Source organism: Lonchura striata, chromosome 3 (assembly GCF_050655825.1).
Source record: "Lonchura striata isolate lonStrDom1 chromosome 3, ASM5065582v1, whole genome shotgun sequence".
In the NCBI taxonomy this organism is placed as follows: Eukaryota; Metazoa; Chordata; class Aves; order Passeriformes; family Estrildidae; genus Lonchura; species Lonchura striata.
The window spans coordinates 70,837,128-70,909,216 of NC_140705.1; positions in this window are offsets into that span (position 1 = coordinate 70,837,128).

A 72,089-nucleotide genomic window follows, 5' to 3' on the forward strand; every position below is an offset into this window, starting at 1 on the left:
CTCAAGCCCTAACTGCTCCTCTTGAGGCCCTGGTACTACTCCTGCCCCAAGGGCAACATGTGGGTCAGAAGGGGAGGAGGAGGAGAGAAATGGGAGTGTTGGTTGGGCACTCCTTTTTCAGATTTTACTTAGGGGTGTCAGAGGGGCAGTTTTCCTCTGCCTGCTCCAGCCCTGCTCCAGGTCTAATCCAGAATTATGCAGTGGCCACTGACATGGTCCATGCACCCCAAAGTTCCAGGGTAGCTTCCACAGCCCTTGGCCCCTGTGGCAGGCTTCCTCTCCATGGCTAATTGCTAGCATCTGTCAGGACAACCATTTTAGCCACGTGCAAAATCCAGGGTGGGGATCTTTAGACTTTCCATAAGAAACCACTTTCTTTCAGGATGGGGTTATACACTTCCTCAAGCCATGAGAAAGAACATGCAGATCTCACAGGGCCAGGCAGCCCTACAGTCACCAGGGCAAGGGGAAACTGCCCTCTTATTTATTACATGGGGTGGGAGTCTGTGTTTACACTCCCTCCTTGCGTTCACACACAAGATTCCCAGGCAGCAGGAGCAGGAGCTCTGCCCACTTCCACCAGTGCTCTGTAAAAGTATTTTCTGTGCTGAGGCCAGAGGCAAACCTCTGCCCCCAGATATTAAACCAGAAACTCCCACTCTTACTGCTGCTTTTTGCAGCAGTGCTACAGAACTGGTCAGTGCTACAGAACTGGTATCAGGCAGTGACAAAACTTTCCTTGCAGGATTATTCCATAACCCTTCACCAGTGTCTCCTGAGGCCCTTAATCACAGAAATACAGTGTTATTGCTGCCTCTGCAGGCAGGGGCAAGCAGGCACGGAGGGATGGGCAGCTGCCTACTGTTAAAAATAGGTTAGAATCTGTTGCAAAATAGTTGATAATTGTTGAGCGTGTACTGTAGTTTAGTTATGGTAAAAGGGGTTTAAAGGGGTAGTTGTCAGAAATATGGAACTCTACATACCATAATACACCTAAGTAAAATGCACGACCCCCTCCAGTGAAACGAGCCAGCCTGGACAGAACTGTAATGGGCCAATCAAGCACCCTAAATATTCATGCAAATGAAGGATCCAAAACCAAACCAATCCAAAGGGACAAAAAACAGGATAAAAAAGGGGCATCCGACCCAGTGAATCTGTGCCACTCCACCTGGAACATCGCTGCTCAGAAGACCCAGCACCAGCACTGCAGCATCCTCGACAGGAACAATCCTGCTCAGCCCACAGGCATGCCCCTTGCTTTAAGCCTTCCTTTTTATTATAATACTGGGAGTGTGGTCCCATTTTTAACACCTACACTGAAGGCAGGAACAGGACTCCTTTGCCCTGGCCCTCAGTCTGGAGTGGTCTCTCCCTTCCCACTCACCTCCATCCAGCCATCAGACTGGGACACCTCCTCTTACCTTCCCAGTTATTGTTTTCCATGCTCCAAAGGTTACAGAGCTCCATGGATAGCAGAATGTTGTGAAAAGGAGAGATACTTCACGTCACTGGAGTTCAGGACTTCAGCATTTCAATTTATTCCAGGTAAAAAAAATATATCCCCACAGTTCTTCATGAAAGATGTCAAAAAACATTTTAGTTTGACTGAAGCATTTTGTGTAAATTTTTACCTTTTTAGTTAATGACATTTTACAGTAGAGATAATAACCCTTAAAAAACAGTCACATTAAAAGGCTGTTCCTGACAAATCAAAACATTTAACTCTGTGACAATATTGAAACCTTCCACTTCCCTGCTTTCTATCTTCCTCATTGCTCCCATTTTCCACAAAACACAGTTGACACTGCTGGCTCTGACTGCATACTAAAAATCAAAAAGTAAAATTTAAAGGCTCATGCGATGAGATGGACTGGATAGCTCATCTGGGCTAAAAAAAAAAATCTGCTCCATCCTGACTCCTTCTGTCTCCTAAAGACTTCCCACCTTTTTGGTTGCTAGTGTGTCAGAACTGCCTCTGTATTTGTGTCTGTATCTGTATCCATATATGTGGATATCTCATATCCATAACTCTGTACTCCATATGCCCATTGCTTTCTGAACTGCATCATGTCACAAACGTTCACAAACGACCCATTCTAGCAGAGCAGCACTGGGCTGTGCCTGCAGCCTTCCCTGGTTATTCTCAGAGCAGAGGACATCTCCTCCATCTCCTGCACCTCAGCTATGAGATGGACCTGTGCAACAGCTATGCAAGAGTCTGCCACAAGCAGAAGTACAGCTGAACTCCAAGGCAGGCAAGAATTAGGTCTGGACTTTACAGCTTGTCAGTTAGTCCTTAGCCTCTCACCAGAAAGCAAAAAATTCTGCTAATCAGAGCATATTAGCATATTTTAAGATTTTATGTAACTGTAAATGCAGAATTCAAAACCACATATCAAATATTGGGAGTTGGGTTTTGGATGACAGGCTACTGCTATTGGGTTTAAAGGGAAACTTCTCTTCCTGCTGCCCAATATATGTATGAGCTGCAAGACAGTGGGTTAGAAGTGATTTCTTTGATCATCAGTAGATTACCTCTGGGATGGGTGTGCCCCCTCCTAAAGAGCCCAGAACTGTGATGCTCTACAGTACTGTGCTTTCCATCGTGCCTCCAGGTTGGTTTCTGCTGAAAAGCCAACATGTGCCACGGGTTGGAAGCCCTGGCAAATGGAGCAGCAGTGCAGCCTGCCAGCAGCCTGGCTCCCATTGCTCCCAGGCACCCTGCTGGATGCAATTCCAGCAGCAGAAGCTGAGGAGCCCGGGTTGCAGCTGCTCCATTGTCCAGTGCAGGTGCTGTGGGCCGACAATGAGATGCTCTGTGGTAAGGCTGCTTTTGCTCAGGCCTAGCTAGGAGGCTCCACATCAGGACATAAAATACCTGAACTGATGCTAAACAGAAAATAAGTTTGTAAAAAATAAGTGGAGAATTATGTAATTTATCTATGGCTGATAACTAATCTACATATGCGATTCTCTTCTCTCCTACACCGGTTGTGGCACTGGATAAAAGTGCAACAAAAGGGATGTGGGTAACATGTTGGTGCCAGCCACATCATTAAGGAACTTTTAAAATGAAAAATGGTCAGATCAGTCTTTGAAAGGTAAATCTCTTCCTCCCGCTCTTGGTAGGATTTATGGTGTTAGCAGCCATTGGCTCCTTTGTAAAATTCACTATAAAATTTTGTTGTATCAAAACCCTGAAGGCTGTCTGTGCACAGGTCGTACCAGGTCTCCTCCACTCCGAAGTGTTGTGGACTTGTCAGTCGTTTTTACAGGGCTTCTTTGCAAAGAGCTGTGGGAGGTCTGGTCCAGGAGGATGTTCTGGGCTATCCTAAGCACAGGCATATTGCAAGGCTTCGAAAACTGTGGGAAAGAGAGTCTTGCTAGGCTTTAATCTTCCCTCAACATGTGGCTGACATGTTCACCATTGCACAGGACTTTCCTTCTGAAAGGATTACTTTATCAGAGAGCTCTTTTCCTCATTAAATTAAAAAATCAAACCAAATTAACCAAGACCATAGTTTATTTTATTTCATGCTATGGGTTTATTTTAAATGTATTAGATTTCCTTCTTAAAAAAAAAAATGCAATAACTGATAACGAGTGCATATGGATCTTTTCAGTTTAATGCTTTGTTTACACTGAACACTGGTTTGCTGCAAAGTGTGTGTTTTAAATTACTCTTCTTTTTTTTTTTTTAACCAGATATCAACCTCTCTGTGCATGTGTGAGAAAGAGAAGGAGAAAGGGAGATGAGAGGGAGCTGGATGATGAGGACCATGTTGTGTGCTGCATTGTTGGGGGATGCCTCCTCCTCTCCTGCTCTTGTGTCATTCCCACTGCTCCTCTCCACCACACTCAGCATAAGAGTCTGAATGCGTAGCAATGTAACATAAGGTCTGTGACACAAAACACAAAGGGAGACAACAAAGAACCTCCTTTTGTTGTCCAGCCCAGAGGGGCTAATGGGGTGTAAGTAGCCCTCAGTGCCATTGCCCAGCTATGCAAGAGCACTGCTGCAAGGCCCCATCTCTGTTGGTGACCTGAAGGATGGTGGTGTCACCAGGCATGTGGGAGGGAGGCATGTGGGCTGCAGCCCCTACAGCGAGGGAAGCTCCCTGCAGTCCCTCACTCTAGTCCAGGAATACAGCAGCTGTGCTAAGGGCCTTTCTGCCTTGGGGGAGCTCAATACAAAAGGCCACCAGGACAAGTTAAAACCACCTCTGCAGCCCCATGCCCTCGGGCTGGCATTGCCATGAGTCCCACTGTCCCTTGTCCAGCAGATCCCCATGGCTTGTGTCCCCACCAGCCATGTGATGCCAGGGCTTGGATCAGCTGTGAGAGGAGCAAGTGTCTTTGCAGTGATGAAGCATTGTGCATGTGGACATGGTGCTCCACCCAGGCTACTATTTGTCACCGATTTGCCACTCCTGCTGTGCACGTGTTGTTCACATTTGCAAAGGGAACAGGTAAAATGGTGTTTTCCCCCTCAGGGCAGCAGGAGGGTAAAGAGGAGAGGCATTGCTGCAGGTGTCACTCCAGGAAGAGTTTACAAGAATTCCCAGACCCTGTTGAACTGAGTCTCCATCGGGAAGCAAATCCGAATTTCTCCTAAAGTTACAGAAGTGTACGTGCTTGGTTAGGACATTTTTGGAGCCAAAGCCTGCCTGCAGCAGCCTGTCACTTTGAGGAAGAGCTATTCCTGGGCTTGCCTTAAGCTCATGACAGTAATACAAAGCCCTGAAATGGTTTTACAGATTGCATTCAAAGTTTTTTGGCTCGACTTGATTTGACTTCAAAAGCAGGCAAATCCACAGAATTTTTAAATCTCCTCAGTCTGTTTCTAAACACAGACCCGACATGTTACAGGGTGCTTCCTGTCTGCTGGACACATACCCCCAGTATTAACTGAGCACTAATATCACAAATTGAATCCCCTGGAATATCTCCAGACTGCCTAGAAAACATGACCCAGACTTGAATTAAATCCTTTAAAACCAGAAACAAGGCTTCTTGCAAGCACAAATCATGTGGTTTTTAGTCCCTTCCGAAATGAATCTCAGCTCTGGGTTGAAGCTGGCTTCACAGATCCTTCTCAATCCATAGCCTAAATTTCTCTGGTTGTCACTGCCTCACCACTTGGCTGCAAATTCAGCCTTATGAAAGTGTATGTTGTCCATCTGTGGAAACTCTCAGAAGCTAAATGACTTCTGAAGGGAAGGACAGGAGCAGAGCCTGCATGTACAGGTCTGGGCAGATATTGACATGAAAAAGCCTCCTTTTTTTCCCTGGTGCTGCACACAGACCCTGTATTAGTCCCATTCTTCTTCTGTTTGTCATGTTTGTATCAACTTAATTTAGCATCACTATATTCTCTATTATTGTTGCAACACCCAGTCCCAACTGCAGCTCCATTGTGCCAAGCACAATCTTGGAAGGCTGTCTCTGCCCCAGGGAGCCTCGTTATTCAAATGTGAGACAAGACACAGCAGAGGTCCTGGCCAGGTGGACATGAGCAAACACTGGCTTGTGGTCTCTGCATGCCAGACACAACCTTTTCTATCCCATGGTCTGGTAGTGATGACCTGTATAAAATTTCCACAGCAGTGGGTGAAAAATGAACTACATTTCTAATTTTTAGCAACAGAAAACACAGGGCAATGTGCTAGAAGGGAAGGACAGAGCACAGTATTTTGCGTTCTCTTTTTCCACCAAGTTTGTAAGTCCAGTGCTGAGGTGCCCTCATCCCCACCACTGTCCCGGCACTGCTACTGAGACAGTGCCTGTGTGCCTTCTGATGCTCATGTCCTGCAAATGGGGCAGAAACAAGAGAAAGAATAAAGGCTCTGAAGAGGGAGAAAACTGAGTTATGTCTTTGCTGGGGCACTGAGCAGAGCTATGGGAAACAATGGGTCTGCAGGTACCTGTATTTAGCATCACTGTGTGGCTTTTTTCCTCTATAGGGTGGGCAGGTTTCCTCTGGTGAGGGCCAGGGCTTTCACTGCTCCCTCTGTGGAATGACCATGACTAGCAGGCAAGTGCTCCAAATGAAAAATCAATCTCTCCAAGACTTCAGAGCAAGCCAAACCTTGCAATTCCTTAAAGTGTCCCCATACCACTTTATATTCCAATAGAGCCTGTATCACAACAGGGCCATTAAGAACATGGTGAGGTGTTTTGGCTGGCCAGAGACAAGTGTCCCCAGGCTGTTTTGCACTGCTCAGCCAGGGTGTTTCAGGGAAGCTCTGCTCCCTCCCTTGCTCAAGCTGAGTTTCAGGGAGGCTCCCCTCCCTCTACAGGGTGAACCCTCCAGAGTTCTCAGCATCCAGTGGCTTCTGGGATGCTGCCTCTGGACAATTTTTTAGGCAGCATGGGTGCTTTTTTGAACACTTAGCCACTATTTCTGGGCCTGTGGTAGGAAGAAATAATTTTTTTTCCTAATAATTTCTTGTAGAGGTAAGTCATAAGGGAAGGTGTTTGTAGCGGTCCAGGGAGTAATTGCAGTTGTCTGCCTCACAGTCTCTTTCATCCTTTCAATTCCGTCCTTCCTAGCACAATTATCTGATGTCTATTAGTGCTCAGTTTATCAGCCTTTTACCTGAGGAAACACTGGCAGGATTTTTTCCATTGCTTCATAGTTAATTTTCATAACCTGGAAGAAAAATGACAACTTTTAAAACTCCACTGTCCTGTCAAAATGGCTGGCCAGTGAGTTGAAAAGCAATTGGCAGTAGATAGTGGCAGATGAACTCACAAAGCCTGATCCTATAAATCTTGTTTGCTTAGGGAAACAGGCTAAAACCAGATGTAGCTTGGAGATCATAGTGTTTCTACTCAGGATAAGCCTTTCACCTAACACTCAAAGTAACATTTCCTACTCCATCTGTGGCAATTAGAAGGCAAGATGTGTTCAAGCAGTTTCCAGGGCAGTTTCAAAGCTGCTGAAGTGGACCCCACACCAATAAACACATCTCTCACCACCCTGCAGCCTGCCATGCAAGCCGTGACAGACACTTGCAGGGCTCTGCTGGGTGGATCTGCCTGGAAGGGCAGGAACGTTTTCTGGGGAGATGGAAAAAGAAATGGGCTGGGTGATCTGGAAGAGGGGAGGCTTCCTTTGTTAGGGAGAGTGGCTACAGGTGCAGAGGTGACGTGCTTTTGACTTAAGAGGCAGTGTACATTATTATTTATGATTAAGTGTCCATCTGTCAAATTAAAATGCTTTCTTTTGAAGTTGCACATCACAGAAGAATAAGAGTGAAGCCACAGACATCTCTGTACAATGATTTTTTGTCCATCATTCTCTGAAGCCTATTGAAGCGGAAAACACATTTGCATTACAAAAGATGCAGTGTCTTTGTGTCTCAGTGCAGTGTCTCAAACCTGAGCAACCTTCCTTTCTAATGATGGTCAAGTAAAAAAACTGCTCCAAACTAATCTGTGGTGTGACTTCTGTTAGTTCAAAGGAGTTACAGGAAGAATAAAGGCTCCCCACTAATCTCTTTTTCCAGGCAGTGCTCTTCCCTATCAGTGCAGCCTGTTGCACCAACCCAGCTACAGAGGAGACACCAGTAAATAGTCCCCAAGGACCTGGTTCTTCTTGTCCTGCTCATGGTGCACATCAGGCTTGACAAGAATCATCTGAATTAACACAGTGTATAATCTGTAGTGAAAGAAGGGCAAATCCATGCAGCTTCTTCTCAATTCCACCTCCAGTATAGTGATTTGGAGGCTCAAGCACGTTCATCTGCTGTCCCAATATTCAAAAACCAAAGAAACATGACAACTTCAGCACAGCTGTTTCTAAAGAAAAAGTTTTCAAGGGATCAGTTGTTTTCCAAACCTTTCTGTGACCCCTCCAAAGGCCTGGATTTGTAACATGGGTTTGTTTTTCTTGCCTTCACACTCATTCTCTAAGGCCACATAGCAAGGGCCCTGCCCCGCTTGCTCTTGTTCTGCTGATGGGATCTTGCCTCTTTCCCATTAAGAAGTCTCTTTCGTCCCTGGCTCCTGCAGCACAGACCTTGGAGAAAAGCCCTCCCTGCAAGGGGAGGACAAAGATAAAAGGGTCTGCATGCCACCAAAGGAGTGAGCAATTTAAGTGCTCCTTGCCAGAAAGGAGCTGCTGCAGACGGCTGCTGACTGCGGACCCGGTTTCTGACAGCAGCAGCTGACACACAATGCTCCCTTTCAGCTGCTGACAGGTCCTCGGTGCTCACAGGACAGGCTGGTCCTTGGCTTAATTCAGTATGTAATGGATAAATCACATCAAGGCTTTGCTCCCTGCACTCACCCCAGCCAGGAAGCGCAGCGCTGGGGGAGCCTCAGCAGCCTTTGCCTTGTTCTCAACCCCAGGATTTGAAGGAGAGTATTTTGCTGGCCACAGTTTGTGACTGTCTTTCTGTGAAGCAGAGTCTCTTTCCCACTGCTTTTATCAGGTTTCCTTGTTCTCACTTGCATCCTGTACACATTGCTGGGTGGCTCCTGATGCCTGCAGCTCCTGCTTTTGTGCAATGCAGACCCCTCCCCTGCTGTGGTATCCTGTGGTATGCTGTGCTGCTGATCCTCAGTGGTAGCCAAGCATCACTGCCAGCACCGTATGGCATGGAGGGCAGCAGGAATAGTCTCTCTCTGCCACTTTCCCCCACAAAGTGGCCTGGAGGCTGGGGACTTAATTTGGATTGTATTAGATGTAATTTCTTTTTGGAAGATAAGGGGTGGAAAGGCAGGTCAGACAATGAAAGTGAGGGATTATGGTTTAGGCAGCCTAGACTGTGGCTCACAGTGAGAAGATAGTTTTGAAGCAGACAGAATAGAAAATATCACAGTGATTGCTACATGCTTCTTCTTGCTTTTTTCAAAATTTTCTAAGCCAATTCCATCAGGAATTTACTAAGAAAATCCCACTGTGTTTCTTTTCCTACACTGCACTTTGACCTCAGCAAGGAAAATCATAACCACACTGTACACTGCAGTCTGGGCACAGAAGGGACATGTATGAGCTCCAGCTTAATCTGCATGACCTTGTGAGTATTGGCCAAGCCAGCACGTTCTGCCCCCCAAACAGGGCTTGTGTAGTGCATGTGATGCTGTGTGAGCTTCGTGCAAGCAAGTGCCATCCCTGTGCTCTCTGTCTCCCCTGGGAAAGAAGCCTTTGCAGCATGGGATTCAACCTGCAGCTGATGAAGCTGCTCGAAGCAGGGCCAATGAGACCAGGTTGCCTAGGGTAGTGTCCAGTCAAATTTCAAATATTTCTGAAGATGAAGATTGCTCATCCACCCTGGAAGCCCACTTCTGTGCTTAGCCACAAGCATAGGGAAGTTGTTTATCCTAATATTCAGTGACTCACAGAATAATTCAGATCATGATGACTAACATTATCTTATGACAAGAGGACAAATTTTCTTTCCTTGATGTGCATGACCTTGTACTTAACAGTTGTGAGAGCATAAGGGGGAAAGTGGGGCTCCCAGTATGTGATGAAAGACTGTCTGAAAAATTCAGTCAAAGATGGTTCCAAATAAAAACCATGCTCCAAAAGCTCTTAAAATGCCTAGTAGCTCAAACTTGGCTGAAGAATTTTGAAATCTCATCAATGAGCAAGGCTAAGTTTATGGCTTTAGATAGAAATCAAATAAATGTGTAGAGTTCTGGCTAAAAACATGTTTGGGATTAATGGCTTGTAGGATTTAAAAATAGCCGTATCATTTAAATTAATCTGGGAGCCCTTTGGTGGTCCTGCATCGTGAAAGCTGCCAGGAGCAATTACAAGCAGCAGGACATATTAATGTATTTTTCATAGAGGATTTTGTGGAATCCAATTCTGCCTATGAGGTCTCTTGCTACCAGTCAGTTGAGCAGGAGCAAATAGCTCTCTGATGAAAGGCATGTGCCTGCTCATGGGGTTCATCTCTGTTTGGATTTTGTTGCTCTGCTGCTGTCACCTCAAGTCCTGCCATTTGGTGGCTGTGGGGAGTCCTGGGAATTAGAAGGGGCAGCTGAAACAGCTGTAGTTCAACCCCCTGCTTGGGGCAGCCCACAGCACCATCAGGAGAGATGTGCAACTCCCTGTGGCCAGTGTTATCAGCGAGGGGTATGAGCTGTGGTGGCAAAGGGAGAGGGCTGCGTGCTTTGGAGAGGCAGAGGAGGACCAGGGCTGAGCCCTGTGGTCAGGCCAGCCCAGGACCGCAGCACCCTGTGGCACTGCAGCAGCGCCCCAGCCAGCTGGGACTCTTCGAGTGACTCCTGACAGTGAGTGAGAGCTGACAGCTCCACACCAGACACTCCAGCCCAGTGGGTCCTGGGTGAGAGGCTGGTTCAGGCTTTGCAACCACCCTCTTCTCCTGTGGGATTGTGATCGTGATTTCGATTGATCCTCTCACCGTTCAGCCAGGAGCCAAAGAAGGAACTATGGCTGGTTCTCAGAGACGAGGGCAAGCCCACACCAGAAACTGCTCTCCTTTTTTTTGTAAGGTAAAGACTTCTGTATTCTCCTGCTCAGTGAAAAAGCCTGCAGGTCTGGAAATTAATTTCCTACAATCTCTGCCAATCATGCCAAACCCTCAGCATTTCAGCAGTTAAATCAGACCCTACCTCACCCTGCCCTGCCCAAGAAAGCATGAAGTCAGGAAGTGCTGCTGTAAGGCCCTCTCCACCAGCATACCCAGAGCAACTTCCCCAGTGCTGCTCCAGGTCTTGTTTTTTCTGCTGAGCCTTATTACCTTGTCTTATTACCAGGACACTGCTTAGTGGCACAGGTCCCCCTGGCTCTCTGTGCAGCAGTGTTGCACGATTCATGTGTAAATGTCAAGTCTTAGCAGATCCCAGCCTTGGCCCTGGCCCTCATGTTACAAAAAAAAGCATGAGTAGGCTGCTGTGGGACAGTGGGGAGGGAACAATAGCTGCTGCATATGGGATAGGTCAATGGGCTGCCATATGCTGGCTCCCTCAGCGCTTTGCTGCCTAATCCCCACTTTCAATACCATTATCAGTGCTGGATGTTCACTGCCTCTGCAGAAAGGCAGTTTATACTCTGCCTCTTAATGTATTCTTGGTTTTAAGTCTAAGAGTGCTTCTGCTTTGTTGTACCCTTATTAAGATGGAGAACAGATTAACAGGAAAAGGTTAGCTTTCTGACAGCCCCACAAATGAGTCCACAGCCAGCCTGGGAAAAGCATGAAATTCATCTTTTAGCAAAAGGCTGCAGTCATGAAGTTCAGTTTGTGGCATTCACCCTGTGAAGCAGTGGGGCTGTTGGGCAGGAGTACAGAAAGGGCTTTGTTCAAACTTCCTTGCCTTGATTTATATCATGAAGGGGTTCTTGCACCGCATAATATTTCATCTGTGCACAAGGTTGTGGTACTGATGGAGCGTGAAACTCCCCAGTGATCAGAAATGAGGTCTCCACTCAGCAGCTCCTCATTCTGCATCCTCCTCAGGATCTCATTCTGCATCCACACCCAGTAGCACACCGTGTCTAGCATCCCCCAGCTGGCAAAGTAGGCAGGGGGTGGTTGCACGGACCCTGATGGCTCCTCATGCTTCATTCAGTGTGACAGCAGTGAACATATGTCTTTCTGATGATGAATGAGCAGTGAGCCAAACAGCTCTCCTTCGGACACAGGCTCTGCTTGCTGCAGGATTTCAGGACTCCTACAAAAAGGCACTGGCAGGGGCACCTTGATCTCAGGGGGACATCCTGATCCCAAACCACTCAGCATGGGGATTTCCTTAACAGGATGGGCTGCCTGGCAACAGCTGCACGGGACAATGGACTAGCCATGGCAGCAGAGAGGGAACCTGGCTGGAGGAGGGCTGGGAGCCCACAAGTTAGCACTGGCTCACGTGGGAGGCCACACTGGACTCCAGCTGCTGTGGGGGTATTTGCTGCTCCAGCACAACATCTGCATTGGCAGGACTGGAGGGTTTCCTCAGCATCACAGATGGCACAGCAGAGCAATGGTAGACTCCTGGATTTCCCCTGCTGATTGATCCCAGAATGTCCCTGCAGCCATCCCTACTGCTGTTCCCACCACTGTCCCCAGCAGCAAGGCAAGGAAGGCTCTTCCTCCTGCCCCTGCTGACAACTCTCATTCCTCTCCAGAGCACAATGCTTCCCCTCAAGCTCTTCCAGGACTTCTCTGGCAACCTTCCATCTTCTGCAGTGCAAGGTGCTACAGACCTGCATTGCTCTAGCTCTCCTTAGTTGCTTTCCTACAGACAACTGTGCTGTGGATGTCTTGGGGGTAGTTTTCTTGCCCCTGGTTTTGGCTCCAGAGTTGAACAGAGATGATGCTGCTTATTCATCTTCTTGCCTGCTGTACAGAAAGGCAGACAGGGACAGGGATATTATGCAATCAAACTACCAAAACCTTTAGCTCTGAAGAAAATTTTGGGAATACAGCTGAGGTTACTGCTTCATATATCCCCACTAAAGATGCTATGTTAGTGGGCCTGAAAAATCCTTTGTCACGTTAGATTGCTCCTCAGGGAGGTATTACAAAAAGGCAGAAAAACTGGCAGCCCTTTTCTGAAAGCAAGGCTGCAAGCAAGAGGTCTGTGGTAGATTAATTGGTAGGTGAGAGCTGGGAATTAGCTGCTGCCTAAAATTACATCTTCCCTCTCTGCTGATGGGACAGCTGAGCAACAGCCTGGGCATCTTAAATTGTCAAATAGATTTTATACCAGAGAACAAGGCTCCACTAGAACCCTGGATGGATATTTCTTTCCAGACAGGAGCACACCACCCATGCAGCTACAGATCCTCCCAAACTTAACAGTGAGGGTGTGCAGCCAGATACTACAGTTGTCAGAACCCAAGACACTTGGATTTGACCAGGAAGAGAGAAAGATTTGACTTGTAGGTTTAAAATGGAGTTTGAGCTTAAATTTTGCTTTAGTCCACCTCTAATCCTTAATAATCCTTAATATCTCCTTTTTCTCTCTTAATGTATGAATGATTTCACTAGTTAATGGAGCAATGAACCTGGGAACAGGAAGTCCCAGTGTTACATATGTACATGCCTAACATCATGCTGTGCTTGACAATAAAATTATGTAAGAAAATCTAAAATGCCTTGTGGTACATCAGATGCCCTGAGACGACTTGACTGGTCTGATTTTTCATTCTCTTTTGTTCCAAATTTTGTTGGACTACAAAAAATTTAACCACAGAAAATCTCATTAAAGATCACTGTCATTCTGTTGGTTTGTTGTCTTTAACACTGGAGCTGTTGCCTGTGACTATGAGCTGAAAATGTTCCCCATCACAAAGGACTTGCACACTGCCTTTGAGATGTCAGGAAAGAGTGCAACACCCACAAGACCATCATTCCAGGAAGCACAGGGCTCCTGTCGCTCACCCGTGGCTGTGGAACAGTCATGTTTCTAAAACACTTCCATTTGATGTCTTCATAATGATCACCAGACCTCACATGGCCCTCAAGAGAGATACTCTTAGCTTGCTCTTTCCCAGCAGGACATTTTTCTTGCCACTGCGAGCTAAGGCACAGGAAAGGCAGCTCCATAAACAAGCTCTAGAGGCAGTGGGGATGCTCTAACACTGCTAGGGTGAGTTCCTGCATTCCTGGGCAAAACTCCCCCAGGGGCCATGGGGATTGTGCCAGGGCTCTGGTGAGCACAAGGCTTTCAGCCCAGGCTGCACTCTCTGTGCTGCAGAGTACAGCTGCAGCGAGGATTGTGGGGGAGGGAAATTGTCTCTTATCTGTCAAAATTTTCCATAGCTTCTGAGGTATACATCTCATGTGCTTGGTTGGGGCCCAGGAAAAAAGAGTTTAATAAAATCCATTTTCTTCTTCTTCTTCTTTTTTTTTTTTTTTTCCCCCATTCAAAATAAGCACCTGTGTGCTCCAGTGATGAGCTCTGGCAGAGATGCCATGGGGAGAAGAAGATTACTACTTGTCAGCAAAGGACCTATTACTGTTTAAGTGCCAAGTGGGTGGATGGGAGCATGTTGCTGTAGGAGCCTTCCTATCAGTTTCTTAAGCTTGAATGATAAAAATCTCATGTATACTGAAGAATCAATACAGAGATTTTCTTAGCACTCAGAAGAATGTCATATATATTCTCATGCTTATCTTCTGTGAATGAAAACTGTCATTAAAGAACTTAGGAATGTGGCTATAATCTGCAGCAGCCACAGCACTGGCCTTTGAAATATTTACTTGAAATCTTACATGCTTGCTTATCCTGATCCTTATTATTTACTAAAATAAAAAATTACCCAGGTGGTGTAATTGTGACTGAAAAGTCACTGTGAAATGATGTCAGAGGAGACTGAAATGCTTATTGTATTCTCTCAGGTGGAAAAGACAAGCTCAGAGATGTTGGGTGACTGATTAGGACTAGTCTGTTCCCTGTAAGCTTAATGTATCTGGCACAGTCACTGTCAAAACTCATCTGGTGGGTGTTTGCCCACTGGCTACAGAAGTATTTTGACTGAATTTGCTAAATTTTAGCCTCAAATAATGTGAGACAAAAGGAAAAAGGATGCTTTCAGCCATGAAAATTACATCTGTACTAAAATAGCCAGAGGTTTCTTGTTTCATAATCAGAAATCTTATTTTATTAGTAAATTAAGACTATCAATTATCTCCCTCTTTTTCTAGCTCCCAGATAAATATTTCTATTCATATCTCTTCTTCCTATTTTCCTAATTGCTAGTTTTCTTAATTTTTATTGCTTTGCTTTCTTTTTCCTTTTCAGTTTATTAGATTTACAAATAAGCTTAATATAAAGAAGACTTACATGATGCTATTGTTAGGACTATTAGGAAAAAACTCCAAACCATATGAAAGATGTGTGCTGCAAGCAATCAGAATGATCATTCTTCAACAAAAACTGTCTTCTTCTTTTGTGTTTGTAGAGCTGGCTGTCCACATTCACAGGTCAGAGTATGGTTTTGCTTGGTTCTACTACCAGGACTGGTGAGGCTGGAGCCAGGTTCCTGCTGCTTCTCTTGACAAGAGAAGAGAGTTTGTTGTTATGGGGCCAGCCTGGAAGAGCAGGACTCCAAAGTCTGCAAAGCTAGCAGAGTGCCTTTGTAACAGATTAAGGAGAGCTTGTATTTTTCTTGACAATTTTCAAGGAAAAATTCTTCTTTGTTGTTTTGATTTGAATCAGACACTGCAAGTGACAAGTAAGAAAGTCACTACTCATATGACCCACTTTCAAAGGGAAATTTCCATCAGAAGCCCTGAAAATGAAGATAAGTAAGTCTCACAGAGTATTACAGACCTGAGAGTAAGGGTAAAATGATGACAAATTCAGTTAATATTGTTCTTCCTCTTTTGATCTACTATGACAGAAAATACCTTCATGAGCTGAATGAAATGTCTCCAAATAAAACTGGAATAAAAGTAAATTGAAATATCCCCTCTTCATGAAGAATTTCACAGAAACTATTACACTTACAAAAATTAAGAAGAAAATGTCACTACATATAACATTACTTCAGATGTTAGGGGTTTTTTTCAAATGGGAAATACTACTAATCAAAGGACAACCAAAAAGCAGCATTGAACCAGTGTATTTTTAATTAAATTATAGGTGAACCTTCATTCATTTTGCAGGTGGAACAAAGAATCAACACCCCAGTTACAGTTCTGGGTGACTAGAGTGACAAAATCAACCATCAGTAATAATGTTCAGGTTCAGGCACTTTACTTCATGTCTTATTTGCACGAGATGGCTGCAGCCACATTACTCCACGCTGTTCTGTTAGCTGGGAAATCAGGAGGCATTATTTGCAGGTTTTCTCATGCTCCAGGCTGGAAGGTGGTTTCGCATGCCTATGGCAGGGTGCCAGCTTGCTGTCAGTGAAGCCTATTAGATCATTATCCAGCATCATAGCACACCACAGAGCCAAGCAGTGCTCCTAAAGTGATAAAATCCTGGTTCCCTGGTGAATTTCAGAAAAATGTTTATAGTGGCACTTGTTAAAGTTAAATGTCTATTAATGGTATTACTGAAATCCCTCTATTTTGTGGAAAGCACATAGCATTCAGTCATTTAAACTCTTTCTGAGAAGAAAGGTGGGTTGTGGGAAAAGCCTGAATATTTGTAGTTATTGATTTATTTATTTAAAAATAAAATGCTTTGTAGTTACATTTTTTCCCAAAAGAAATGACACAGGAATACCCACAAAGATTAATTTTTTATGCGTTTTACATTATTTTAAAAGTCCAGGTTTGGCGAAAGCATTTCCATGCTCTGTAAACAAATGGATTTATTTAGAAAACTGTAATTAATATACACAAATGCCTGGGAAAATAAGACTTACTCAGAATTTGTTTGAGTGGAGGAGGGATTCAAAAAGGTATTGCAACACCCTGCCAGAGCCCATTGCACAGGAGGGGTTAAATGCAGATAGAGCATTGTTTCTGCCTTACCACTCACATATTTACTATTATTGGTATCTTTTAATGTGTGAATTACATGGAAATCAACTACAGTTTGTCACTGAAACTGTTGGGCAAGAATTTCACTGTTCTTATTTGACTGATTCAAGACAGAGGCTGGAGTCTTCTTCAGAGACCTGTGAGAAGTTGCTGTAAGAAGCTGTTGCAAGGCTGATAGAAATTCCTGCCTCATATCCCACCTTAAACTGATGCAGAGGCTCCCTGGTGTGCACAGACCTGCAGATCTGCACTGGAGCCCCAGCTTGGCAGAAGCTCACGGTCTGGCTGCAGTCAGGTATCCCTCACCCAAGGTCCTGCCAATCCATCTCCATTTGCTGGACGGTGGTGCCAGGTCAGGCAGGTAGCCCACCCAGATCCTTTCTCTGTCATTCCCAAGGGCTTTCTAACACCAACATCAGGATCTTTTCCAGCTGTTGCCCCATCTCTATTTTTCTGTTACTAGATAGAAGCAGGGGGGAGAGGAGTATTGCTCTGCAAAGACACCCAGTTGTCACAGGCTGCTTCTTCACCAAGGTGTCTTAGGTTTAGCTGGGTGTGTATTCAGTTACCATCTGTTAAAGGTGGGCAGTTAATTGAGTAGCTTATTTATCTCTTTCACAACCAATCCCCCACTAAGTCTCACTGAACGACTGATAAAATTACACCATTCCATTGTGCGATGCTCTGCCCAGAGGGAGGAACCAAGCATTCCTACCTGGATATAATCTGAGACTGCAACACCAGAGACAGCCTTTTCCCACTGGATTCCTAGAGGAAGACCAAGGCCCATCCACACCAGCACTGGAAATCAGAGGAAATGAATGTAATTTCCTACAGGATCACTGCTTCAACAGAACCACACCTGTCACTCCATGAGGACGGCAGCCACCATTCAATTGGACTGCTACCCACACACTGACCAACAGGGTGTCAGGCTGTATTCTGACTCTGTCAGTGGTTTGTTGTTGTTATTTGTTTGTACTATTGTATTTGTATTTTAATTTTCCTAGTAAAGAACTGATATTCCCATATCTTTGCCTGAGAGCCTTTTAGTTTCAACATCATAATTCAGAGGGAGGAGGTTTACATTTTTCCATTTCACAAGAGGCTCCTGCCTTCCCTAGCAGACACCTTCTTTTCAAACCAAGACACAAGGTCACACACCTCAGTGGGGAGTCCCTCCCAAGGAGCACGTGTCTGCAGCAGCACAGGGTCTCTGCTGCCCCTTGTTTGCCATTGCTGTGCTTGCCTGTTTGAGGGCAGCTCACTGGAATTTCTGCACTCACAAAGTGCTCTGGGTGCAGATCTAATCTTCTGCTAGCTCAGCCCTTTTGGACTCTTCAGTCTGGAAGCACCAGCAGGACTGACTCAACACAGATGTGGCCTCTCTTTAATGCCTTTGTGATGGCTCAATTTTACTTTGGTGGCTACTGGGCTTCTGTTCAAGCCTAAATCTTCTTTGGTTCTCCACAGGCAGGTACAGCCCTTGCTGGGTCCTGCAAGAAAGCTGACTTCCACTGGAGGCAGCCAGCATTTGATCTGGCCCCTAGGAAGGATCCTTCCTGCTCCAGCTCACCTTCAGGGTCATGCAATTACTGCTGAGTCAGGAGCACTTGCAATCCCAGGCTGCTGGCAGAGAGAGAAGCAGAACATAAGTCTGAGCAGTGTGAGCTGCGAGGCAGCAGCTCCAGCTCTACAAATAACCACTTGCAAAATGAGCCCCCAAGCCCAGAAGAAACAGACCAAACAGATTATTATTATTATTATTATTACTATCCTTATTACCTCACCCTCTCTCTGTGAGGACTGCCATGTTTTATTCATGAAAAACACAGATAATTATGTTTCTGGTCTTGTCTCTGTGCATGCCTCTTCCCCTGTTTTTCTGAGCAGTTCTCTCTTGTGAGGGTCTGGCATGCTGGCTGGATTTGCCAGTGTGGGACCTGATTCCCTTCTTTCCTCTTGCAGGCTTTTTCAGACAGCTTCTCTGCATTTCTGTGTTCCATCCTGTGAGGAAAGCAGCCAGGCAATTTGGTATGGCCAAACAGGGGAGGACTTTTATTGTCACGACCTGCTGAGATGAAGCCTCAGGCCTCGGAGGTGGGGATGGCAATGGAATTTTGTCCTGGGCATCAGATCTGGATTTGCCTTTCACAAGCCTAAATCTGGAGAAACTCCACTGCTATCTGAAAGGCCCTGCAGGAATAATGCTCCAGGCAAGCTGGTAACCCTTCAGAACCAACCAAATATCTTGCACCAAATGCTGGACCAGACATTTAACCCAACAAAGACATAATTTACCCTTGGGACTGAGATCCTAAAGTATTTGGCTTCAGCCAAGGATGATCACTGTTGTTCCTCATAACAGGGAGTGTCAGAGTACACAATTTGCTGAACTCCCTCCTATAGGCTGGATCTATGACCTGCTGAAATCCAGGGAATCTTCTCCTATGCACCAATAAGCTCTGCAGCTGAACCTCTGCTAATTTGGCAGCAACTGAGTTTAATCCAGCTAAAGGCCTATGGAAAGCAAATTTCAAAACCCAAGGTGGCATCCCAGTATGAAAAGAGTCTGAGTAACCCAGAAGAGGAAGAACCCGTGCCAGGTGTGACTCTGCTGTCACCTGGGGGCAGTGAATCATGAACAGCACCACTCTTTGAGCTCTGGGCAGCTACATTACAGATACATAACACCAAAATTCAAGCCCTGTGAGCAGGGCAGGGGGGAGGTTTGCAGCAGTAATGAAAAATAGCAGCAGTAAGAACCCATGGGAGCTATAGAGCATAGGATTTTGGAACATCAGTCTTGGCCTCTCTGGAGCCATGGCAAACAGAGTGAAGGGTCCAAAATCACAGCTTGTAGATACAACACAGAGCAGGGCCCTGCTCTTACCTGAAGAAGAGGAGTCACCATAGCATGGCTTGTCCCTTGTGATGGACTCAGCGTACTACTCACCAGTTATTTCTTTCCTACTGGAAACAAATTGGATATGTACCACTTTTGTCATCTTTGAAATGTTAAGTGGTTTATGTACAGCACAGTTGAGCTCTTAAATTTTGGGTGTTCTACTTGTCTTGCTGCCCAGCCTGACAAATCCCCAGGGAAGATATTTAAAGGCTGTCTGAAAGAAAACAGCTTTAATGATACAATAAATAAGTACACCCACCTTATGAGGAAATGGCACTGCTTTTGTAAAGGTGATATCCAGAAGGAGTTCACCAGCTGGATTATTTCCAGGGATGACCTCTTCAGGCTTCTACCATAATGCTGATTGTTTAAAAACAATTGAGGTATTAAGTATTAAATATTTTCTTTTAGTTTCTCTCCTCCTACTTCAAGGATGTGGTGAATATGATGTGGAAGAAAAAAACCCCAAAGGCTGGAAGGAAAGGAACAAAAGAAAGGCAACAAGAAAGAGAGTGCATAAAAGGCTGTTTTTAAAATTTAAAAGCAAGACTTTTTCATGTAGTCAAAATCATCTTCAGGAAAATCACAAGCAGCTGGGAAGCAGTACCCTAAAATGCAGAGTCTGCGGGGTCTCTTACCCTGAGTGTCCAGAACCATTTTTTCTGTAAGCCTGTCTCTCCACCAGGCTGGTTGACCGAAGTGGGAGAAGACTTTCAACTGAACACCAGGCTTTCTAGCCCTGGTGCCAGGGAGGCTCTCAAAGAAAAATGGACTTTGCTGGTTACAGCTGATGTGATCTGTGTCTTTTCCCATCAATTCCCTCTCAAATGTTTAAGGAAGGAGTTATTCCTTTTCAGTGTTGCTACCAGCCACAGAAAGGGATGTGCAGGGCAAACATCCTCAGCTGCAGGAGCCAACAGTGGAGCACTCAAACTGACAGTCTGTTTTTCATCATTGCTGGGTATATCACCTTTAGAACACACCAGAGCCAATTTTTCCCCGAGTTTATAAATAAAGTCAAATTTAACATTGTTACTTACATCACTTTAAGAACTTCAACTGAGAGATGAAGTAGAAGAACCAGACCCACCACAGTGGTGTAGAACCCTAGTCACCCAGATTTTGAATCTGCGCCGTGGGGGTGTGAATGCCTGAATCACTTCTGCAAATGGAATGACAAACCTCAGGTACTGCACTTCTGCACACTTTTACCTGGAAGGAGGAGAGCTGAAGTAATACAGCTGTCCACACTGCATTTGCAAGCCCAGTCACTTTCAAGTTAAAGCAGAGGCAACATCTCATTAGCCTCAGAGAGGCATTGTGTACACCCATTCCAGCTGTGTGCCAGTTCCTGCAAGTGTATACAAATATCCTGGAGGACATTTTTGTTTCATGCTCAGACTTTTTAAGATAACACCTGTGGAGTTGCCTGGCACAGCTCGGAGTGCCGCGGCGAGAGGAGCGCATGCCGCGCCACAACAAACAGCTGCTCCTTTTTATTATTTATAGAGACAAGCTCTATTCTCAAGTGTTGTGGTTTGGTTTCACCTCTTACAAGCATGCCAAATGCTTTCCATTCCAGGAGCCTGATTTGAGGAATTTATCAATGTTTCCAACACTTCACCTTGCAAGTTGAAAGTTTGCATTCCTGGGGATTGCCCCAGACTGAATTTTTCGTGAAACATGTTACCATATCTGAGAAGGCTGAAGACTTGTGGCTGTATTGACAAAATCTAATGGCATTACTTCTACAAGTCCAAGTGCTCTTCTGGTTTGAAGAAAGGACTTAAAAGCACTCAAAAAATGAGGAAGAAATGCAATGACTGCCTGCAAAAATTTAGACATAGTGATGTGTTTAACATCTCCAAGGTGCTGAGAAGGAAGAACTCCATTATCCAGGGCAGCACAGTCACTCAGAACCATCACCTCTCTCTTTGCTAGATCCCCCCCTGCCTTCATCCTTGCTCAACATGTTCAGTAACTTGGATTAAAAAACACTGGCTCAGGAGCTGTGAAGGGGAAAAAAGGCTCCAAGAGAGTGTCACGCAAGCATTGCTGTTTGCCCAAGTTGGAAGAATGCTTTGTTTGGAGCAGAGCCAGCAAAAGTCCTTCTTTCCTAGTCTTCACTCTCATCCTCACTCCTGTACCACCCCTCCAGGCTTTGCACAGGAGTGATCTGGGCTAGAAAAAACCATTAGCTCTGCTGAGATATTTTTAATCTACCAGCTCCTTCACCCCACTAGCCAACTACCATTGTGCTCCCACAGCTGCAGGATACACAGAGGGGCAAAGGCAGATACCTCCGACATGTTCAGCCAGCCCTGTGTTCAACGCCTCGTGGGAGCAGCAGGGAGTTACTGAGGACACCCAGAAAATGTGCCCCTGGGTTCTCCCACTTGCAGCAAACAGACTGCACAGAAACCACAGCAGCTGCTGAGGGAAGGATTTGCATTAAAGTACAGAGGCAATTGAAATGCTATTGTTTCTTAACTTTCGAGTACTTGGCCCTTCAACTTTAATATTGTGACTGGGTATAATTATAATTTGGACGGTAATTCTGTGAGAGTCCCACTTTGAGCACTGTTTAGACATTTTAAAAGACAGTTCAAAGAGGTTAGAGGACAAACAGAGAATACAGACAGAAAACACAAGGCATGGGCTGTACAAGGCAGACCATAAGTTACATCTCCTAGTGGCTGTGCACCCAGGGCTAGGACTGATGACCCTGATGAGTTCAAGCTGTCTTGCTCAGAGCAGAGGCTCACACAGAGTCCATGGGAAGCCCATTGGACTTCTGTGGCAGGAAGTTTTTTCCTGTGTGTTTGGGGCTATCTCAGCACCTTGACTGGCTCCATGCAACCCAAGAGACTCAAGGAAGGTTCTAAGAAACCCAGACATCATTCCATCCTTAGCTTCATAGAGAAGCCACCTGTGCACAGTGCTGACTTCTGCCCTTCGTAGAGGAACTGTGTCAGTCTTAGAGACGTGATGCCATGAAAGAGTGGGGGAAAGACCACAGATGGGTCCCTGCCTGGCTTTGCCATGACCAGCATCTACAGGACACAAAGGCAGCATTTTTTCATGAAGCAAACCCCACCAGTGGCTCTTTCCACATTGGGTTTGCTGTTTTGCTCCCCTTTACTGCAGAGTTGTGAGGAACCTGAAAGCAGTGCCCCTGTTGTTTGGCTTTGCATAGCTAAGGGTGCTCCCCCTGGCTTGTTCACACAGGTTTCTTCTGCTCTGGTTTTCTTGTGGAAAGGAAAATACAAAAGAGTGTATTTGAATGCTTGTTTTGAGAACAAAGAGTTATGCAGGCTTTGCAAACAGATCTGACAGAACAGGTAGGTCCTGAGATGAAAGCCTCTGCGCCACAGTGGCATTCACTGGAGAAGTTTTTTGTTTGGCCCAGAAACAAACTCAGCACATCTCTGTTTCAAACATTGCCCAGCTGAGGACAAAGGCCTCAACATGAAGCAGACTGAGAGCCCAGGCTGCTGCCCACTGCAGCAGCTGTATTATTAATAAAGGCATTGTCAGAGAAGGCTTCACCTGCAGCTCACGGACGTCAGTGTGGATCCCTTGGCACCAACAATGCGAGGGTGGTGCTGGCTGCTGAGGGCCCATCTTGCTGTGGCCTGAGGGTCACCATGGATGGCTCCATCCATGCAGTGCTGATCCACTTGCACCAGCCATCCTTCCACTCTGCTGCCTCCTTTCCCTGCCTGCACACTTCTATTGCCATTAGAGACAGAGCTGCTGTCTCAGGTGGATGTAAAGGCACTCCAGTGAACCCACCATCATTTTAGATTGATTGCAGGTGGTCCTTGGGGGCAGGGGGTTTGCAAGCAATGCTGTCTGCTAAGCACTCCTCTCTAGCTCAGTGGTGTGTGCTATACAGGCATGCACAAGTACAGGAGACAGCTTTATTGATGGAAGCAGTCATGTTCAGGACATGCATCCATTGCTTCCTTCTTATTCCCATCTGCTTTCTGTTTTTTTGAATTTTGGGGTTTTTTGGGGGATAGGTTTTGTTTTTGCTTTTTTTTCTAGGCAACAGCTAACAACTCATTTGAATAATATAGCTTATCCCAATGACTGCATGGCTGTGTCAAAAGGTTGCTCTATCTCTGATGTGAACTTTGCATTTACAGCGTCTTCCTTGAAGAAGAAAATGGGGTTTTACAGCACAGGAATCAGAAGAATACAAAAACTGATGCGGTTTCAGGTTGGACTCACCCAGCTCAGCATGCCATTTCTACCAATGGGCAGCAGCAGGTACCTAGAAAAATAAAAGCAAAGACAAATGAAGAAGAATCTTCCCCTTGGCCTATTTGGTTTCAGGCTTGAATCTATTGAATCTCAGAAAGTCTGGGCTGGGTCCCTGCTCTTGGGAACCATCTGGTCTATGTAAAGCAAAGCCTAGGTTGAGCTATCCAGGGCCCTGTCAAATCCAGTCATTAATATTTCCAGAAAAGGAGAGTCCAATTCTTCATGCTTCCCTAGCTGGCCCAACCTTCCAGCCTGCCCAGGGCTCTGTGTGTACTGATTCTTCCTTTTGACCATCTGTCCTGTCCTCTTTAACCACTGCTGATGAGGCAGTCTTTCACAAATTCGGTTGGTATGTTTTGCTGAGCCTGCTTAAGCATTTGCCTTTGCAGTTTTGTTTGACAGTGAGTTTCATGATTTAAACTAAATGTTGGGCAAAAGAAGTACTGCATTTAGTTAAAATCCTGGTACCCAATCTTTTCATCAGGGAATAATTTGAGAACTCCTCTGTACTAGGTTTTAATAACAGTTCTAATGCTAGCACATAATCCAGTATAAAGATTTATCAATTTACTATTATAGCCCAAAGACTGAATGTCTCCATAACTCAACCTGCTATCTTAGTGGACTTGAGGTCTGCAATACCTCTGTATTTTCATTCTTGATACTCATATTCAATCCACTTGGGACTGCATATGCTTGCTGCCAACATTCTTGTCTGCAAGCAGTTAAAATAAAGCAAGACAAAGAAAGAAAGATTTGGAGGGATGAGGAAAAGGGGCTATGCAGTCCAAACACAGAATGTCCTTTTAGGCATGAAAAACGTCCTCAACTCCACAAGCTCTTCAATGCAGGATAGAGAAAGAGCAGATTTTATTGGTTTTATAAGGAAGTAGATGGCAGCTGGGATCCTATTTCTAGCAGTTCCTCCCTGTTGTCTGATGGGGTTTGTTTCTTGTTTTAATCATGCTTTTCCAGAAGTTGCTTAGTGATAGGAGAATAATAATGGCACATGAGTAAAACCAAAGCAAAGAAATTCACAAAGAACCTATTGAATTACCAATTCTTAGATTATTTTGCCAACACTGTAGCACTTGCTTACTTTTTCTTTCATCTGCTTTTCCTGCTTAACCAGCTCATCCTCAAGGAAATCATCAGGTGGTTTATTGAAGACCTCAGCCCTAACAGCTGAGGTGACCCCTTGTGTCCTTCTTCCCCTTCCCAGCATTTAAGAAAAGGCATTTCCACAGGAGCACCATGGGTAAGACCCCGCTCCACCATTCAACATGAGTCAAATGCTTTCTGCAGGGAAGAGCAAGCATGTAAGATTAGTGTATGTGAAGGTGAGCACAGCTGAGTGGTGTATCTTTTCTTCAAACCACCTCCAGCTTAGCTGGCTATCTCTGTCTCACTGTGTGACAATGAACCTCCATCCTGGAGCATGGTGACCTTTATTCATTCAGCCTTGAGCCAAGGCTGCAGCCTGCACTTTCTCATGAGCCCTGTCAGAGGGCTAAACAAAGATGTAGAAGGCAAACACTAGGCCTGTCTTTTCTGGGTTGCAGGCTAATTTTGATCCCTGTTGATGCTGAACATGAAAAGGAGGGGTTGATTTTGCAAAGAAAGGGAACCTGGTTATAAAAGCATAGCTGAGTGCTTTCTGTGGGATGAACGTCTAAAAATGCGAAAGAGATTGGGATGCGTAACTCCTATTAATTTCAGAGGGGACAGATGTCTAGCTCTTTTAATTTTTAAACAAAATTTCTTCCTTTGGAGGATATGAACTGCATCTGGCATTCTCCTCCAAGCAGCAGAAAATTCAGGCTACATATGAAGTACACAGAAGATAAACTCCTTCTTAATTTTTCTTTTTTTCTAGACAAGGGTTTTGTCTTACTATGGACATCAGTATCTTTATCTCATGTGGCCCTTTCTGCCTCATCCATGGCCAGCAATTCTGCTGTGGGAAGCTTTGCAAGCATCCCTGTACTTGTCCCTCAGACTCATAATAGTCAGACTCTCACTGGGCTTCAGACAGATGCTTCAGAAGAAAGTGTGACCACAAAATCTCAGCTCACATCCCATATATGTCTATGTGCTGCCTAACATTAGTTTTGAGCATCAAAGCCAGTCTCTGTTCATACAGATTCACTAAAACTTATGTTTTTGCAGGTATCAGCTCCATAGTGTTACAGGAGCACCAGACCCATACACAGTATAAAAGCTCTGGAGAAAATCATTGGTCCTGTTAGCTTAGAATCCTTCCCTGAGTTTCTAAACACAGAAAATTGATGTGGATCAACACAGAGGTTTGTTTCCTCCTGCTTATTCTCAACATAGCACAGGCACTCTGAATGCTAATTCCAAAGTCCCTTATGTGTTACCCAGAGTCACCAAAACAGAGTCAGCAAACAGCAGCAAAGGTGAGCACAAGATGCATGGCATTTCCACTGGACAAGAGGGTGAGGCCATCCTGGGAGATGTCATTGTGTGTATCACAGGGTATGGAGCTTCACACAGCTGCCTCAGCACTGAACCCAATAAACAGGGTGTGATCACCCAGCTCAGTGCAATAGTCAGGATTCCCATGCTTTTCATCCCTTCATCCTCCTACCCTCCAGCATAATAGGACTCTATTACCACCACCCCACAGATGGACCCCAGATGAGCAAGCACAGCAGTGTGATTGTGAGGGGGAGTGATGACATTTCAGCGTGCATATTGTATCCATGCCGATGAGGAAGGGAAAAGTTAAATTAGCCATGTGGGATGGGGGAGGAAAGTCACATCAGAGGAGCAGGGTTTTACCACAGAAAGAAATTATATGGCCAAGGAAAGAGTGGAGGCTCCACTGCTTGAGCTTTCTGAAAGGAAATTAGACAGGACATATAGACACACATCTGAAGGCCTCCTCCTGATTGCAAAGCAGCAAGAGTAGATGGGTCTTTTAGTTCAGAGGTTGTTTTTTAAGAGTTTTACTGCTACTGTAGTTAAGCAGGTGAACATCTGTTGTCCACCTGACCCACTATAAAACTGCAACTGTCAGGACCAGGAGGCACTGTGCTGTGATCAAGGGACAAAGTTTGCTTATTGTGAAGCCTGTAGACTTCCATTTTCATCTCTCTATCCCATTAACAAGCAGCTGAGCATCTGTTAAGAACAGACTCAGCCCAACCAAACGAGCCTGCCAGAACAACTGGTGTTGATTCTTGGACATATATGGGATAAATTATACTTTTTGTTATTATTAAGTAGCTGCACTGAGTTCTCACTTAGGGGCGTGGATATGACACAGCTTTTGGTAGGTTTGTATGGAGTCCCGATGACAAGGGAAATATGAAGAGTTGGACTCTCCTTTGCTGTCTAACTGTGGGCAAGGCATGTTTCTTCATTGCACTTCAGCTTTTTCACCCCTTAAATGGCAATAACAATGCTCCTCTTCCTTTGTAAAGAGCTCCGAGCACCAGAGGGGAAAAGCAACCCATTATTATAACTAAAGAGCACTAATACAGAGTAGTACTGCATATTTTGTCTCTCCTGTTCTGGAGTTAATGATTAGACATCAGTTGGGAGCTTCTCTACAGGGTACAGGATTGTTCTTGAAGGTGCAAATGATTAAGAAACCAAGACATGATGTTGGTTAAAACAGTGTGAGCTAGAGGAGGCATTCAAGTCTGACCCCCCTTTAACAGGAAGTCATAGGTGATAATAAAAGGGGGGGGTGAGATCCTATCTAGGGATACTCATGGTGAAGCATGGCTCCACCACCCTGCTATTAGCATTTAATATTTGGTGCAATGGTGCCAAAAAGTGCTGACCTAAGCAGGGTCTGCTGTGCTGGGCACTGCACAGATGTGTAGCAAATAGTTATTATTTCCCCAAAGAGCATCCTGTAGCAAAGAGGTTATGCACTGGTGAAAGGAAAAAAAAGCAAAAAAAAAGCAGAACTGGGGAAGAGGATACAAGGAGCAGGGTGTTGCAGTTCCTAGTATACCCTGAAAGGAAACAGGGCATGGAAGACAGAGCATCCTGGGCTGTTGAGAGGGAGACCAGGGATGTCACGTCAGCATTGGATAAAGGTTGGTGGCAGCTTCTGAGCTGTAACAACTTAGTGCTGAGTGCTGGATCACTGAGGACTGAAGCACACAATGGAAAATAAAATTCCCTCACTGCTTCCAATTAACTATCAACTTCAGTCAATTTCCTGAAAACAGTCATCTCTAGTTAAAAGCATAAATCCATGCACGTGAAGCAATCCTGGCTCTGGCAGCATACAGCCTAGCAAGGACTCTCTCCCATTCACTACTTGCTAGGAATGCTGCTGGGCAGCATCTGCCCCATGTCCATGAGACCTGGCTGAGGTCTGGTCACTGGTGGCTCCTGAGATTATACTCCCTGGGGAGGGTTTCTGGCTGAGCTCCACGCAGAGCCTTCCCTCTTTCCATGTGGTTTTCAGGCAGATGCCAAAAGCTGAGGCAAAAGCTCATAACATGCCAATTACCCTGGCCTCAAAACCACAAATGATTGCATACAGCTGTTGGCAGATGAAACCTTGTTCCAAACACTTAGTGCCTAATTGAATAAACTTGCAGAGCCCTGCTCTGGGTTTGCCTGTTCTCCTGCCCTCGTGTCATCGTTCCAGCCCACTGTCAGACCCTGTGTTACAGTGAGAGGGGCGAGAGGCTTGCCTCGTAGCTTTCCATCATTTTTCATTAGAAAAAAGAGAAGATTCCACCACAGCAGAAGTTTCATATCTATCAGTTTTCTGTCAGAGCACTAAGAGGGTTAATTAGAAAGCCCATTTCCCCTGTCTTCCCTGCACCAGTTTTCAGTTAATGGAGAAAAAAACCTATTCATAGTGGCTTTTGGTTCTCCAGTAAAGATGCAACAAGCGCTTCATTTAGATGTGGTGAATGGTAATTACATTTGATGGGAAAAGTGGGCAATTTTTCCTTTCTTTGTCAAATGCCTTGAGTAAATTGTTTTTGTGACATTATCTAGAACACAAAGGTCTAGTCACCACTTAAAATTATAAGGTAATTCATGAAATACACTCCTGGATCAGACAAAGTGACCAAACATGACCTTGCCAAAATAACTTACACTGCAGAGAAAGGTCAAAAAAAATTAGCATTGTCTTTTTTAGAATAATAATATCCGAAATCAAAGGTACCGTGTTTAATTTTTAAAAACCCAGAAATTATATGGTTTACTTCTAAAGAAACAATATCATTGTGAAACATATGTAATGTTTCAAAGGTTATGAGAAACAGATGCCACTACCCCATCCATTTTGAATGACATCTGAAGCTACATGCAATTTTCTCCAAATTGCCTTTTAACGTCTGATTGCGTCAAACCCAACTAACTGAGCTGCACTGTGCAATACAGAAATGAGAAGCTTATAGCCTCAATCAACACCTCCCAGGGATAGAAATATTCCTGATCCAGCAAATCATTTTGACCCATCAGTAGTGAACTATGCTGCAAGGAGATGTTGCTCTCGTCTTCAAAATCTCTGCAAAGTCTGCTCTAGGTTCCTAGTGTTACTAAAATAGCTTAAAGGATTTTTCTAGCTTTGGGAAGAAAAAAGGGTTGTGTTAAGTGTCCCACAGGGAATTTATTTTTTCAGTGCTAGTCCAATCTTTCTAGTCCCACAAAGTCAGTACTCTCACAAAAAGTTATTCAGATTATAATCCAAATAACAGATCCCAAGAGAGACTTTCACTCTTTAGTGAAGACATCAAGAGAAAAGTAGAAGTACTGCTTTTCTCACCATCCAGACTCACTTACTCCTTCTCTAGTGGAATTGCTGCTTAACAGACAGCTCTGTTAACACTCTATATATAAACTCCATTGCAAAGACATTAAAGACTTCAGACTCAGTGTAAAAATCTACAATTCAAATAGTGATGCTGATTCTTGGACTAATTGAAAAAAAATTGTTATAAAAAAAAAAAGTTCAAACCTATTCCTTCAATGCCTTCACATACAGGATGCTGACAATGTTGACAATGTTCAGGGGGTTGCCTGGATGTAGCAAGCAACAAGACTTCAGTGGGTTTCCAGTCTAATTCTAAAGCAATGTGAAGAATTCATCCAAAGACCTGTTCAGTGAGACTTAGTGTGCAGCATATCAACCTCCCAAACCCACCAAATCCCTCAGCAGACTGTAACTCACTTGTTCCCTTCTCCCCCTTGTGTGGGTGCCTCAGGACAGAGAGGAGTGGGTCCACTTGGTCACACAGCCGGGTCGTGGCTCCTAACCTCGGGGTGTGTAGCACCTTGAAGGGGGCTATTGTCAGTCCACTCAGGGAACTGGGCTTTTACACAATCAGCTCGGGGTGGAGACCAGCTAGGAGCCCCAAATGCCCTCAGCCCACCAGCCCTGGGGCAGCCAGTGCTGCCAACCCCGTGTGCTGGGCAGGGGCATGGATCAAAGCCAGGCTTCCCCTCTCCTGCACAGGGAGGTGTGAAGGTGGCAGGTCAGCCTGGCCACAGAGGGGTGTCTGCTGGGCAGGTGTGAGAGGAGCCTGGGTCTCTGTGCAGGTGAGGACACAAGCCTGAACACAACAGCAGCATTTGGGACAGCAAAGTCACTTTGGAAGTGAAAAGGGATTAATGCTTGATCTTCTGTTCTGGGCAGGCCAAAAATCCCTGTGGTTCTTAACACCCCAGTTATGGCACTGATTTTAGTGGGACCAGTCACATGTTAAAGAAATGCACCTTTTTAAGTACTTAGCCTGAACTAAAGGTTTAACTTAGTGCTGTTGAGAAGGGACAATACGGAACTCTACTGTTTAGGTAACTACACAGAGCAGGATGGAGAGGTTGCGCCTTGGAAGGGAATCAAGAATGGTCTGGGAAGGGCTCTTCACCCTGAAAAGCCCTAAAGATCTCCTAGGGAGTAAAATGGAGGATATGGGCAAAATCAGGATGTGGGATGTAGAGGAAGGAGAGGAGAGGAAACAAAAAAGAACACAGCTACACAACTGGGAAATGGGGAATGAAAAGATGATGGAAAATTTGAAAGGAAAAGCTGAAGAAACACTTTGCAGTCCTCCCCTCTGGGGGTTATAGTCAGTGATGTGGGCTTTTTATAAGCCTGTGTTAGGATAACTCTCTCTTCTCTTCTTGTTTATTCCCCCTTTTAAGATCTATACCATGTTTGCATTTCTCCCCCTCCTCTCCCTTGCTGTGGCTGTTCAAATCTAATTACCAGAGGTTCACTATATTCATTAGCTTCATTGCCTCAAAACCCTGGGCTGCATGTCATCTGGATCTGATTATGTATGGTGCATTTCATTTTCCCAGCTATTCCCCTACCTGCTTTTAATCAGCATGAGATTTTTCATTTAAATGTCATTAGACTTTTGAATAAATACGTAAAGAACATTACAAATAAATACAAAAGCTTCAAGCAAGTCAGGCCCAAGGAAAGCCATGCCCAAGACCACCCACTGCAGTGTTTTTCTTTGAGAAGGGTATACCAGATATGCCCAGAGGTGCTAACACAGCCTTCCCTGTTCTGTTAGAAGAGCACTTTGTTAAGATGTGGACTTTTACTCGTGCCTCAAACACTCCTGTGAGGTTGGATATGAGTATGGCTGAAGCTCAGCACTCAGCAATGCACTTGTGCCTTTCATTTCTGTTTGAGTTCAGTGACATGTTCACAAGTGATTTGCCCTGTGGCCTGAAAGGCAGCTACCCAGGCACGCTCACCTGATGATGCCTGTCACCTCATGCCCTTCAGCGCCTTCCCATGCAAGTAAGGATGGATTATGCATGGAGGGGGGATATAATTAACAGAAATAATTGCTCTATACTCATTGCAGGGAAGTTAAGCATTGTTACATGCCTAATTCTCCATCCTTGACTTGCTCAGCTCTGCTTGTCTCGGTAAGACTGTGTATTAGCCAAGTCCTCCACAGAGTCAAGGTCTTACCATAGGAGTCTAATGGACCAGAAGGATGGGATGGGTTAAAAAGAAGATTCAACATCTTTGAAAGAGCATACTCAGGCACAGGTTTGACAAAGTCTCTACACTTGTACTTCCTATCCCTTTAAAGAGGCAGCTCACCGTTTTGGTCACATTTTATTTTCCTGAAATTTCCTTCTTCGCTGTACTTTGGTTTTCCCAGAATCTGTAAAGCCTGATCTTATCTTCCTTAACTTTTTTTTTTTTTTTTTCATCTTCTGTAGGGTGCCTGATATCTCCAGCTGCTTCTCAGGACAAATTTATCACACAGTTACTTTGCCATTAGACCCCAGTTTGAGACTTGTATCTCTTAGCTTAATTTGCACTTCTCTGTTTCACCCTGAAGCATCTCTCTTTTCCTCTTTTCCCTGTGCAGGTTTTCTAACCTTTCATGCCTGAAGTCCTCACAGAGTAACCCCTGCTTGGATTTGGCTACTCCTTCTCTTTGTAGTGCAGCAGAGCTGAGGGAAGGCACATTTTGTTTGAGTGAACATTTAAGCAAGCTTGACTGCATATTGTATTGACACACACTACACTGGGCTTGGCAAGTCCCTAGAAAGATGCTGAGTACCAGACAGAGCTTGTAGCTTTCTCCTTTCCCATGTGGCACTGGGGCTATGCCTGTGTTTAGAGGCAGTTTTAACTTTGGAGCTCATTTGTGGCACCCAACTGTAAATATGCTACAGTTAGCCTAATTATTAGCAGAAGAAAAAAAGATCCAAAAAGTGCATTTAGGAACTCTTTAAGAAGCAGTAAAAAAAAAAAAAGTTGCATCTCTGTTAATATGGGTTCAGACACCACTTCTCTGGCATGAAACACATTGCACTTACTGGATCAAGGAACAGCAATGCACAATCTCAGTTATAGATTTCTTTGAGTGTCATTTCATTTCAGTGACTTATTTTGAATATTGGTTTGGTTTAGCTGCTCAAATTGCTTAGCAAGCCATCTCAGGTAGCCAATTCATTTTTAAAAGATTGCAATCTGTTTGAGGACAGTTTATGATGCAAAATGAATAGAGTATAAACAGGAAAAATGCTTGTCTTGCTTGGCCTGTTGACTCTCATCCATGTGCACTTTTACTCTCCAACCCCTTTGTGATATTGTGCACTCCTAGAACTGTCCTATCTGAACCCAGTTCAAGAAAACTGTGGTCAACATTACAGACCCACCTATCTTCCTAAAATATTTAGGCTTTTTCATCCCTCTGTATCATTTGATCTAGAATAATTTCACTCTTTTTTTGATTTATTATGCAATAAAATGGTCCTATCTGGAATAAAAGAATGATTTTGGATTAAGATTGAGGAACATCATACCCAGCAGATGTATAGATAATTAAAGTCCCCAGGAGCTCCTCAGCTCCTGTATAAATGGTTCAGTAATGTTTCCTTCTTCCTTTTTCTGAGATGGGTAACAGATGCCCTAGCAGTGATCCTTTAGTCTTTCATGTCATGACTCCTTACCCAAAGCATCTGTCTGCTGGCTTCCTGACAGTCAAACTCTGTTAGCAGCTGTTTTTCACAGGTAGGAAGCTTCACTCAGGAATTCAGAGCCATTATCCATCAGCTTCTATACCTATTCCTCAGGAAGAGGATGTGGGAAATCAGATCAATGGCACAACAGTATTAATTGTATTATTGTATTAATTCTTGGCTTGCAAATAGGTTAGGTATCTCTCAGGGTCTCTCTCTTTCTGTTTTGTGTGTTTGTGGTTTTTTTTTGCTTGTTTTTTGTTTTTGTTTTTGTTTGTTTGTTTGTTTGTTTGTTTTTGAGGGGGAGGGTGGGGATGAGGTGGGGATTAATATGTGAGCAAAATAGGATATTACTTGTGAAAATTCAGTCCAGATTATGTTTAAATGCTTGCTGAATCGGGAACAGGGGCAGACAGTTTGAAACACACATTATAAGGCTTATAAGCAAAGAGAACAGACTCCTCAAATATCTGTGTTTACTGTTGCTTTGTAAAAGAGAAACAAATGTGGTAGGGATTAATCAACTGTGAGTCTTCAGTCAATGAAATATTCACCAGCCAGGTGTTCAACCTTCTTCCATCATCCCAAAGTCTTTGTGTTAAACATAAAATCCCTTCAGATGAATGCCACCTTCTCTACTTCTTGATTTGTGTTCAGCTCCTCCACATTTCACAACTTCCTCTTTGCAATTGATATGACAGAGTCCATCTAGGTCTGAATCCCATTTTTTTTACCAGAAAATTCAAATTCAGATCCAAACCCAGACCCAAACTGGGGTAACTCATGTGTATCCTCAGTGCTTCACATCAAAGCAGAAAGATAAGGACTGTTCTGACCTTGCCATGACACAATGCAGGACCACCAGTGTCAACAGTCACTGGCCATCCAGGCCTGCTTTTAATCTCTATTACTCTGACATAGATTGGGGACCAGCCCACAGAGTCAGTGAAAACCATGTCCACATGGTTCAGTGGGGTATCTTTGATTTTACTACAAGTAGATGACTGACAAGAAAATCCAGCCCACTATTTCCAGAAGGAAGGAAGCTGCAAAAATGAAAGCACTCATCTCCACAGAAAATCATGCTGGGATGGAGAAGCCAAAACATGTGGATTTACTGTGCTGTGGGTAAGTATAGCCCATGAAGTGGAAATGGAGAGGAAGGAGTTACTGATTTTGAGAATTATACATTGGATAGAGGAGTATAGTAGAAAATTTAACACCTGAGAGGGACCAAGAGGGTCAGACCCAGACGTGAGGAGTTCAGACCCAGGTTCCTTGTGCTGTCTACTCTGCTTGTAAAGATGCAGGATGAATTAAAAAGGGGCCTCACTTGTGGAGGAAAGGCAGAAAAACACTTTGCAAGGAAAGCTGAAACTGAAGCTGACACCTTTTCCTTGTAATGAGAAGCTATAATTCAAGGCAAGGTTCCCAAGGCACAGATATGTGTGTGCACTCACTGCAGTAAAGCGGCAAATGGAAGCACAAAAATATTATTTGCCTTGCCTTAATGAGGCTAATGGCCCTTTACTCTCTATGGAGCGCTGAAGGATGCCACCATTAACTTTTTATTTGCAATTTGTATGCACCTTGCTGTATTTGTGGTTTGTGTTTTTTTTTTTTTTACAGTAGCAGTTTCAGTGCAATATCTAGGATAAAAGGATAAAAGGAAAAGCAGCATGGAGAGTTCCTGTGGTGGGCAGTGATGAGCTGCCTGGCCTATCTGCCAAGCTACCCCCTGCCACACCACAGAAGTCATGTGCCATGGTCAGGCACATGATGAGTGTCAGTAGTGCACACTTTGGATAGAAATACATGAGGTGAGCCCTCAGTTCCTGTTAGAAATGCTCTCGAAACCAAGGGTTGGGCAGCGTGTCTTGGCAGTAGTGCAAGGAGAACCCCGTTTGCTTGAGCTGCTTCTTTTAAAGAAGCTGTAGCAGATGATACTAAGAGGAAGGAAGAGAAAATGTAGGGAAAAAAGGAGGCAGCACATCCTGTTCCTGCAAGGAAGGAAAACTAGAAAAGCAGTATAAATATATGACATTTTGCCATGTGCAAAAAAACATATGGCTCTGGCTAATGTAACTGAGGCTTTGCAGTGAGTGACAAGACATAATTACTATAAAGCTATACTGTGTGTATGGAAATACATACATATGTAGGTGTGTGGGATGGGAGAGAGTGTCAAACAAAAGTCTGTCTCCTTGGGCACTGCTGGATTTTCTTTTCTTTGGTGGTAGATCTCAACACAATGACCATGCTTCTGACAGATCCACTTCTGGAAGTCAGTAACAGCTGTGGGATGGTGTAATGGGAGACTGGGCTCATGCAGCATGCTGTGCTCCCTGCTGCTTTTGAAAGAAAGGAAAAGGTCTTCGAAGTTGTGGTGTGAGAAGGATGCATTCAGCCCAGACTCAGCTGGGAAACTCCAGCCTATATTACACTCAGCCATAAGGGGAACTGCTGTTTGCCTAGATGTCTCTTGTTAATAGAGTTGTTGATGACAGTAGTAGCTGGAAAATAAGTTACAGCCATTATAGGAGCAGGGAAACACAGAGACTCTGCTCTGGATGCAGAGCTGGCAGCAGCCCTTGTGTTTGAGACAGCTGGGCAGGAGGGATGAGACCACCAGTGATACTCGGGGGTGGGGTGTGGAAGACCTGAATCCTCATCCCAGATATACCACAGTTTCCAGAGGGAGCTTCACTGCCAGCAGCCACAGATTTCCTTTTCGATGACCCTGGGTTTATAACACATGCCACCTGCCAAGGATAATCCATTAGGCTCTGAAGGAGAACCTGAGATGCTTAATTCAAATGCAGTAATGAAGTTTGGACCCAGACAATGGTTTATTTTTTCCAGCAGCTAAAGGGAAAATCAAAACACAGAGAAGATCCTACTGATTCTAGAAAAACAATTTTTTCTTGGTGGATCAAAAAAGTGAAAAAAAAATTGTATTATGTTCGAACAGAATATTTCATGCTGGGTCTCTGGCCACAAAGAAGCAAGAAAACAAAAGGCACTCCATGTTCTCTGTTGAGCTGAGAGGCTGACCTTCTGACAGGGTGAGGACTCACTCTGCACGGCTTGTACACATACATGTGGAAGTGTGATAGAGATGGGAACAGGATAAAATCTTCGTGGGTCTTCAGTCTCTCTGCCAAAAGGCTTGCCAGACATCATCTCCCGATTTTCCTCTGGTGTTTTCTTGAAGTGTCTTGCATATCTCCTGTTTGAGCCTGAGCTATCTATAGCACAGCAGCAGACAGAGAGCAGAGTATAGCTAAGGCTACAGACCCACTGGCATTTGTCACTAAACCAATGTCCTGTGGCCCTTATAGGAACAGTGTTGTCATACACTCATTAAAAAAAAAAAAAATTCATACAATATATCTTGACTCCTTCCTTCCTAAGACAGCCTTATCAATTTTAATGCTAAATGAATAAATAATAACAAGACACTTAAGGTGTTAATGGAGCATTAATTATTGCTGAGGTTTCCGTGAAAGGGCATGTGACATCCACATTACTACAGAATGACATTCTTTATGACTAACATAATTACAGAGAATATTAAATGAAGTAAAAAGTGATGGGGCTCTTAGCAGTAATTGTCACAACTGTTCATACAGAACCCGGTTTCCGATACTGTATTTACCTAAATTGGCTAGGAAAAGCACAGGAGGCATGTAAAGCACAATGAATCACTCCAGTTTACATCTCTAGCTTGAGAAACTGCTTCCTCATTGCCCACAGGAGAATTACAAGCATGGCCATCAGGGTCTGGTTTAAACCTGAGACTGTGGCAAAACATGTCAGAAAAACAGAGTGCTGCTTTCCATTTATGTTTGGAAAGTTGATTTTCCTTTTCTTATCAGAAGTAATAGCAAATATGATTTTATGAATAAAAGCGAGGAGGGCAACTGAAGTTCACCTGGCTATTCACACATGGCTGTGAAGTCAGAGTTTTACAGCCAGGGGAAGTTTTGGGACTTTTTTATATTTGTGTGGAAAGTGACGGCTTGAGCATGTAAAAGGCCATGTTACAGTTCTTGAAGCACTTGGAATATATTGGGAATTAAGAGATTTTGTCTGAGAAAAGTGTCTTGCCCTGAAGACAACTCCAGTATCCACCAGAGCTGACAGAAAGAGTATACTTGTGCTTACCTTTGAAGCAGGAAAGGGTTTTAATTCCTAGGAAAACACACAGGGCTCAGCCTTGAGTGAGAGAGATGTAGAGCTGGGGCTCCCCCATGTCACCTCCTTGACAAAGGAGGGCCGAAAGCCCTGGAGGCAAAGGGGTCTCAGGTCAGTAGAACCCAGATTGCAGAAATGCCCAAAGTAGGGTTGCAGCTCTGGGGTTTTGAATTGAATGCAGGTGGGAGGCTGGGAGAGACACAAGCTCTGGCAGTCATGCAGAGCTCCTGGGGTATTTTCCAGGGTGTCCCCTATTGTACAATCCCTCAGCCTCACACTGTGTTTAATCATCCAAGGCAAAAACCTGACCTGGGAGCATGAAGACAGAGTAAAGAGGCTTACTTCTACCTGTGAGAAAATATCCCCACTTGTGAACTTTGAATTTACTTGGAACTGAAACTTGAGCCTGGATTTCAGCAGCAGGATTGACTGCTGAGTGTTCTGAGTGTCTTTTGATGAGCTGCCCTGCAGACCTCGCTGGCTTTTCTGCATGGCTGATCTAACTCCCATGGCATTACTTCAAGTGCATGGCTGACTGCCTCAGAAACTGGCCCCCCTCTGCCCAAAAAGTGACTTGAGCTAACTTGCCAACACAGTTTGACTTTTGGATTAAACAAGTTCTAGATGTGCCTGTAATGTTCCCACACATAGAAATCCCGTTGTGAAAGGGCATGTGAAAGGTGAGTGAGATCTGGGAGAACTTTGTACTTCATTCATACTTTCTTCTCTAATTAGAAATGTGAGTTGGTTGTTGTGTCCCTTTATTTGACTTCTTCAGCTCTTCGGAAGCCCTATTGAATCTGTGTGCCTGTAAATTTCCTCAACAGACTAATTCAACTTGCTCTGCTGACATGCAGTTAATTATGTTTCTGTTAACTCATTTTCCTGGATGATGCTCAACTGCTGTCTGTAAATGAAATGCCTGCCTGGCTAATCAAAAGTTTCTAAAGTTTCTCTCCAGCCTGGGCGCACGCCCGTGCTGGGCTGGCACTCTGCTCCAGATCCTGGCTGCAGCTTGGGAAGAAAGACATGTGTGAGTGAAATGTAAGGAGGAAGGAAATAAATGGATCCTGAGTCTTCTGAAACCTCCAACTCTCTCTGCAAATAAACTAATTAAGTATCTATGCCTGGGAAGATTTGATCAGAAATGGTTACCCTATGGCAGCTGGATGAGCACTCAGGAGAGGCAGAGGCACTAGTAGGAGATGCTCTCTGCTCGTGTCCTTCTGATAGTAAAAGGCTTTTAAAATCATGGGGATTTAGGGTTAAAAGGAAAAATAAGCTTAGTAGGCCCTGGAAAAATAAACACCCTAAGCACATGAAGAACTTGTACTTGCTAGAACTGCACCTGTGTAGCTAGTACATGATAAATTATATAATTGTTAGATGTGATGATTGTTTAGTAATTAAATATAATTACTGTTTAATCATAAGAATAATAATGAGAAACTGTGGTCAGGGACCTAAGAAAGATCACGATAAACTCATGTCAATGTATACAATAGAACAATATAATTTTAATAATTAATATGTAAGTTACATAATGATAGAATATAAAATACGCTCATCTCGAAAGCCATGTCAGAGTCAGATTTGGGTCTGTACTCCTGATTCCCAGAGCTCTCAATAAAAGCACCTGCATATAATCATATCCCATGATTATGTGTGTTCCAGAATGCTAACACTTCCTTCAGCTGCCTTTTTTTGGGTCAAAGGCAGCCCAGGTAAGTGTCTGCATCTCACAGAAATGTCCCTCTTTTCTCTGAATGAATCTGGTCCAATTTTTGGGCTTGTTCAGTGTGTTGGGCCTGCTTTCACACTGGTTACATACAAGGTAGGATTTTAGTGTCACAGCTGCCTCTTCTCCAGTAGCCCACAGCACTCAGTTCTTCCCAAAGGAGACTGAAGCAGGACACATTACCACTTAATTAACTGTGAATTCACATGGAAAGAAAGCTTAGAATTAGTCAAACTTTAAGAAATTATTTTAATTGACCATATTCATGGTCATATTTCATGGAAATATGGGAGCAGACTTTTATTCAGATCAAGTTGATTGATAGCTATAGAGTAGTATCCAAGATAAATTTGCTTTGGATGTTACAGTGGGCACGCAATTCTTTTTGGGATGACATGGCTGGACTGCAGCCCACTGCTGGGCAGTGACAGGATGCCTCAGGTGAAATTTCAGAGCCCTCTGTCCCATCTCCAAAAGCATGACAATTCCCAGTGGAAAATAATTCTGCTATTGTGAAGTAGATTTCATTAATAAATCAGAGGCCAGCACTGTGAGCAATGCCTGCCAGGAATGTCTGAGGTGAGGTGCCTGAAAGGCAACAGCTTACATGAAGAATAGCTAATAAAAATAAACTCACTCTTATGCAGAACATCAGAGTTATTTCCCAATATCCCACATGCTTCCCTTTATTTGCTTGTCTGGGACACATACGAAGGAAATTTGTTTTGGGAAGCTTGGGTCTTTATTTTTAATAAGGGAACTTAAGTAGACACCTGACTTCTCATAGAACTCATAAACTGGCACCTGGGCCTTCAGCTCTGATTCCTCCATGTTAATTTTTGGCAACCGATCTATACTTTGACTTACAGAAAGCCACAGTTATGGACTCTTTTCTTGGTTCTTCCTGCTTTGAAATGCTTACCCTTCCTAGTCAAATCTAGCATGAAAATCAATTCCGTCTAAAAGCAATCAAAAGAGACCAAGTAACTAGACTGAACTGGAAAATGTACATTTTCTATGCCTAAGGAAAAAAAAAATCTATATCTTAGAGGAGGGAGGAAAGAAAATCATCAAAGCTGAATTTCTTCAGCACCACTTCACTGTTGACCAAATCTAAATGAAGGGTAGTTTGGGTTGTCAGAGAAATCTAGCTACCTCTGAGATCTCTGTCAGACATCTCACATCCTGTCTGATTTGCAGTACACGATATCCAGTAAAGTCCTGCTGTATTGGTCATGTACAAAAAACAAAGTTATTGACAGGAGTAGTTGGTAGAAAGTACATAAAAGCAGAGGATAATTTTTTTGTTGTTGTTTGTTTCTACTCTCCAATACTACCAAAAGTGTATTACAGGTTTCTCAGATATTGTCTAGTACTTGTTGGAATCTTATGTCTGGAGAACACTTCCCCCACAGACATTACTGAGAGCACAGATATGGCCTCTATCTACACCTGTCACATCATAATTTTGTCTTTTTCAGAACAGGACCTTCCTCTAAAGTTATGTCACGATCTAATCTATAAGCACCTAATCTATATCTCAGTAGTGCTGATTTTGGCTTTCTAGCCAATCTGTTGAGCTCACTAGCACCCATGAAATACTTTCTGGGTTTGCTATACTTTTGCTCAAAGACCTCATAGTGTTTTAAAGCTTCTTTCTTTTGTCCCTGGATTTTGTATACTACTTCTGTCACCTCTAAGTGAGTTTTTGCCATTGCTTTCAGCATTCTAACTCAGAGCTCCTTCAGTGATCCTCAGAAACTCTCCAGAGCTGACAGCACTTATCCTTGGAACATGGTTGGAAGGGAAGGTATTTTACTACTCTTACTACTAGCAGGAATAATGAGCAGATCTGGATGAAATTCTGGCATCACTGAAATCTCTGTCAAATATTCCATAATAACTGGTTTCAGTGGAGATGAGTCAATTTTACTTTCAAGACTTCAACATGTCATCAACATAACCATTCCAAACACAGATTTTTTGGGGAAAAAATAGAGTAGTGAGGACAAGACCTATAAATAAAGAGAAAGTATAAGATAAACTATGCATAAAGTACTCTGTACTTAACAATGAAATATAGCAAGATGGATTTTTCAGTAAATTAATGTGTTAGCTCATGCTTGACAGCATCTGTGCAAGCAAAGTCCTGCTGTATGCAAATTGAATGCCTAACAACTTGTGTGGCTAGGCAAATAAGCCATATGTGTGCTTACCATGTGAATTGACAATTAATTCATGCTCCTGGGTAAAACTTAGTCCCTTCTGAAATCCCACACCTGTATAAGTCTCCTCTCCATCCTGAAAAATCCTCATCATAGAATCAGAGGTCTGAAATTCTAAAGTTAATTAGTATTAAATTAAATGTAACATAGAATTTTATTCAAAAATTAGGTAACAATTAGCACACTTTGATTGACATTTAAAGACTGGAGGGAGGCAACTGTATGCAAAAGGGCTGAAGAGTGTGGAGGAACCTAGAGAATGACAACTCTTATATTTGTGCCAGGCAGATTAGCCCAGACTGTGGTACAGGATAATGTTAGTGGACATCTGAACAAAACCAGGCAAGTGATAAAGGTTCAGCCTGGCTTCTGAGGGGGAAGTTTTGCCTAACAAGCCTCTCAGGGCATTTTGGTGAGATCAGTTAATGTCTGATGCCAGTGACATTGTCTCTTTAGTTTTCCTACAGTCTTCTCATAATGATTTTTTGAAAACTAAGTAACCAGGGAACAAGAGGTAGGATACTCATCAATCCAAATAGTTGGCTAAATGATAGAAAATGACAAATGAAAGTAAATGGTCATTTTTTCTCAATGGAGGGAAGTCATCAAAGGAGCTGTGTGAGTCTTTTACCTGTGCTAATAACCTGTGGCAAGTCTGGGTTCTTTGATATGTTCATAAATGATCTTGTGAAGAAAGGGAGCCTTGAGTTAGCATTTGTTGGCAATACCAAGCTGTTCAGGGTATTAAAATGAAGGCAGACTGTTAGGAATTACAAGAGGATCTAATGAAAGTGGCTGGCAATAAAAAAGAAAATCAAATTCTTGTAGATAAATTGTCCAAATTATGAGTCAAACTGCTTATGTCACTGTGTGAGGTGGTGCATATGGAGGGGAGGACAACCCCCAATTTTTGTGGTGATGGGCTCTGAGCAGACAGGTCCATGGAAAGAGCACCTCCATCCACAGAGGCAATCAAAGGCAAATTAAATAACGAGACTTACTGGGAAATGAAGAAGGCATGAAACAAGAGCCCCGGTGCTGCTGCCAGGGATGGGGGTCCAGCTCACCTCTGTGCAGCTCTGGGTCCCTGTCTGCAAACAGCACAACCAAGGGTATTCTTACAAGGAGTGATGGGTTGGTTACAACTGTTAAGCCTCAACAAGGTAGCATTTCATGTAAGAAAGATTTAGAAAGTTGTGATTGTTACAGGCGGGATGGATAGGAATCTACAGCTCACGGTCTAGGCTGCAAGCCCTAGGCAACCACTGTTGAGGGGAGCCAGCATGACAAAGGCAAGAGTGATCACTTCTTTTTGTCTGATGCTGACTCACATGCAAATATATTGTCTGTCGAGACTCAGCTGCTCTTGACAGTGCTGCCTATCTGAGTTAAAATATAACTGTATGGTCCAGCTTTGGGCTTGCCTGTGGCAGCAGGGCAGAGTTTCCAGGGCTGCCCCAGTTCCATCTTGATCGGAGAGTAAAAACAGGAATGCTTTTATTAACAGCCTGCTGAAATGTCTGCCCAGTGGCAAATAAAGGACCAGACTAAAAAGTGAGCTCCTCAGACACCATTAGCTCCTGTCAGAGTGGTGCCAAAAGAAAAAAACTGGGAAGAGGGAATGTGTTTTTCCCTGCCAATTCAGCAATCTCCAACTACCATTAAAACATTTTAATAATGTAATTATTTCAATTTTTTTTTACCACAGAGCAGATTTAAATGTGGTTTTCAAGGCAAAGCTTTATTTTTTTCTTTCTCAAGTATGAATCTCACAGTAATTCCAAGTCTTCTTAGTGCAGACTGCTAAACAGCTGACTTTACTGTCATGATTTTACTCTTAAAGAAGAGGTATGCCATATACTTTGAGATTTCCCATTTTTGAGGGAAGAGAGCTTTAAAGATTTTGGCACCTTCCGGTTTAAGCTAGTTAAGCAAACGTGGGGGAGGTATATCTCAGATGTCTGATCTGCAGGTTCATTTATTGTGATGACCGCTGAGCTTTCACATGGTCCTGGAATGAAAAACTTCCTATTTAGAGCAGGAATGTTATCTGGAAGGCTACATCTTCAGGATCCTCATGCCCACATGCATCATCCATGATGAGCAGAAGCTGAACTCTGCAAGGGGCAGAGCATCAGCTGAGCTGTGCAGACAGCCTGGCTCATGTGGCTGAGGGTGGGTGGCAGCTCGGGCTGGCAATGTAGCAGCTGAACTGCCAGCAGCAGCCTCCCACCAAGGCTGCCGGCAACATCGCTGTGAGCATCCCCTCCCTGCTGACTTTGGAGGTGGGGAGAGGCTGCTCTGTGCCTCTCTCCTGGCTGCCATAGCCCTGCTACTGCTCTCCTGAGAAGGATGCTCATGCCAGTGCTGCCACTCTCCCAGGGTATTCAACAGATTTGCTTTTTGTTCTCTTTTCCCTCCCAATGCATAAGTCTTGTCGGCTTCAACCTAATTGCATCTTTTTCCGACAGGCTGTCTCAGGAGCAATGCAAATGAGCTTTGAAATGTGGAGATCTGGTTTGTATTTGTCAGTTAATTGCTTGAGTGGCACAGACATCTAGAGCTGGCACCTGCCTTCTTGTGTTAAGATACATCTTTGATTTCTCACCCGATGCTGCATGTAGAAGCTGAGCTCCTGTTATAGGAGGATGTGCTCTTTGTATGGTATCTTGCTCTAGTTAGGTGAGAGTGATCTGAATTCCTCGGGCTGGGTTTGTTTTATGCTGCAAACACGGCAAAGAGGCTGTGGCCCAGTGCAAGGCAGCATGGATCTGTTCCCTTCTAGGTGAGCTGACCCAGGCTTCACCCAGTGAAGCCCCAGCCTCCTTGCCCACCTGCCTAGCCCTGCTTGTGACCATAAGCATCTGTAGTGCATGGACTCATCCCTGAGATCTGACTCTGGAGTGCTTACGGGTATAAGCAGGGCAGGCAGAGAGGCAACACCTTCCTTAGTATATTATCTGACTGCACACAGACACCGGAAAAAATAGGATATTTTGTTCTTTGTTGACATCTTTGTTTTAAAAAAATTCCCTCACACTTGAACATTAGGTCTTGAAATTCAGCCTATATTTCTTTTGCACTTCACTTCATCCCCTTGTCCAGATTTCTTCATTCAAATCCATGTCAGCTTTACTCAAACTCCCAGCAGCACACAGATGAAGTTAGTCAAGTACAGAGCTAGCTCTCATACCAAATGTCTGATATCAACCCTGTTTTCTTTCCCACACACTTCTGTCCTTTTTTTGCACTCACTCTCTCTCTCTCCAAGATGGCAATCATCTAAACAACAACACATTTTCTGAGAAACCCAGCCTATTGGGCTGTGTAACATCTGACTTCCCTTCAGATAAGCCTTCCTGCTCCTGCTGCCCCTCTGCCAGGGACTGCTACAGCACCAAGTCAAATCAACTGAGTACCCTGCAGAATGCCCCACTACAAGCAATACATACTTGAAAGTACACCATGGCCCTAGCCCTAGCTCTGACATGTGCTAGCTCATCCCAATGCAGAACACAGCAGAGACACATTGGAAAGGTTTGATGTCTCCCACTGACACAAATATCATGGTGTCTCCATGCTGCATGACAGGTGCATTAGAGATTCATAGACCAATTTATCTGTGCTACAGCAGGAATTTGGGGTGGATGACTTCAAGGCTGGAAGCATCTCCCAGCATAGGTCTGCAAAGCATCAGCTTCACTGGCTTTCTGAGTAAATTATCCAAGCATTGAAGAAACTGTGAGGATGTACCAATTCAAAGCAGCTCTGAGGCTTTGTCCCTGGTGGATCATCATCTTTTCCATGGAAGGAGCAAACATGGGTTGTTCGGACTGTGCAGAAACATCAGGCAGTCAAATGCATGTAGATGTGTGGGATCAAGAGCCATGAAACATGGAGGACGGATAAAACTGGCATCTTGCATCTGTTGCTAGGGAGCTGGGACCATAAGGCAGGAATCATGGCAGTCTGTGTAAGGAGAAAGCACCAAAAGAGATGTGCTTTTACAAAAGACTTGCTTGCCTTTAAAATCTGTCAAAGACTATGAAATGTGAAGACAAGTATTATGTGGAGAAAGAAAACCACAAATGCACATAGAGGAGGGAAAAGTGTATTCAGGGGAATATCACCACTCTTGCCCCATTCTCATATTCCTGGTTGGCCACTTAAGTCCCTATTCTTGTTTTGCAGGTGGGGAAATGTAGCCAGATAGTGTTAAGGCTGGAAAGCACCCTACAACTGGATATGAAGCTCAGTGGGTCAGCCAGTTGTTGGGAATGGTTTGCACTTTCACATGGAAGAAACAGAGCATTAACCAACTCCTGTGCTGAGGGCTGGTATCTTCTCCCAGGAACAGTACACTGATTTTGCTCTTAACGGGCAACTCTGTCTATCCCTATTGAGGCTAACTTATCCCAGCTGTATCTCCACCAGAATAAGCTGAATAACACCAGGGATGAATGTGGGTCTTGCAGATTTTCACACTGTTGCCTTTGGCAGCACTGCAATATGCAAACACGGCTGAGGTTCAGTATTGGCAATTCTTCATACTTTATTTCTTGCAGAGGATAAATGCATGCTGTGAGGGGTCTTTATTTAGCCTATATTCAAACTCATATTTTCATGTAGTGTGTAATTAACAAAATACTCCAATTAATCAGAATGTGGAATTTTTAAAATCAGTCTTCTGATTCTGCACTTTCACTGCTTACTAACAAACCAATACGTGCTGCCCCAGGGCATTTACCACAGAATAACAACCAGATGGGTTATTTTGCTTCAAGCTGTTAACCTGAGCTGATTACTCCCTGGAAAAGGCTTATATACTTTAGCCCTTTATTGATGTCAGAAAGTTCTACAGAATATATTTCTCCTACTCCCCCTGATCACTTTTCCAGAAGTACAAGGTTGATCAGCATCTCTTGATGAGAAAACAATTTATAAACATTTTATTCATATATATTTTAAGTGTTTGCTAATCTGTGTTTTCTATTTTCAGTGCTTAAATAGAGACTTTTGGGGGCTCATTTCCATTAAGGCTGATCATTTGCAGTGCTCAGGATTGAGTTGTGGCATCCCACTTTGCATCCTGTTTCTGTCCATTTTAAGAACCTAATTTGAGGCTGGAGATTATGCCCTGGGAATAGACAGTGAAATTTCAGCATTGTGGAACTGGGGATGGTGACATCTAAGGTTCTTTTTGGATCAGTTCCCAGGAAACTACCCACATAAATTTGTGTTGATCTGCCTTGTAACATGAAACAACTACTCCCTTTTCAGTTCCTGCTATATAGCTGTCTGTTGTGTTAGTTACCCCAAGCACATTTAAAAAAAAAATCTAAGTCTGCCTTTGACTCTAATAATCCTCATGTCAATTTTATTTGTTGCAACAGAGGAGCGGCTATAATAAACATAAAACAAAGAAATGAGGAAATCTTCATTATAGAGTGCTTTTTCTAGTATCTCATACTAATAAACACAGTTGTCTATTTGGAAAGATGCCTCCAATCTGTTGATTTATTTAGCAGTGCTGTGAATGCTGGCTTCTCTGCTTTTATAAGACAAGCAAAGAGGGCTGCCTTGCAGGAGAGTTATGGAAAATCAGCTTGGCCCTTTCTGTAAATACAGTTTTATGCCCATCAGCTGGAAGATGATTTCTGAGCAATTGAGAGAGCTCATTGTCTCAGCCTTTCTGTTTGCTTCTGTCAGGCCAAACTCTGTTCCTGCTTGAATCGGTGGCATTGTTCTTGCTGACTTCAGTAACACAAGGGCATGGCCAAAAGCCTTCTGCTGAGGAGTTGTGATGGGTCACTGACAACCTCATGGTCACTGTGAACAAAAGGTCCCCAAGAATGGAGGCTTTCTGCAGCAGTGCCCAGGCAAGCTCCAGGGAAAGTCCACAGCCTGCTCCTATCCTGGTGGGAGGGGAAATCCCAGCCAGCTGCAGTTGTATTCCCCATACAGTAACACTCAAACCCAAGGGTTTGCTTACCCGCACATGGAAAATCTGAATGTTTTCAATTTTACTGATTGTGTTTTAAATCTAATCAGATTTTACTCTTGAAATGAGATAATGAGGCAGCTCTGGAAAGCTGCCTCACACCGCACTGGGTGTGAGGAACAGGGCAGGGCTGCTTGCCGAGCGCTGCTGAGTGCCTGTTCCCTTCATCAGGCAGCTCCAAGACCCTCTTCCTCTGAGAAGGTGGAGACTTTGCTTCAGTTACAGCACTGTTCAAAGCTTTCTCTTCCTCACAACTCTTGGCCATCTTCCTTGGCCAGATTTCAAAGTATTTTTATACCTTGTTGCTTTAAAGCATGTGTATGATGGTGCTGTGGGATGTAAGCAGCAGCATCCCAGGAAAGGCAATTGCCCCATGAGGAGAGAAGCTTCTCATGATGCTCTCGAGCTGCAGTAGCTCATATCAAGAAGGACCATGCACTTTTGCTGTCTCCTACAGGAATGAGGAAAAATGCTGGTTTTCCATAAGACCTAGCCCTAGATGTTAGGTCATCACTTTATCATGTTTATCATAGTTGACAGCTGCAGAGAAAAACAAAGTTAAAAAACAAACAGTGTCTCTTCAACTTCAGATAGCAGTTGGCAAGGAAGAGATCCAACAAATATGGTCACACGAACAAATAAAAAGGCAACTGTTTGTTTGGGAGATCCTTTCTACCCTGACCGAGGACTGTCTTGATTTGCACTGATCTGTGCCTTGAGCACAGAGGGCATGGGGAGGAGGGACTTGTCCTGCAGCTGCAGCAGGGTTTATGCAGGCCTCTGCTTGGTGATGCCTCTAATTGGGCTGCTCAGAGGATGCCATCACAGCTTCTCTCAGAGACTCTTAGTGAGCACGGAGATGGTGTTAGTGGGAACTGAGACTGTTTTAGTGAGCACTGAGATTGTCTTGGTGAGCCCCGAGACTGTGTTAGTCAGCACTCACACTGTGGGCAGGGAACCCAGGTGGATGCAGAGTGCCCTTGTCTTCTATTCACCCATCAGGTGTTCCTTACAACACAGTAATAAGAAGCATTATTTCCAGTCCCTGTAAGTTCTTCTGTTACTTAGATGTGACAAATGTTATTTTTACCTGGAACAAGAGATTTAGCTTAGAGGATTGGCCAGGTCTCTTTAGCCCACTGTATTTTACATACATGAAACAGCAGTCCAGGGATGGGACTCATGGTTATAGCCCCCCTAAAACCTTTGTTCATTATCCTTAATTTTTGTTCAAAAACCTAAAACATATAGTGACCAAAGATTTCCCTGCACAATACACCTGATCTCAGTTTTTCCAGCTGAAGATTGTGTAATGATTCCTCTGGTGCCACCAACACTTCAGACCCACTTTTGCACCCCAGCCCTCAGACACAAAGTTCCACAATCCCTGGTGCCTAGTGGCAGATAAAAAAATCACAACCTTTCTACACTTTGATCCAAATATTCAAATATTTATATAATTTATTTGTTCTACCATGAGAAATTTGCAGGAAGTTTATGAGGCCAGACTTAAGCATTTGCAACACTTTTTTCAAATTTATTTTACAAGTGTGAATGCAACACTTAGGCCAAGAGAGGGACTGAAAATCCCGAGGATCCAATGGAGCATCCATAGCACAGCAGTGCCCAGATTGCAAAAATGCCTCTTGTTGCATGTACAATGCAAAGACCTTGGGAAGGATAACATCAGCCTGGAAGATCACATGGATTAGGTTGGGTAGCTACAGTGCAGCAAGTAGAAATGGGCAGCAAGGAGGGAAAGTAACACGCTGTCCTCATGTGCTCACTGGCAACACCAGAGATAGGCCTACATGTCCTGCTGTCCTTGTGGTATCACTGCCCAGCAGAGCTCAGCACCCCAAATTTGTCATGGTGTCTGCTTCCCTATTCTGCCCAGGCTCCCTGGGAAAACAAGTTGCAGTTAGAGCAAAAAGGTCTCCCTTGGCCCTCTCCAAAGGGGATTCAGTAGCAACAGCTGCACACACACACCCACACCCCCAGATGGGTGATGCAGCAATATGGGGATATTGGGTAGGGGGTCTTTGGAAACAGAATTTCCTCACTTTGCAGGAGCAAGGGAGACAGTGTGAAATTCAGGTGCTAGCCCCACTGGCTGTCCTGGAGCTGATTCCATTGAACCCTGGCCTCTGCTGCCATTCCCCCAGGCTGTAATGTTAGCTGTGCACCGACTCCTGGTTTTGTAAAACAAAAATTGCTCCACCTTAGGCCCTGCTTCTGCTAATCTCACAATTAATTTCAGCAGAGTTAACCCTCGTTTTAACTTTATTGCAGCCAGAAGGACTTCTGAGATAGGAAACACAGGGCAGTGGGTGGGGTTATTAAAGGTATGTTTAAATACAATTTTTCATACCTGGGCAATCCCAGAAAGACATCAACAGGTGATAACCTCAGGTGCCAAATGTTCTGCTCCACTGATGAAAGCTCCCGGTACATCTGAGTGCCACACACACTCCTCCCATGACAACTGGGCTATAGAGAAATAAGGGAAGGAATGAGCACAGTCATATCCTCAGCGATTTATTTAATCTGTGGTTATTGACAATAGTGCCCTTATATTTCTATGCATTACACAGCTGGTCATGTTTCTGTTTTGGATAGTATCACTGAGGGAAGGAATAGGACATTTTGTAGAGATCTCGCAACAAGAGAAAGAGCTGTGTAAGAATTTAATACCATTATTTAATAAGGAATTCAACATAGTGTATTTAAGCTCATACACTTATGCAGATTTTTTTGCTGTCAGTTACAAGCAGGACCATAAAGTACATCTCCCTTGGGATGGTTGTCTGTGCATCACTAATGATTACTGCTGTAAGGAGTGACCACATTAAATGTTCAAGTTAGAAAAAGATTTTACAAAGCTGGGCTATGAGGTATGAGGAGTTATTTCAGATAAACAACCCAAGTACATCTGTTTCCCTCTAAATGTTATCTTAAACTTTAGTCTTGGGTTTTCTGGCAGCGAAATCAAACTTCAGGCAGACTTTGAACACCCAGATATTATTTTCTTTTTGTTTGCTGATCATGACCTTTTCTTATGGCGCCCTCAAGGAGTTGGAGGAGCTGGATTTTCCCGTTATACCAAAGCAACTCTTGATTGCCACAAGGTGAATGCTGACTTCTCTGTTACCTTACCTGCTGGTGCAGAGGCAGTGAGCTGCCCAAGCGGTCTGTCTGCCACTTCCAGTAACATGGTCATGAACACAGTGTTCCTGGCCTTGCAATTCCCCATCGTGCAAACAGCTGGAGCAAATTGAAATCAAGCAGGAGACGGTATTGTTACCATATGTATTCCTTATCTTGATTTATTTTTATTGAGTAAGTTTTAAAGAGTTTTTAAGAACTCAAGTGCTATCAAGGATTCTAGACACTTCCAGAAAAAACAAAGACTACAGGTAGGAAGTTATATTTTAAACCAACATGTTTCAAATGCTGTTTGTTTTCCCCACAGGCATTCAAACATGATCTATTTTTTTCCTGTATTTTTATCCCCACTCTGAAAGCCAGGATAAAGTGCTACAGGCAAAACTGAAAAGAGATAGAAAGTATTCAGGCAAAGTTATCTAAAAGCTTTTCTATTTTATGGACTGCTTCTTTTAGGACTGAGAGATAATGAAGGCTTGTGGGGAAAAAATTGTTTAGTGATATACTGTCTTATGTGCCCTGTGTCCAAAAATTACCATAACTTGAGTGCAAGTGCAAATATATTGAGTACAAATGCAAATTTAGAGACACACAGTGGAGATGAGTCAAACACCTTTAAGATCTCTTATATAGGCCTATGTCTATGCATCTGACCAAGAAAATATTGTCAAAGAAGATATCAGGTTACATGAAAGAGTAAGAGGAAAGTAGCACACAACTCCAGAGTCCATTTCCAACTGGAAAAGTGGGAAAATCTATATGTCCTTCTGCTGAACAAACAACATGACTCTACTGACCATGAAGACAAGTACCAATTTTGAATACATAGGGTTTGACTTTATTGACCCATTCAACAATGGGTCTCATTAAGCCTGACCTACCCTATTTTTAGTGAGAGCAGGGCTAGCAGAAAATCTTCATGAGGTGGTAATTTTGGCACAATCTTCCTCTGGTTGTAGCTTTCTGTGCCTTCAGGTGCTTGTTCATGAAGCCTCTTTTAACTGCCGCTGCCAATGCGCACCAACACATGGGGACAGTGACACATGCAAAGTGTTGTCTGCAGTGCCTAGGGAAGAGTTTAGACACTTCAGATCCTTTTTCCTTTGAAATAACCCTGAGTTTTGGAGCCAACAGAGCCAGGACCTCAGCTTTCATCTGCCCTTTACCCTTCATCACCACTAGGCATTACAGAGCGCTGGCTACCAAAGGATTTCACTGAGGGCTGATCCCTGTTCTACCTGTGATGAGCAGGTGGCTGGAGGCTGTCCTATCATTCTAAGTCTAGGACTGAAATTACTTGAGACTTTTACCATTGCTGAACAATATCTATAGTGTTTTGGGGCTCTGCAGCTCACAGGCTGTCTCCTAAACTTCTGACCTTTTGGACCTCGAGCAGATCCCACCATCACTACTTTGCTCACTCAATGCTCCCAACAGGGAGGAGGTCTAATCCTACTGCAGGTACATGCTAAGGATACTGCTGTACAAGCCTGCAGCATTAAGGATAGATAGGAAGCTCTGTGAGGAGCAGCTGAGCTCACTTGGTCTGTTCAGCCTGGAAAAGAGGAGGCTGAGGGGAGACCTCACTGCAGTTACAGCTCCCTTGTGAGGGGAAGAGGAGGGGCAGGCACTGATCTCTTCTCTGTGGTGACAGTGACAGAACATGAGGGAATGGTCTGAAGCTGTGTCAGGGGAGGTTTAGGTTGGATATTAGGAAAAACTTCTTCACCCCAGCGGGTGGTCAGGCACCGGAACACCTCCCCAGGGAAGTGGTCACAGCACCAGCCTGACAGAGTTCAAGAACTGTGTGGACAATGCTCTCAGGCACAGGGTGTGACTCTTGGTGACGTCCTGTGCAGGGCTGGGAGATGGACTCAATGATCCTTAAGGGTCCCTTCTAACTCAGCTTACCCTGTGATTCTATTCAGAGATTATGAAAAGCCGCTTTGCTTCCTTCAAATAGGATGTTTCAGCTCTGCTTCCGGGTATTCCTAAGCACTTTTCAGGGAAATACTTTTGGCCCAATGAGTAAGGCAATGGTTTGGGTTGGAATATTCACTCTGCCTGGCTGCAGGCAGTGCTGCTTGCTCAGACCCCTCTGCACAGGTTTGGCTGGGGAACTCACCCCTGTGCCAGAACATCCAAGTGAACGCAGCAGCACTTCCAGAGGTTTTCTGTCTGCAGCTCATACAGTAAGGTGATTTACCATCCCATTTTTAGGCTGCTCTAAACAGGTACATAGATCAAAGCAGGACACCACCCATTTTCATTGTCTTCCTGCAAATCTGATCTCAGTGGCAAATTACCACTGGCTTCAACATAAATATCATTGGGTCCACTACAAATAGAAGTGATGTCAGTTTTAGAAACAGTCAGAAATGCTTCCTTCCATCCTCTGCCAACCTTTGTCTCCTATTTTTAAGCTCTTTTTCCATTCCAGTCACTGTTTTATCTTCCCTTTAATGTCTTTGTACAAAAGCCATTAATCTACTGTATGGAAAACTGTCAAATGCTTCTGGAAAATCAAAATATTCTGCTACCCACTAAATTGCCCTTATCTGTCATGGCAGTGGTATCTTCAAAGGATTCCTAAAGAGTAGTTAAGCATGACATGATCCTCCTGTGCCTCAGTCTGTGCTGGCTTCCTCTAATCTAGCTGGGGTTTGGTCACTCTTGTCTTACTATCTCCATTGAAATGGCTTCCAAGCATTTTCCTCAGAACAAATGTCCAACTCACCGACCATATTGCTTCCCAGATTGTCTTATTAGTCTATTTTGTTTTATTTTCTTAAACAAGAGACGTGTTTGCCAATTCCCAGCTTTCATATAGCATTTCCCCTCCTTGGACCTTTTACAAACGTGACTGCTTGTTTCCCTGATTACTGTGCACACTCCCTCAGACAGCAAGGGGTCTGCAGTGTGGGATCAGAGTGGATTTCTGCAACTTGGTAAGTCCTGCGTACACTTCTGGACAGAGCTTTCTCTTTTACAGCTGGAAATCTGATCTCAGACCAGAGTAAAGCTCTTTTCTCCAACAGAGTTTAAAGTTTGCATTTTCCTGAATAGGAACATCCGTTACCTAGTCTGCTAATAATTCGTGCTACAGATAATGACTGTGTTTTAAAAAGATAATATGTCTTTGGAAACTAAAGCCAACTTAAACCAGCTGCCTTGAACATAGTTTTGATACTTCTGCTTCTAACCAAAGGATTGTCTCAGGGACAGGGAGCAGAAATTGTTCTTCTATCCCCAGGTAATGGGCTGCAGCAGGGAGGTGGAGACAACAGGCAATTCTGCATCAGCCAGAGACATTTCTTTAGATGGCTTAGTCTTGCTGCAAGAGTCCTTACAGGTTCCTGGGTGCCCCAGGTCAGACTAAACACAGTCAGTGTTTAAATACTGTGTCAGAAAGTCCATTTAGGCATATTAAGAGGGGAAAGGCATCAGCAGAGAACACAAAATGTGTCTGTGCTCCTTAAAAGTGTTTTTTTTTTCCTAGATTATTAGCTCCAGGCTCCAAATATTGTTCAATACTGACTAGACTCAGGTGTGATCTTCTTCTCCCACACACACAAATTGCTAACATCTGTTAATATCCTTCTGGTTCAGTTTTTCAGCCCAGGAAGTGCTAACCTTGACACACATATTTAATTTCAAGTGCAGCAAGACTGTTGATGGTAAAGCACTTACTGAGCCTGCTTGGATGAATACATAAGTTAATAGCTTTCTGTTGGACTCATGTATATGCATGATGCTAATGACAGCTTTTAAATGAATTCCTGCAGGGAAACAGTACACAGTGCACTATATTAATATCCAGTCTGCATTTGACTCCGCAATTTCAATATTAATTGATTAACAGCAGCCAGAAGGAATGAACAACAAGAATGCCAGGCCAATTTTCTAAGGCCTGGCCAGCACACAAAGGGCTTAATGGATCTCTGTCTGTAATGGACCCAGCCTTGACTTTACCTTACTGAAAGTAATGGTAGTGTTGTGCTTATTTCAACTGCAATTACTAGAGATTCAATAGTTATACCTCAGGAGAGAGGATACAAAGAATGTGAATACCATGATATCTGTGCTTCATAACTAAAAATACTGATTTCTACACCCAGAATTGCTTGGCCAAAGCCCATTCAGAAACTACCAAATGATAGTCATAAATGCAAAAGAAAATAGTTGAGCTAAAAGCAACATAGGAACTTCCCTCTTTTTAAGACTAGCGTGTACTCTGCCCATCCTCTCAGCACACTGCTTTTGAACTCAAAAATCACTTCTTGGCACTTAGACAGATCTGCAAGCAGTTTAAATCATTTTAGTTTATACATGTGTAGATGTGTACATGTATGTATTTCTGCAGAAGCTCCCATGTAGAGTCATTTTCACAGTAGTGAGAAATCTGTCCGCATCAGTGCTCCTTTCTCTAAGAAGGTTTGGGCAGTACAATTTTTCTGGTTAAAATGAGTCATCCATGACTCTGCAGGTATGTCCAGGGAGGCCCCAGGCTGGCCTGGACTAGATATCTCAGAGGCCAGAAGACCACAAAGATGTCTAGTGTCCTGACATTCCCTCATTGCCTATTTTCCTAATGCTGCATCCTGCTGGAGGTCCCAGGTCTCCTCAGTAGTCCCTAAGGGTTGTGTTATATAGAAGGAGTCTCCTTCTGGCTTTTTAGGATAAATTATAAGCACTTTCTCCACCAAAATGTAAAGACAAAATCTTGCATGTCGATGAATAAGGTGCAGTGCTTCCATGGGACTGCAGGCCACTCACCCTGGTGTTGCTGAGGGCACCTTCCTCCACTTGAGCATGTCAAAGCATCTTTCCTCTCCACTGGCAATTTGAGGGCTGCCAACAGCAGGAAAAGGAGTGTCTTCTCCTGCCTTTGTTGTTCAGTGTGTCTTTAGTGACCTTTTGCTAGGGAATTAAAATAAAGATGCTGAAAGGTTTTTAACTGAGTCATCTCACTTCCCTGAAGTTAAAACTACTTCGTAACTGAGATGCTTCTACCAGCACTACACAAACAATGATTGTTTTCTAGAAGAAAGGTTGTATATATAAGGATTGTGTTATAAATCATCTTTTTCACTGCATGTCTAATAAGCATGAGGAGATATCAGGCAGAAAAGTTCTCTAGAACTTTAAAGTGGTCTGCAGACTATTACTGAGTTATTCAGGGCTTGGGATTGGGGTTTTCATTGAGATGCACTCTTTGTTTCATGTCTTCATTCCCAGACAAAAGTCATCTCAGAAGATTTAAAATATTTGTTTCTGAGGCTGGTGCGTTGCTAACAAACACATAAGCCAACCCTTTCTTAAATACATAAACCCATCCTAGACCTAGGGATCTAGAGCTAGACATTTCTCCAGCTTTTTCAGTTGTTTAATTTACTTCTTGCTCATAAAATTAGCATTTAGTGTCCAGTAAGTTTCATTTGGCATAGCTCTTTTCACACATGGTTTTCAGCAAACTGCAAGTTGTTTAACACTGGGCTATCAGTGGGCAAGGAGTAAGGTTGTTCTGCTGCACATACATTTCCTCTTTGACCTGGTTCAATCAGGTTGAAACTGCCTGTCTATGCTTGCAATGTCATGTGTACTGAGACAGGGTGAGAATTTAACATGCAGTAACATTCCTGAAGACCCTCACAGTGACTGTCCTGGCGGCAGAGGAAGAGCCTGTGTCTGGCACAGGCTACAGACATGGCTGGAAGACCTCTGGTTGCTGAAAAACAAGGATACAAGTGAAGTAAATCAGGAACACATCTAAGTTCCTCTGCCTCTTCTGTTGGCCAATAAATATGAGCCCTTAGCCCTTTTTCTCCCATTCTTTTTGTGTCTTGTCCATATACTCGGCAAATTCTTCTGGGACAGAGACTGGCCTTGCAAGGCAGCTTGGAACTCTAGAGACATGTTGGTCCCTAGGGCCAGAGAAACAGTGCACAGCTTCAACCTAGTGCTTTGTTTTGATACTTAATGTTTTTAAGGAAATGCTGCATGTTATATACTGCTAGCTGCTCTATGATCTCAGTGACAGGGCAGGAGTGCTCATCACACGTACAGCAGCACGTGCCACCCCCAGACTGTACTCAACTCCTGTGCAGGTCACACTCTGATTTTACCAAGCCAATCCCTTCATGCACATCTCCAGATTCTGAGAGGCCCAGCTAAAAGTTTTCTTCCATCAATCAGTTTCCTGACACTAGTTCTCTTGATTCACCTTCTCTGATGAGCTGAGACAGCCGTGCTCAAAGCCTCTCTGCTTTTGTAGTGGCTGAGAGCTAAGCAGTTGCAAGCCAGGCCACAAACATGGGCTCAGTTATCACCTCAGTAGCTGCCCAGTGATTTCCAGGCTTTTTAGGTTACACATGGAGTATACATGTGCAATTTCCCTGGCACCAGGGCAGGGGATGTTAGCACTGCCTGCACTGGGGTTTTACAGGGAAAGGCTGTTCCTAGGTCCCATCAGGACCGGCTCATTTCACACCATCTCTGAATCCTCCAGTTTGTTTAATCAAAGCAAAGGAGGAAATGGAGGGTCTTTTTGCCAAAGTCACCAAAGCAGAGAGAAACAAGGAAAGGAAATGCAAAATGCTGATTTAAAAGCCTGTTTCCAGGCTCCAGTGTAAGGTGATATCCACTGACAGGGAACACACACACACTTCTCACCACTTCCTCTATCTTGGAAGATGACAGGAAGGATGAGGCCATTTTGCTTTAAGGATGAGCTAAGTTAAGACCTTTAAATGAAACAAAGACAATTTGTAGACCCCTGATAAAAACCCTGTGTGTGGCATAGAAAGTTTCCACTGCTGTCCCACAGCTTTGTTAAAATCTTATCGCCTGCTGCTGGCTTATCCAAACAGCTGCCTCCCACCTACTTATCTCTGTAGAGGAGTGGAAAAAATCACAGATATAACAAAGACCTGTGGACCACAAGTACACACATTTAGAAAGTCCCATGCACACAGGACTCTGAATTTTGAGGAGCAAAAGCTCTTCCATTATGAAATGCAGGATTTACCTTCGTCTTGTCCTTGTTCCTGTTGCTATCAGTTATAGGATATATATAGTTCTCAGTCTTATAGCTCCCTGGGAGCAATTTTCTCCATATTGAACTTTTCCCAGTGGAAGCATGTTTGAAATGGTGCTTCCTATCCTTCTGATGAAGTGGAGCACACCTGAATGTCAAAGACACAGCTATGGCTCCTTCATGCGCAGAAGGAAATTAAATAGTTATCTCCACTTGGAAAACTTCAAGTCTGGAAAGCAGTGATTTAGGGTGGCAGCTCCTAGCCATGCTGCTGTGCTGATACACGGATGCTTTGGGATGAAAGTTGCATCCAGTGAGTCATCTGCTTTGGCCTTGCTTAAAGTACATGCTGATCTCTTACATGCAAGAATAAGGTGTGCAGAGAGTGCATGAAAGGCAGGAAGCCTATTTGATATCACAGGGTGTCCAGAGAGATAGGGAAGTCTTCTTACATGGAAATATTCAAAAGCCTTTTGGACATGGTCCTGTGCAGCCTGCTGTAGAACAGAGCCCTGCATGAACAGAGGCTTTGGACAATATGACTTGCTAAGGTCTTTTCCAACCTTAACCCTTCTGTGATCAATTCTGTGACACCACTGGCATTGTGGCAGCCCTTGCAAAACTTCCTCAGCATCAGAATGGCTCCATCTGTGCCCCAGCAGATCTCCAGTGCAAAAATGGCTTGCAGATTTTTTGATACCATGTATTGTCCCCTTGAGTTGGCATTGCAGCTGTCGGTCCTAGAGGGGTGATGAATGCAGTTATGGTGTGGCCCACAGTGAGCCACTCCATAACTGAGTCAGGAGCCAACAGCAGTGATATTGTGCCAGCAGAGCTCTCTGTTAGCTGCCATCCTGAGCCCACCCCAACTCTACAGCACCCTTAGCAACTGGTAAGAAAAATTTTCCTTATAGCTAGCTGAAATATTCTCCATCTGATGACTTTTCTCCAGCTTTTCTTGGTCCCTCATCTCTTGACATCAAGAGTTCATGTTCCCTGTTCTCCTTTAGGAACTACACTGTCTTTCTGCCGTATATTATCTATCAAGCTCAGTCCCATTTCTCTGCCTTCTCTCCCATTCTTACTCCTGGGGTCCCTCTGGCATGGAAGGATTTGAATCCACTGCTCTGACAAACAGAGGAAAATAATTCTCACATTTGAGACCTCATATTTTAAAGCCACAAATTAGTTTCCAAACTCAGCTGTAAGTCTATAAGCCCAGTGTGATTTACATTAAACCCTCAGAACTTACATGAACAAGGCAGAGGTCAGAGAGGGAGCCCATAGGGTTCTCTCATGGAAAGGAAGATTTTCAAGAATGCAGATATGGTCCAGCAATGTCCAGAGCACCCCAAGATGTTGCTCTTGATCCTGGGGGTCCAGTCCCCCAGCAGCCTACACAAGGTGTATCCATCTCCATGGAAACAGTAGTTAGTCCAGAGAATTGGTTTTTCTGGGACAGCTATACATAGCTCAGACATTTTCAGTTCATTATTCCCTTTAACTTCCAAACTGAATTTTGCCCAGGCTAAATAAAAATCACTGCTGAGAATCTGAGAGTCTAATATTCCTTCCTGAGAAAGACACTTCACTATCCTTCCTGTTTTAGCCCTTTCCTCTGAATCACCACAATCATGTTGTCAATAAGGAGAACAGTGGATCTTTTTGATCCTTTTTCACATAGGTCAGTTGTTTGCACCAGCACAATTTGCTTCATGAGAGACACAGATCTCCACGAAGTGCTGGTTAAACTTCAGTATTTCTTGTGTATCCTCTGGCATTTAAACTGACTGAAATTCCATGGTTCTTTTTGTTTTTGTTAATTTGGGATCTGCTCCAGGGTCAATTTAATCCAAAAGCAAGAGTCATCCTAAACAGTGAAAACACTGGACCAAACAGCCAAAGCAGTTTCTTAGTATGCAATATGTTTATTTGAAATACAAATTGTAAAGTATAACAAGGCTTCTACTAATTTGTACTGTGAAGGGGTGCAAAACAAAGCTCAGTGGAGTCAGAGCCTCACTCAGTCATCTGGAGGAACAGATGCCAATTATTGCATTTTTTTTTCTGAAAGAGCCATGATGTTTCTAGTGTTCTCCTGAGAAATTTGCTGTATAGTCCCATGAGTGCTTAAAGATCTCAGCTTTCTCACTCCTGCACACTGCAAATACGAAACCTGAAGGTTCAAATAGAAGAGGGCAAATAAACTGGACCTGAAATCTTATTATTTTAAAATCTCCAGATTATCGTCCCCAGCCCACTTGCAATAAACAACACTGCAAAGGCTTATTCAAAATCTGTACTCAAACTAATCCACTGAGGATATTTTCATCTTGGGAGATGCAGCAGGAGAACCTGACCTCCCTCAGCCAAAAAAGCAATAGTGAACCTGACAAGAAAGTCCTTTCTGGCTTCATTTCTGCATTCAGATTTAGGGGAGGAATACAAATTATTTTTGAGCTGTCTGAAAATGATGATGCTCCTTGAAACCTTTTGCTAGCATTGCATTAAGATGTTTTTGAGAAACTTGCATGCCTATGAAATTAGATATTTTTGTTTGGTTTTAGAGCAAAAAAGTTTTCAAACAGATCACCACAATTTAATAGGTTTAAGAGTAAGAGATTTGAAAACTCTCTGAAAATCTGCAAAATATGCTGGAATGGGTCTTCCCAGCAGGTGTTTTAGCCATGCTGGACATGTGAAATGAAGGTAAGTGAAATAAAGATAAGTCCTGGCTGTACCAGAGGAAGTTTTCAAAAAGAATATAGAACTATTTCATAAAGTCAGCCTTGCTCTATTTAAAGGATCTCGTGCTAACACCTTTTTTCTTAACCAAACCCAGCATTTTCCTGACCACGACCTTTCTAGTGAAGCTCTACAAAAGGGTTGCAATGAAACACAAATCCTTCTGAAGCCTGCCTGGTTTCAGATTTCGTTATGAGCCTGAAACTCAACCCACGTTAGTCCAAAAGTTCAGTAAGGGTTCGTGAACTTTTCTAGCCCAACTGGATTGATTTATGATTTTGTGTCACAGCTACAAAAATCACATGGCTGCGGCATAAGGCACAGCCTGAGCGCCAAGCCAAGCAAATCAGAACCATGGCCTCTCCCCTTCCACCCTCTGCTTTTCCCAAAAAGGGTGGATGCTGACTGTATATTCCCAGTGGCTTTCTGGGCCATCATCAAGGAAAAGAACCAATCCTCAGAAAGGCATCTCGTTGTGCTGACCTGTCAAGAAAATGGTCCAATCTCACAGAGACTCAGCCAAAATCTAAAAAAAAGAACAAAGCAAGAAAACAGACGCTCAGAGTTAAGTATCTTAATTTTTATTTTGTTGACCAAATAGCTGGGCTGATGTCCACACGTGGCTGAGTGTACAACAGCTTCTGGTTTTAATCAGAGCTGTTGTTTAGATGACCAAGTACAAAGAGGAAGGAGCAAAAGGAGCAAAAGGAGCACCTCATACTGGTGCTCCTTGGAAAAGTCTGTCCTTCTGCTGCAGGCAGTGCTGCTGGCTGCCTTCTGATGGAGGAGGCTTCCTCAGGCTGTAGGCAGGCAGCAACCTTCGGTGACACATGGGGATACACAGTGACAGATGAGGAACTTAGGAACTTAAAAAGGTGCAAGGGTGGTACCTTCCCCACCTGACATTTTCCTGCCTCCCAGCCCTGGTACCAAAGAATCTGCTCCATCCAGGGCATGTCAAAGACTGTGTCTGCATGTTCTCAGGTGGTGTGGAGTGGTTGTTCAGCCCTTGTGACGCTCTGAAACTTGCACAGTGTTTTAAGAGTACCTCCTCTGTGTCTGATGGTGCTGTGGTGACTGAATGCCATCAGTCCTATGCTCTGTCCTTTTGCACGTGGATTTGGATTTCCTGATCTGGAAGTCAGGTGTGGAAACTTTGTTCCAGTCCAGCTGCTTGGGACTGGGTAAGGACATGTGATGTTGGGATGTGGTGACAGTCCATCGTCCTGTCAGGGAGCACAGAGCTGCAGGAGGCAGTGGCACAAGGTCACAGCCCCAGCTGCGCCCAGGCTCAGCCCCTCTGCTGCTGATTGCACAGCTTTCAACCTAGAAGCAGCACTGGGTGATCCCTGCAGTAATGTAAACATAAACAGACCTGGCTTGGTAGGTAGCCTGTGCCTCTCTCCCAGAGATCTGCTGCTGTCCTTGCAGTGGGAGGTCCAGGCCAGCTGTAGTTGCAAGTGCCTGGTGGGTACAAGGTGCCCTCCTGAGCATCTGCTTTGTCTTTGTCATGAGCCTGTCACCTTCACCCATTAGAGCAGAAGCAGGAGCTGGCCAAGGGGTGGTGGGGAGTTTGGACCAACGCACTGAGGAGTCAGTTTCCCATGCTGGGAGTCAAGAGCAAAAAGCTCAGTGAAGGCTGGTGGTGCAACAACAATACATGTTTCAAGAATAATGAGGGTCACAGCACACGGTGAAAACCAGCAGTAAAAATGCTATCAGCTTCAGGTTCTCTCAGATTCAGCCTCGGCATATTCAAATGAGAAGAAGCAGAACTTTCATGCTCCTCCAGAAATGTATAAACTTGCATATAAAGTCTGCTGGTCTCTCTGCAGTGCATTGGCGCTCCCAAAAAGAACCAGAGTGGACTTCTGTGGCATCTGCCAAGACACTGCTGGTCACACATAAGCACAGAGCAGCTCCTTCTTGCTCACAGGTGCCTCTGTGCAGGAAAGGAGTTCCCTGTGTCTGCTCAGCAAGTGAGCAGACACACTTGGCACACTTGGCACCCTGGCCCCTGGGCCAGGACTTTCCCTTCCTCTCTCCTCAGTCAGATTAATGAGTAGAAAGGAATTTTTAAGGTATGTTCCTAGGTCACTTTTGGTTTATCCTTTGGGTTTCCTCACCTCTGATGATACCACAATGCGGCATCTGCCATGCTGCCAAATGTGGAGGAGAGTAGGCTCCAGCATGCACAAACAGAGCGTGGTGTCTTTGGCAGCTGGTGGAACAACTGTCTCAGGTTTCCTTTCATTTTAATGGCTCACATACCTCTCTCCACGTCTGTGTCTGATTTTCAGGGCACGACCTTGATTTTACATCAAACATTCCCTTTGTCCCTCTTCATCTCACTGTCTGTCTAGATTACCAATGTTAGAGCTGATCTTTCTATTAAAATGCTCAGATTTTATTATTTTTATAACCTAAAGCCCAACTAAAATGCAAAGCCTTGTTCATCCTTTCCTCAAGGGCTCCTATACTTTGATTCCCTCTCCTGTCCTCTGCTGACATAAAGTTATGAAGTGAGTTGCATCTGCAGACGCCAAAGCTGGAGGCAGCCATCATCCTCTGTATCTTTACCCATAGCATAAATAGCTGCTGTGACCCTACTCTAGTTTCTAGTTCATAAATCAGCTCATAAATACCCCACATCTGGAGCAGTTTCTATGTCACTGGCAGCTGTTGCAAAACTAATACTGCTGTTAAAGTAGTCCTACTGGCAGCTCAGGTGCATCCCTGCTCCTCAGCACCCGAGTGCTGCTTATGAACAGGACTGAGGAATTGCCAGGCCAGTGTTTTGTTTTGTTTTTTCTTTCTTGTAATTTAACACTTGGCACCTGTTAAAGATGAAATTCAGATAATTAAAGATAGATGGTAAATGTGGACAATCTTGTTTCTGATGTAATTTTCAACCGGATTCCCACTTTAGAGGGCTAGCTATTTTCATACTACACCTAACACCCCAGCATCCTTCAAGTGTCATTAGGGATCTGTTATTTTCCCCCTTTTCAGCTTGGAAAATGACTGGGGATTGCTCATAGTAATAATGGAAAGCAACACTGCTTGAGAGCTCTGTCTCACCCCCTAAACCCAGGTCACCTTCATTAGTTCTCATTTGGGACATTACTAAGCCTATCTCTGCTTCTGTGTGGCTGTTCCCAAGCTCTGTGGCAGCAGGAGGAGTTGTGTCCAGCTGCCCACTTCAACTGTACACCCTTTTCCTGTGCAGTGCCCTGGGCTCCCTTTCGCCTCTCCACAGCAGAGGTGCACATATGAATTGTGAAATGCCCCAAGATCTTCCCAGGTGAAAGCCCCTGGGTGCTGTCTCTGTGGGAAACTTTCCCCTGGTTAGTTTACCCAGTGAGTAACCCAGCATAGAGGCTGTAAGCAATGAATAGAAGTTATGTTTCAAGCCCTTGCACATGAGCAACACTGAGAGTAACTTTGGACTGTCCTTGCATTGCAATGACAGCTGATCCAAAGATCCAAGATTTACAGAAAAATTGTACTTATTGCCAAGTATCAGGCTATTCCCCCAGGAGTACTGGGCTCCAAGAAAGGGTCCTGAGCTCATAGCCTGCAGGGACTCTAAATGTGTTTTTGAGCTTTCCTGAAAGACATGAGATATACTACAAGGGATAAAACCTTCCCAGGTGATAGAGAGCATGGTTAAAGAGTTAAGTCAAGCTGAAAAATCTTGTAAAAGGCCATGTTTACAAAACAGAAGCCAGCAGAGACAGAAACATTAAAATGTTAAGAGTAGAAATGTCCCTCCATTCCCATTTGCTAACTATACATGAAGGCGTGCAGGTAGATGCAGAGGTGGGGCTGACAGCCTGTGACATGACTGCCTGAGAGCCCTGCTCAAAAAAGGCTCTGCCACCAAAACCCCACCATGAACTCCCTGAACTCTAACCCACGGGGTGACCTCAGTGAAGTTCAGCCTGGTGCAGGCAAGATGTTCTAGGAAGATTCCCCACCCTGCCCCTCCGGGCTCTCGCCTGCTGTCACAGGCCCTTACTAATTGGATACATCTGACCTACCCGTATCTTTGAAAGTCCTCCAAGGATCTGTTTCAAAAAACACATTTGGTTTCACACTGAATTTACAGAGTGAAAGTTTTACCAGCTGGAGCAGTCTGAACCAAAGCTGGTCTTTCCACAAAGAACAAATCACATATTGGTTACATATCCCTCCTGGTTTCAGCTTTCCTCTCTGCCTACTCCATTCAATCACACGGAGAAGAGATTGGAAATTGTGAAGGTCTAAACCCCACTCTCTGGGGGTAGAGTTTATTAAAAGATCAACAAGTATTGATTCTGTTTTCCTGCCCTGAAGTCCTAGCTTTGCATTGGACAGCTTTTCCAGACATTTCAAGCCAAAAGTAAATAACTACTAAATGAGATGTTCCAAATGTGAATGACCAGGTAAAGGGCAACCAAAGAAGAATAGAACAAGTGCTAATCCTGTCCATTCAATATTTTCCTAAAGCCCTCTCATGGCAGAAGGCTTCTTTCAAGGAAGATATGCTTCTCCATAAACTCTGAGCACTTCCTAGAGGAGATGAAGCACCTCTGAGTCCCAGTTACTGGGCAGGAGAGTTGGGCATGGGCTGGTGAATGGCTTGCATGAGGATACTCAGTAACAGAGCCAGCAACAAAATCTGTGTCTCCTGAATCTGAGGATAATCCCTTCTCTTTCTGATCAGGCTGCATCCTTTTTCTGTAGGCAGCATTGCTGTGTGGGGATGGATATTTTATATTTCAATTAACTTGGCCTTAGTAAAAGTGAAAAGAGCAGCATCTCTCGTGCCTTTGCTCTCATCTAGGTGAGATGAATGACCCAGACAAGAAAACTCATTTGTGTGGCTGAGCAACATCCTGAATAATTTATGTTTTGCAAATTATATATCTGAATGATGTATCTAAAAGACAATGTTGATTACGCATACTCAAAAGTCAGGAAGCATTTATCCAATTGTCATGCAGATACATAAATTCAACAATTCCCATAAAGATATTCATTAAGAAATGAAAAATGAGTTGCTACAACAATATTAACTCATTTCTAGATGGAGCTGGTGAAACAGCTAATGGCAATGCAGAATAGTTTGATTAATATTTTTGTTCTGAACTTGAAAAGAAATAGATGATATGTTGAGATGACATAAGAATGATAAAGTGCTCTCCAGTGCATCAATGAGAAGAATGACAGACAACAGCTGTTTGGGACAAACAATTTTAAATTTCAAAGTGCAGATAATTTATACCCTGAAGTCCTTAAAGAACTGTCTGGAAGAGGTTTAGCTTGTTGGCATCCATTTTAATGACCCCAGTGGTGCCACCAAATTTCCAGTGGACTGGAAAAGGTCTAAGTGTATGCCAAGGTTTTGAAAAAGACAAGGTGGAAATATCTGACATAAACCCCAGACCAAACAACAGAGAAGACAACATGGGATTCAAGTACAACAAAAATAAGAGAGAGTATCAGTGCCAGTTAACAGTGTTTCACGGAAAACAGGTCTCATTTAATTTTCTGTTGGTTTTATAAAAAGTGACTGATACTTGTAGCTGCCTGGAGGCAATCCCTGGGTAAGGCTACACTAGGCCCCACACAGCACTTTTGGGAGAGATTGAAGCTATGGCAGCAGCTCCAGACAATGTATAAAACAGCTGAGGGGCTGGATGGCTGACAGGCACCAATGGAGGTGGCACACACAGGAGCACTTCTGGTGGGGCTCCCTGGGGACCTCTTCTAGACCCAACACTTTGCAACATCTTCCTCCAGTGATCTGGAAAGAAAACTATTGCTACTGACAGAATTTGCAGATGACCGTGGGACAGGCAGGGAACTGAGGAGGGTTTGATGATAGCAGGCAATGAAGACAATTAAGAAGTTAAAGTAATTCAGAAAAATGCTTTTCAATAAAATTTAAAAAACATGTTGTAGAAGAAGCAAGGAAGAAAACTGTGTCTACTGTGTACGGACCTGTAGCCTGAATTCTCATAGTCTGAATTTTGCCTTCCTCATGGAAAAGCAGAACAGTGTGAACCTGTGAAGTGATGATACCAGAAAAGGGCTAATGGACCCTTGGTGAGAGTGCTGCAAGGGCAGATGTGGTTGTGTCAGGACAACCAAAAAGCTGATAAATCCCTGCAGCAAACTGCTGGAGGAAAATGGCACTCTCCATGCTGGAAAGTGACCCCCTGAAAGCTTCATCAGTGCTGAAGTGAAAAGGAAAGAGCCTTTCTTCTTCTGGCAGCATTTTTCAAGGAGTTCCAAGTGGTAAAGTCACTCCATGCCACTGCAGCCTGCAAGGTGTGTACCACAGCCACTGCCCCTGGCACTGCCTCACTTCAATATCATCCCTCCAAAATCCCATGTGTGAACTTTGCCTGGATTCTCTACCCTCAGGTGCAAAAAGAGCTGCTGAGGTCTGTCTTAATTTATAAAAATCCAGGACTGTTCTTGTGTCTTGAAGCGAAGTGAACAAAGGGAGCCGGAAGGAGCAGTTGCTCTTCTTACCAGAAATTTGGGTTCAGGCTCAAATATTCTTATTTTCTGCTGCAACCATCCTATGGCAGAGCTGGGGGCTGCTCCTGGGCACAAGTTTTGACCAACTTGTAAGAAGGAGGTGGAGAAGGAACATATGACACACCACTGACAATGGAGAAAATTGGTCACTACAATTAAACAAACCCCATCCAAACTTTGTCCAGTTGTACCTACCTGGATTCTCCTTGTATTTTTTGCCCCATTAAGTTAGACAAAACAAGAAATAAGAAATAGGTGCATCACAATAATACTACACAAAGGTCCTCAAAGTGCAAGTGTTGCAGTGGGACAGTAGAGAGCACGCAGTCCCTTTCCTGCAGAATGCACCAGTGGGATCCCACATGGCTCCTGCCATGCAGCAGGCAGTGCCATAGGGACAAACAGGCTGTGCCTCACCTTGCACCCACTGACACAGAGCACTTTCTAGTATGCTTTGCACCACAAACTGCAGCCTGGTTGCCTGGTTGCTCCCTGAGGTGAGATCATTTTCTTCCTTACATTCCCTTGTAAAGACTTTTTGGGTACTTTTGGGTATTGTAGTGTGCAGTTAAGTTCCTTCATCCCAGTAACCCCTGCACAAAGAGTTGTTGCTGGTAGCCATGGTCTGCATCATTCATGGGCTGAAGTTAACATTTGTTTTCATTTAACAAAAACACCACTGGCTTGGGAAGCTGGAGTGGTGAGGACACAAGGTCCAACCTGCCAGATGGCAGCTCTGCACGGCAGTGAGGACACTTGCTTGCCAGGGCCCTGAGCCAGGTTGCACCAGGGTTTGCACTCCATGTGCTCAGAGCCAAGCTGTTCATCATCCCAGTCTAATGGCACGCACAGAAATCATGCAGTTCTGGCAAAGCTCAGAGCACCAGCATCTGGAGGAGCTTGGATGGAGGCATCCCTGCCTGGTCCAAGTCCTGCTTGCAGATGATGAAGTATCCTGGAGGAAACCAGACAGAATTCACAGCATCAGGCAGTAGGTGATTAATAGGCCATTACCAAAAAGTTGTGACGTCACAGACTCAAGCTGGAAGGGCAGGAGGGAGCTTGCCTGGTGCAGGTCAAATAGACTGATTTTGGTAAATAAACATTCACGCGTGGTTACTTTTGAATATCCCCCTCTGAAGTGTTGGCAACACAGGTGTAACACCACACAGGGGGCCTAGAGGGATAAAAGAGCCACAGCCAAAAGGCTTCTGGTTCATAAAGGAGAAAAGCTGAGATAAAACTAACTGCTCCGTTTTGCCTGAGCTAAATGACCTGTAATTCACTAGCCAATTCCTCCTCATAGACAAGCAGTCCTTTCAGTGACAGCACAGGCTAATGTCAGCTTCTTTCTCCCTTACACTGATCTAATTTTGCTTCATCAGAGAGAAGCTAATGAACCCACCTGCAGCTAGAGTGTGCCAGTGTGAATAACCTAGTGAAATATTTTGCTATTTAGCTTAGATAATAGGAAGCCCTTTTTTTAATTTCAGAAGAGAACTCCCTTTCATTCCATCTATGAACATGTCATCTTAGTGTTCCTGGGAGCAATGGGAGGATTCTGTCTGGTGCATTACTGAAACGCTGTCATGTTTATTAATATTTCTAAATTGGCCCAAATCCCACGCACATCATTACACAGGCAAACAATAAACAATCGTGCATTTAGTAAATTTGACATCCACCACGAAGGACTGGCTATTGTATCATAGGATTAGCTGCACAAACTGCCTCTCCCTGCATTCACAGCTCAGCAATACCAAACCTCTACAAAAGCCTTGGAGACTCCCTGGGTGCCGCTCTATTACCCTGCCTGGCAGATATATGTGTGCAGGGGAGATCAGTGTAAAGCATTGTGTGAACATGAAAGGAGAGGGGGAAAATGAACTGCTTGTCATGTCCCAAAATAGGAAGGATCCAAGAAAGCAGAATATCCCATCTGCCCCTGACATCCTGAGGTGCTCATTGAGATTCAGAGGGAAGTGCAGCACGGTGATGCTGGCCAAGGGCACCCTGGCTCAGAGATGGGCAGCTCTGAGCCAGCACCTGCTTCCCTCAGAGTTGGATCCAGCCAGCATCCATCACTGCCACCACAAAGACAGAAAAGTCCCTTCATGACACCAGAGGATGTCATCTGTGGGAGAAGAAGGGAACATTCAAGCACAGGGCTCTAGGTCAGGAATAGACCAATGAAAAAACCTGCCCAAATCAAAGCCTGGGATTTTAGCATGCCACTCCCACTTCTTTTCACCCCTGCGCTGCAGACAGGGATGAAGAGAAGGAGAGGAATTGCTGCCCACACTTTTCAGGATGAGGTCCTTGAGAGCAGAGCAAGTAAAGGCCAAAACCAAATGCCCCTTCTGCCTTGCCTCTGCTTGCATGTTGCAATATAATGGGGTATTCCTGATCCTTGGTTGCACGAGTTGAAACCCAGGACAAGTGGATCAGTGCCACTGCCACAGTTTCCCATGCCACAGCCCTAACACTGATCCTCAGGAGAGAAGCAATCAAGGTACCCTTCCATGAATAATTTCTTCATGCTGTCCCCACGCTGCCCAGTGAGCTCACAGTGTGATGAGCCATTCTGGGGAGAAGTTTGTTCCTTACCACTCTGCTGGCACAAGGCATGGAGGGGCTGTTAGGTCCAGGACTAGTGTAATTCATTATCACTAGTCTTTCTGTTCCTTTGACTGTTAAATTACACCTCTATTATGCATATAATGAAAATTTTACCAATGGGAAAATATAGATTTGGAAACAAGCAGGTGAACTGGATCCTTGGGAACACCTCTTTGGAGTGGCTTTCTGCTTATTATCATTTAGCATCTTTGGTAAAGACCAACAATTTCATTCAGCTTTTTGCTGTCTGCATCACCCTTCATATTTCCCTGAGATGTGCAGAAACCAGTTTGAGAGTCCAGAAAAGTAATGTATTCCTCAAGCAACTAAAGCAGGAGTTTGCTACAAATTTTCACCAATCTAACAAGTATTGCACCCTGACTTGGCTGCTTTTGGGGGGAAGCCAGTAACTTGCAGGCTATGGAGGAGAGGGAGTTAAGGCACACCTGGAGTCAGACACAGGGGAGATGGGTGGACTTGACACAACTCAGATACCAAACCTGGCTTCCAAATGCTGAAGCTCTGAAGCCATGAAGCTGTACCACCCGGACATCTCAGACTAAGCAAATAATCCCAGTGAATTCCTCAGGAGATTGCCTTTAGACCAGCTTTGAGAGACATTTGAGAGGGTGACACGAGGTTAACTATTTCAAACCTTTCTGCTGTTTCCCTGGATGATCTTTAGCAAGTCATTTGCTACTCTCCTTGCTCCTCTCAAGCACTGCGTGGCTGTGAGAGCATTTTGTGCTCCCCTCTAGAGGCTGTGATTCTTCATTCGATAGGGGCTCTAAGGTGCAGTTTCCCTTTACCACTCACCGGCATGGGAAAGGGTAGAAAGGACTAGCCCTGATTAGCAAAATGCTTTGTGCTGGTGTTTCAGAGGTGCTTTGAGACAGCCCAGGGTATGCAAATGACCATTAGCCGATAATGGGTTTTGTGCTCATGCCCTCCTCTCTCAGGGCAAAAATTAGCGTGAGAACCAGATAGTTGTTCTCGCCTCGTTTGTTCATTCCATGCCTAGTTTTTAAGCGAAGGATGCTTGTTTGGTCCATCGGTGCTCTTTGTTAAACAGGGATTTTTTACAATTATTTCCTTCCCCGACTTTGTCTAAACAAGGGTATTGATTATGAACAGCGACAATTAACAAAAAGATCTGAGTTAGCACATGTAGGCTGGGTACGATTTAGACGCTCTTTTCTGCTCGCTTCCCTAGCAAACCCTGGAGGCCAGTTCCTGGAGACCCGGCAGTTCTTTAGGAAACTGGAGGTCAGGAGTGATAAAATCAGTCCATAACTCTGTCCCTAGTGGTTGGTATCCACACTGGCTGGGGAGAGAGCCAAGCGTGTAAGGTATTTCAAGGAACCTCAATATTAATGTGTCTGGGCCTGACAGTGCATTAATAGTGCATTAACTCATCTAAACTCATTTAAGGTGCCAACTTTGGTTATTCATCACTCAGGTCTTTTTCCACAACCATCATTGAGCAGCACTTGAGGACAGCCACAGCTGAGAGCCAAAAGGTGTCATGCTCATACAGAAACTTGATTTCCAACAATATCCAGACTCTGGAAAGTTGCAAACACTGGACAGCCAAGCATAAAGTCCTGACATGTGATGACAAGTCTACAAGAAAACTACTTGAGGAGGAGAGGAACTTTTTTATTAGGGCATGTAGAGTTTGGACAAGGGGAAATGGTTTTAAGCTAAAAGAGGAAAGATTTAAAATAGATACTAGAAATAAATTCTTTATTCAGAAGATGGTGAGGTACTGGAACAGGTTGCCCAGAGAAGTGATGCTTGACCTACCCCTGGAAGCATTTAAGAACAAGTTGGATGGGGACCTGAGCAACCTGGTCTAGTGGCAATTGTCCCTGCCCATGGGAGCAGGGGGTGGTTCTAGATGGTCTGTGAGATCCTTTCCAAACCAAACCATTGCAATCTATGATTCTATGATTTTTTGACCAAGGGTTTTGAATATCTTTGAATAAAGACCCCAGATAATATCTTAGCCCCACTGCCTCAGACTTGGAGTAAGCAGTTTCACCCCCAAACTCTTTGCACATCCAGGAAGTCACCTATCCCTGATGCAAACTCTTGAAGTCTTTGCTGAAGACATGCTGTGACAAATCCACTAGTGCAGCTGAGAATGTGCTACCACCCAATGCATGGTCCAGAAGCTCAGCTCTTAGCTAAATGGAAGGCTAGACAATTCCTCAGTTTATTTAGTTTTAACTCAGAGAATGAGCAGCACAGCCCCTGAGCTTAAACAGGATGGGGTTTGTTCAAGATAGCCATTGTGTGTATGAAAATAAATGAGCAGCATGACAACTTAATCCATTTGTGGCATTTTGTCTTGCCAGTGCTGGAAACAAAATTTCCGCTGAGGATCCACAGACACGCTGTTGCAGCAGAGATACTTGGGTGCAGTGAGCTGGCTCCAGTGCTGCTGTGTGCTCACCCCAGCAGTGCTCCAGCACAGCTGCCTCCCATGGTGTTAGCATCTTCCCTCAGCTCCACACCTCTGTGCTGAGTCCTGCGAAAAGTGCTCCATCACTCCACAGCATGGCCAGGAGGATCGGCTGTCCTCACATCTGGCCCCAGTTTCCAGGCGAGACTGCGTTTCAGGGCTTTGTAAACATCTTTGTGTTATAATGTTAGTGTGTTGTCTGCCTTTGGATTTGTAGTTACTCATTCCTTGTCCCTTTGTGCTTCAAGCTCCTCTTCTTTCTCACTTCTACTGCAGTAAATCCAAATTCTGGGTGCTTGCAGTCCCATACATGA